Source organism: Beta vulgaris, chromosome 9 (assembly GCF_026745355.1).
Source record: "Beta vulgaris subsp. vulgaris cultivar EL10 chromosome 9, EL10.2, whole genome shotgun sequence".
Taxonomy (NCBI): Eukaryota; Viridiplantae; Streptophyta; class Magnoliopsida; order Caryophyllales; family Amaranthaceae; genus Beta; species Beta vulgaris.
The window spans coordinates 53,883,885-53,944,832 of NC_079210.1; the positions used below are offsets into that span (position 1 = coordinate 53,883,885).

Consider the following 60,948-nt stretch of genomic DNA (forward strand, 5'->3'; position numbering starts at 1 on the left):
TGGAATGACTCGACACATGAGCTGTAAAGGGTCGTTGGTAGCATGTAGATACTAAAAATTCCCTCTATATCATTATGGATCGCTATATCTAGATCGTTTTAGATATACGTTGGATTGCGGTAGATATGTTTGTGTTTAGATAATTCTTATATGCCATCAATTAATGGCTACAAATTTTCCACATCTTGAATCAGTTAAATTAATACTTCTATAAGAGACTTTATGGTTTATACCTTTTTTTTTTTTTGATAAAGCATAAAAAAAGGTTTATACCTACTCTTGCAATTAAATGACAATTCGTGTTTAACTTTAAGTAGGCATAAATGTGTAATAATCGAGAATGAAAGCAGCTCGACCACGTGCATCACTTACAATCCAGTTGAAGAAATACAGGGCTGCTTGAGAAATTGTCTGCCTCTAAAAATCACGTGAATCAAGCTTTTCTTTTTGTTCTTTTATATAGAGGAAGGATTCATCCTTGGAGATATAATTGTTTTAGTCGGTTCTCTTTGTAAGTAGAGATGGCCAACAGTGCGGGCCAATCCAGCCCATCCAACCCAGCCCACCTCGTGGGCCGTGTGGGTCGGGCTTGCAAAAAGCCCGATCCAGCCCAGCTCGAACCGTGAAATTGGTGGATGGGCCGTGGGCCAGATTTCTTGAGCCCAGCCCACTAGAGCCCGCTACTAAAACCGCCCAGCCCGGACCACGAAACCGGTCCAGCCCAACCCATGAACCAGACCAGCCCAGTCCAAGTTATTATTGAACCAAATTGTGTATATTTTAATCAAATTGTATATATTTTAATCAAATTGCATATATTATAATTCAATCAAATTTTAAATTAATGGAATTATTCATTAATTTTAATAATTGTATATATTTTTATTCATTTTAAAGATTTAATATAACAATAATGAATAATTTCAATGATTAAATAATTTTCAAAAAAAATATCTCATGCCAGCCCGCTAGCCCTGTCCAGCCCACCAGACCCACGAACCGCCAAAACCGCTTCTCGAACCGTGAAAACCGGTAACAGACCGGTGTGGGCCAAGACTTTTCAGCCCGCGGACCAGCCCACCCAACCCATGAATTTCACGGTCTGGTCCTGGGCCGTGAAATTTCAGCCCAGCCCGCTTCGGCCCACGGTCCGGCCCGCCCAGCCCGCACCAGTGGCCATCACTATTTGTAAGTATAGTATCCGCGGTTCACATAGCTTAGCTCTAACTACATTCGAATCGACCTGTGTCACACACATGTTTTAGGTGGATGAATTTTCCAACAAGAATTCTTGCATATGGTAAGGCTTGACTTGAGACTTCCTTAAACGACAACAAACTGCTTACCACTTAAGTCAACTTTGATTGATATTTTTAAACGCTTCTCGAATAGTTCAAAAACGTATATAAGATGCAATTGGGTATATAATTATATATGATATGACACTAATTTATAATGAGTGATAGGTGATAGGCAAGTGGTGTTTGCATCACATCTAATCTCAGAGATCCTCGCTGGAATCGAGTTTCACCCCTTACAAGGAGGGATCCCTACTATTCTCCCTTCTTGCAAGGGATTTCATCTTACCTTAAAAATTCTTACTAATAATTTATAGTCATTTTTTGATTATTTGTTCAATAGAAATTTTCTGACTACTTTAATTTGTTTTACTAGTAGGATGTACAACTTATAGATTGTCCTTACAAAGGGTCTGATTCAGAGGCCCATACACTTAAAAGGAGGAAGGAATTCTAAGGAGAATCTTCCTATAAGTGCCCCTCACTTGGTAGAATTCAACATCAACATCATGATGTTGAGGTCATAAGGTGGAATCTCCACCAAGTGAGTCAAGCCAAGCTTCATACTTTCTTAAATCTATTCATTTATCGGAGCCGTCTAAACTACCAAGAATATTTGCATACTATGATACGAAAAATTGGTTAATAATATGATGCTCCTTACATGAAAAATGGAAATGAATCTCAACCACACGATTGAATTAGAGTTACAATATTTGTTCATTAGATTTATACATTCGAATTTTTTTTTGACCTTTTTTCTAATATTCTTTTTTGGAGTTACATCACTTTTCATTAGAGTTACCTCACTTATTCATTAAAGTTATAGCGCGTAAAATTCATTCTCATTTTTCATGTGAGAATGCTCCTTACATGAAAAATGAGAATGAATCTCAACCACACGATTAAATTAGATTTACAACACTTGTTCATAAGAGTTATACCTTCTAAAAAAATTTGAGCAAAAAATTTTTTTTTTTCGATTTTTTTTTTCTAATATTCATTCTCATAATAATATATATGAAAAATTATTCATAAAGTTTTTTTTACAGCATATCAATAAATTGGAGAAGTTGTAGTTGTTTTTGTTAGTTGATGATATGTGGGTACAATTGTGAAGTAGGATGGACACTAAGTTCTCTTTCTTATAGAATGGAGATGATTGATAATGCAGATTTATGGTGAGTTTATCAAAATATCCATACAAATTAATTAATTACAAAAATAGAATAATACATTTTTTAAAAGGTTGTTATAATACTCTCTCTATTCTAGAATATCTTAATTTTCTTTTTTCACGCCATTAAATGAGTACAATCAATGACGGTGAATGACAGGAATTGAGAAAATTTTAAAAAGGGTCAAAGATATCATATTTCATTTAATAAAATTAAAATATGAGTACAATTGTCTAGTATAACATGAGAATAAGAGGAGTTATTTTTTTGCAATATAAGGGTATATTATGTCGAGGGAAAGTTGATAGTTCAGTGGAGTGTCACCTTGAATTACAGGGCATTGCACATGGTTTTAATTCTTATTCCAATAATATGTTGGGGCATTTTCTTATGGGTTGTTTAGCCTTATACCCAACCTCTAAATTAGTGTGCCATGTAAGATAGTAATCTAGTAGGAGTTAGTTTCGAACCAAATATCTTTACTAATAAAATAAAAAGATATATTATGAGAAAAAGATGTTTTTAAATATATAGAAAAAAACATTATATTTTAGATCATCCAAAAAAGAAATGAAGCACTATAAATGGAGGGAGCATTAAACTAGTAACTCGTCAATCTATCGGTGAATCCATTTAAGATTGTCGTTCTTTTTAAAAGTTCGTCATCCAGCGAGTAGTTGAGCTGGAAGTTAGGAACTAAACGAGTATGCCGCGCACATACAACGTTCTCAATGAATCAGTTGTTTTTAGATCGATTATGAAAGTAGACTTCCTTTTTCTAATTAGTCATCAAACAATCAATAAAAAGAACTTGAATAATTCACAATTTAAAAGTCTTGTGGAGTAGTACCCAAGTTCTAAAATCGAATTTCTTTTACATAATTGTACTTAGTCGCTTGCTTATACTACTTAAAAGTGATTATTAATCGACACTAGTAGAATAATTGTTTATTGCTGCGGTTGGAATTGTTGAGGCTTTACCAATACGCTGCAATAAACTACATCAAAAGAAAATAGAAATTCAAAAATCAACCTGTTATTATGGTTCCTAGTGAAAACCGCAGCAATAAGTCTCTACGGAAATTTTTCAAAATTGGTTGAATTGTTTGACCAGATCTATTGTTGTGGTTCCCTCAAAAAATCACAGAAATAGATCAAAGTATTTTTTTTAATAAACTTTTGATCTATTGTTGCGGTTTTTGGTATGAACCGTATCAGTATCACTTTGGCCCATTCATAACATAAGACGCGCTGGGGTTCGGATATGTCGTTTCACTCATCTCTCACTCCTTTCCTCTCCCACTCCTCTCAAACTCTCCTCTTTCACCCTCGTTTTCATCGCTGCAATCCTCCTCACACGACCGACCAAATCCTCCTTCGCACAACCCCGACCACACCTTCTATCCTTTCTCGTTTCTCACTCCTCTGTCGTCTCCAGCAAAGCCAATGCAACGTCTTCCCTCGATATATGCGTGAGCTTTTCTCGATCTCACCGGTGGCAACGCCGCGTCTTCTACATGCGGTTTCACCTGAGTTTTCTGACGAATAAAATCTTCACTCCTTGTCCTTCGTTGTTGGATCCTCCGCCTTCTCCGTCGTCCTCGTCTTCTTCTCTCTCCTCTAGCCGTCGTCTTTTGAGCTTAGGGTTTGATTTCTCATATGATTTTTTTTGTATCTAATTTCTTGGGTTTTTGCTTGCAAGTTTTTGTCTGAGTCTCAGTGAATTTTTTTTTTTTTTTTGCTTGATTTGATTTTTTTTTTAGATTTTTTATATTTTTTTGGGAATTTGATTTTGAATTTTGGACAACCATTCTGTTTTTGTTATGAAACGGTAGCGGACCTAAGAGATAGATGTCCATTAGTGATTGAGGGTTATTCGTGAGTGGTGAACTGCAAAAGAACAAACGTGCGCTACCCTCGGGGGGATGCGAGGAACCCCTTCCGACGCTCAAGTCAGTTAATGTCCGATAAGGATTAGAGAGAGAAATATAAGCTATTTTAGTATGAGATAATGTACCTGCAGAAATAGTACCATTGGGCTATTTATAGAAGTATTGTTCATCTGACAGGATGTGAGATCCTTTGACACGTGTATGACTGTGATCAGTCTGTCAGGAGGGAAGATTCCCTTCTTTTGTCCTTTTCAGTGGCTGCGAAGGTAGTCTCGGTCCCTTGTTAAGGAAAAATTGTTTTGCTCTTATAAGTTCGCGTCCTAAGGCTTTTCCTGTCGGACTTTATGATGTGTGACATGTGTCCGACAGTAGACTTGGGTGGCACCCATACACCTTCTTCTTTCATTATTGTAAAGTTTTCACTGTTGTTATCCTGTATTATTCTGAAGTGATTTATTTCAAGTTAAAATTTTTTGGTACCTAAAATTTTTAGTTAGCTAATTTCAAAATGAGACTCTTCAATTATTATTATTTTTGTATTTATGATGTTTGATGATCTGCGATTGGAATTAAGGGGGTAATTTATTATTCCATACAATTATAAGACTTTATTGTGTTGTACTTTGAAAGGTTGGGTATTAAAATTATAGTAGATTAGTGATTAAACTCTCACATTTCATTTAAAGGTCATGTGTTCGAATCATTTTTAATGGGATTATAAACATGTGTATTGAAAATTTGAGAAGAGTGCCACGTGGCTCCATGTATTTTTATGACACTATTCTAATATACTCAATCTTATCAATGAAGAATTTTTTGAGTATTTTATGTTTGTCTAGTATTTAGACATTTAGTTCAAAAATTTTGCAAAAAAAAATGACTCTATTGCTGCAGATTTGGGATACAATCGTAGTAATAGGTTCACCTATTTCAGTTTTCCATGTGCTACCCATCGTTGTGGTTTCGAGAAGGAACCGCAATAATAGGTTGCCCTATTAATGCGGTTAAAAACCGCTGCAATAAATAATTACCTATTGCTACGCCTTTAATTGTTGCGCGACCAAATTCACATCAATAGGCCACTTAATGACCGCCACGATAAGAAAGTATTCTACTAGTGTGCCTCACCAAAAATAAAACAGTCTTGTGGTGTTTGGCTGTTGGCATCACCTCTGATGTCAGAGATTCTAGGATCGAGTCTCACCCCTTGCTAACACATCTTACCTTATAATAATAATAAAATAATTCTCATTAGTTACCACTGACATGAATAAATTTGTTCTACGTCACCATTTTTTTCACCTTAAAAGTGAACCAAACCTATATGTTGGTAAAACTGAAGAATGGATAATGTATGTAGCTACTAGCCTTGTATTGTATACCAATAAACTCCTTTAATTCCTAGAGATATTATCATCTATTAATACGAAGTGAGGTTTAGACTAGTGGTAAAGGTTTGCACTTATTATTTCAATTTTCAAGGTCATTGGATCAAATTACATTAGGGGTTCTTTGGAGGTAATGTTTCCTTTACCATGCCCCCTCCCTCCAAGAAGTCTGACCCACAAACCTGACTGATTATACATGTACAAGGTGCAAGTTTAGTAGGGTTATTCATCTTACCAACTTAAACTAAATCTCTTCTACCAATTATATGGTTATAATAAAAACTTTGACGAACTTTGTTGGTATCTTTATATGTCAAGAATTATCATGTATAATCTATCTTACTTGATGTGTTTCAATGTGTATTATCCAAACACCAAAATTTCACAATTTTTATTAATACATACTTAAATTTATAAATGATTAAAGGTGTGTATTATAGATTGTGGAGATTGCAAACGAGAAATTCTATGAGAATAAAGACAATAGTACCACTATAGTTTCTATATATAGTGAATCCAATATAGTTTCTATACAATGATTCCATGAAATTTTTGAATAATGGACTAAAATAGTTGCATTTGTACTTTGACACTATTTACAATTTAAATGATCCTTTGTGATTTATAAAGAAAAAATGGATCATGTAGATTGTTAATTAACTAAGTTTCAATATGTAATTTTTAAATATTAACTATAAATATTTATAAATACATATTTACAGATTTTAATGCCCAGAGTTTTACGTCGACAAATAGAAAAAAAATAAATCAAAGTATAACTATTTGAATGAAACAGAGAAGGTAGGCTTGAGGAAGTGGTGGTAGCTTAGTGGAATACCATCTCGAATTATAGGACATTGCCCATGGTTCAAAATCTCTTCCCAACAATATGTTGGGGAATTCACTACTTGTAGACTGTAGTAGCAAATAGCAATCGACCGTTAGACCTGTTGTTTCCTGGATTGTTTAACCTTGTACCCGACCTTTAAGATTTTGTTTGGTAGGACGGATTTGGAAGGAAAAGAAAAGAAAGGTAAAAACAAATTTTTCATGTTTGGTAAAAGAAAATAAGAGGGATTTGATTGGAAGGAAAAGAATAATCTTAAATCCTTACTTTCCTTTCCTCCCAAAATCAGAGAAATTTGACAGGAAAGAAAGCTAACAAGCTTTTTACCTATGTTTTCTTTATTTCCTTCCTTTCGTTTCCTTTACTAATGATAACCAAACATGTGATTCTTCTTAAATCCACCAATTATATCAAACATTGAAAACTACAATTACCTTCTTTCCTCTTCTTTTCCTTTTTTTTTTCCTTTCTTTTCCCTTCCTTTACTAAAAAACATACCAAACAAAGTGTAAATTATTGTGCCCTACATACTAGTAGCGTACCATGTGTTAATTTTTAGAATGATTAACTTTTCTAATTAAAAAAACAGAGAAGGTACGCTTCTAGCTCTGTAATTTTCTAGCTTTACAAAGATGTAACGTGCAAAGTTTCAAGCTTACTTAGCTCTGTTATTGGCCTTTCAAGTGGGCCTATAAAATTTTCAGATTTTTAGTGGGCTTTCAAACACACATATCTATTTCTAAATTGGAGTTGGGCTGATTGAAGATTTGAAGTCAAAAAAGATATTGGTAATACGTGACTTAGAAATTAAAATGGTCCACTCTTCTTTCTACAAAACAGACTAGGTTAGGTATACTGCCGATATTTTACATCAATGAACTAGCCGACCAGGCAAGTTTTTCCAATGCTTGCCGCATAGTCGGTAGTAAAACGGCTCAGAATGCAACAAGAAGCACCACACGGACTTGGAGGTTGCGGCCTTGCCGCTTTCTTGTAGCAAAGTACGTACCCTTATCATTAGGGACTTGGGTTTTTAATCACCTTAATCACCACTTAAAAAATGTACTTCATCCGTTTCGAAATAAGTGAAACACTTCTCTCTTTTGTATGATAGATTTTGAGAGAAATATTTTACTTATTTCAGAACCAGGAAAGTATTGGTTTTAGCCAGGATGCTCGGACTCGGATACGGGTGGCGGACTCGGGTATGGGTCCGAGGGTCGGACACGGGAAATTCTAAACTGAAAGACTCGCGGACTCGTTTGTTAAGTGTCCAAATTTTGAGTATGGACTCGGGGATCCGTCAACCAATGAAAAATATTGAATTTATTTGTATCCAAAGTATATTTTTAGTTTTTTATAAGTATTTTTTGGTATTTAATTTCTTGAAAAAAGAGAGTAAACACTCCGTAATCTTGATAACATGCTGCTTAGTGCTTAGGAAATCAGCAGAAAGTATAAAGTTACTACAAAGAAAGAGAACATAAGGATTTTTTTAAAAAAAAGAAAAGGAAAGAATCAGTGATTGGATAGAATAAAAAAATCAAAAAAAATGAATAGGGTGCAAGCTGTAAGAGTGCAAAAGAAATAAATGAGTTATAGTATTAACAACTTGAACCATTAAACAATGTTGACCGTTCATTTACCCTTACCCAGAACACCAAAGTTTCTCTCGCTCTCTCTTCTCTTTTCCCTCTCTGCAAAAGCATGGGTGCCGAGCCTACTTTCTCCCCCAAAGGTCCGACCCGAATTCTGTGTCGGCACCCGCGTTGTGTCGTGTCGACTCCGGTGCGACGGGGGTGATGGCCGAGTCCGAGCTTCCCAAGTTTTTAGCTCTCATATAACATTAGGGGTGCTTTGGTATACTATCTCCTAACCTTCCGTTAGGGTTCCTTTTCTTTGTTGGGTTGTGGGCTTGTAGTCTGTGAATACTTTGGTGATTTGGTCTTTACTTATATGTTTATTTATTACCAAAAAGTAGTATTGAATCTCTTTTTCTATTAGGAACCATATATATAAAAATTATTAGTTTAAATTCGACACTCGGCTCGATCCTTGTGAAAAATGAATTAGGGGCTCCCTCCCTAATTCCCCACCTTTTTTTTCTTACTTTTTATTAAAAAAATATATTATGGATTAGTTCATTTAAAAATATTAGAACTATTTTAAATGTATAAATATAATTAATAGTACCAATAACATATACTTCATCCATTCTTTATATCTTCGTGATTTGAAACAGTTTAGAATATGATAAAATATAATATCTTTATGCTTAATTGATAGACATTGACATTTGTCACATTATATTATCCAAACTTATCTAGTGCAAATGGAACCTTAAACCGGCCTTTATGCCAAATTCCCAACTGGAAACCTCCCTTGGATGTAAGCATGTTTAATGAACACAATTTACACAACAAGCCAAATAGAGTAAGATTTGTGACATCAGGTTATTAGTCCAATTCCTTGTACTTTAGATTCAACAAAGTATGCATCTGATAAAATTTGGACACTACAACCATACCACAAATTAGTATCGAAATCCATACATAGATTAGGGCCAACTGCCAACTATCTTGATCCAGTTTGTTATCTTGACTGTATTGATCATCAGTCTGCATTCTTCAGTCATTAGAACCGGCTGATGTGCAAGAATGTGTCTCACCACAAGTTTTACACGTTGATAGTAGATTTAGCAACCATTTATTACTGAACCCTTCAACAACCTCCACATTGTAGCATATATACACGAACAAATGTACTTATTCATGGAGCAAGAAACCTACGCAAAAACAGCAACATCTTTGCACACATATATATATAGTGCTTATATTTCACTATCACATTGTTCTAGTTACTCTTCAAGTTTATATTTCTTCCCTCTTTGTTTCGTCATAAACCTTTTTATGTTTATAGAACCGATTTAAATTTCCCAACACAAACAAATTTATTTCTTTATTCCGAATTTTAGAATGTCTACCATTATATGTGCAATTTTGTTTATTTCGTTGTACCTTTTAAAATTGTTTCTACAACGCTCCAATGCTAAACTTCCTCCCGGTCCTAAACCAATGCCGATTTTTGGCAACATTTTTGAGCTTGGTGAGAAACCTCACCGATCATTTACTAGGCTTTCTGAAATATATGGTCCATTAATAAGCCTTAAATTAGGAGCTATTACTACCATAGTCATCTCATCTTCTGAAGTCGCTAAAGAAATGTTCCTTAAAAATGACCAAAACCTTTGTAATAGAACAATACCAGATTCTGTTAAGGCGAGCAACCATGATAAACTCTCCATATCCTGGTTGCCTGTATCCACGAAATGGCGAAATTTGCGAAAGATCTCTACCGTCCAATTGCTCTCGACTCAACGACTCGATGCTAGCCAATCTCTTAGACAAGCTAAGGTGCAACAACTTCTTGATTATGTACAAGAATGTTGTAGAAATGGACAATCTATTGATATTGGTAGGGCGGCTTTCACCACGTCACTTAGTTTATTATCAAACACATTTTTCTCAAAGGAATTGGCTCATCATAGTTCTAGTGCATCCTTAGAGTTTAAGCAATTAATGTGGTGTATTATGGAAGAGATTGGACGCCCTAATTACGCTGATTACTTCCCCATACTTGGATATATTGACCCCTTTGGCATACGTCGTCGATTAACGACTTACTTTGACAAATTAATTGGAGTATTTCAGGAAATTATATGTGAAAGAATACGGAAGGTGAAGTCTTGTACAACGGCTGCTACTACCGATGTGCTAGACACTCTTCTTAAACTCTACAAACAAAATGAGTTGAGTATGGAAGAAATTAATCATCTTCTAGTGGTAAATCATTATGTTCCATATTTATTTTTTCATGAAGTATTTCTTTTGTGGCACCGTTAATTTCCTATATGGTTGTGCTATATTTATATTTATATTATTTCTACAAATGCATATGTATTGTAATATAAACTATGTGAACGTGTCATGTATAGTTGATAAAGTCTTGTACAAGTAGCATCTGACTATCTAAGATATGGGATCGAATTTCGTTAATATCATCCTACTCAGAATTCTATAATAGAAATTTTGTTTAAAGGCCCTATTGTTTCAACTAATCGTAATTCTCCATGACCAAATTATTTTTACTAATCATTTTTCTTTTGCTAATTAAAAATAATTCCTACTAATCACAACCAATTATGTTTATACACTAGTATTTTTATCATATGATCAATAATTATAAACTTATGTGTTTTTGGTAGGATATTTTTAATGCAGGAACAGACACCACTGCTAGCACATTAGAGTGGGCGATGGCAGAGTTAGTGAAAAATCCCAAAAGGCTAGCGAAAGCTCAAGGTGAAATCGAACGAGCCCTTGGAAAAAGTGGTTCAATCATCGAAGAATCTGACATCTCAAAGCTACCTTACTTACAAGCGATCATCAAAGAAACATTGCGGTTGCATCCACCAACTGTGTTTCTCCTGCCAAGAAAAGCAGATGGGAATTTTACACTATATGGGTACGTTGTGCCCAAAAATGCACAAGTACTAGTTAACTTATGGGCCATAGGGAGAGACCCTAAGGTATGGGAAAACCCGGATGTATTTTTGCCTGAAAGATTTTTAGGTTGTGATATTGATTTAAAAGGTCATAATTTCGAGCTCTTGCCTTTTGGAGCTGGAAGAAGGATATGTCCAGGATTGAGTTTGGCTTATAGAATGTTGAACTTAATGTTGGCTACACTTCTTCAATCTCACAATTGGAAGCTTGAGGATGGGATGAATCCAAGAGATTTGGACATGACTGAAAAATTTGGGATCACACTACAGAAGATCAAGCCCCTTCAACTTATTCCGCTTGCAAAGTGATGCATCTACTAATACTTTTGGCGACCCGCCATTTTGACATGTCACAAAATAAAATTACAATTACACATCTATACTACATTGAATAGGTGTATTTTAGTGGGAGTTAGGAACTTGTGGGTGTTTTATTCCGATTATGAAAAGCATGATCACTATATTATGTTGTCATGAAAAAGCTATAAGTGCTTAAATATATTTCCTGAAATGTTGTAAATCTTGAGATACATGCCAAAATCACGTATCAATTGGTGTAATCAATCTTCAGATTCATTTGATATTTTCATTTTTAGTTGTCTTATATGACGCCCTGGAGGCACTTGTTAGCGTGTTTGGATCCTCTAAAGTTGTAAAATATCTCTACAAGGTAGAGTTTGAGCAATATGAATAAAAAAATCAATGGCTCATATGTTCTCTTTTGAAAATCCCCCCTATTTTATCTCATCAATATCCACCCCTAAATCTTTCCCTTCCACCAATACGAGCCCTTGATTTAAAATGTATGGCTCAGAGACAACTCTACTTTGTAGATTTTCATTAAAACTCTAGAGGATCTGGACTCCTCGTTAGCTCTATCTTTTTCTAGACTTTGGCACAATAATGCATACATTAAGAATTTCAAGATTTCATTACAAAATAATATAATACAACAAGATTCTATTACTGGATAATAAATTAAGGATAAATGATATATATTTAAGATAGAGATAATCATGTAAGATTTTTTAAGTTTGATTGAATTTTATAATGTAAATTTTATGTACAATAATATATTGTATATGATTTTTGATGTTCTTAATCTATGACTTATGGCATTGATTAGAATAATAATAATAACAACGGTTTTTACCATATAACTCTAACAATTTTTTTTGCACCATATACCCTTCTGACTTTTATAATTCACCATATGCCCCTCACTTTTGAAAAAATACATCCACTTACCCTTAATGACTAACAGTGTTAAACTCCGTTAGTCATTAACCCCTAATGCCCCTCTAACTCTAATTAACTAACCTAAATATACCCATAACCCTAACCTTAACTCTAATCATAATACCCTAACACCCCACCCCTCCCCCACCCCACACCCACCCCTACAGGCTGCAGCCCTATTCCTTCCCCCATTGCGCAACCCCTCCTTCCCCCCTTTCCTCGCAACCCCATCCCCCTTCCCCCGTAGACATTTATTAACTGCAAATCTTCCAATGAAGGAGGCATCACAATTGCTAATGCCTTCGAATCTCCCCATAAATCTGACTTATTTTCTCTCCAATTCAAGTAGAGTGCCTCCAATCTCTTTGAGAAGTTCTCGAAATTAATTTGGTCTGGATTCATTTTCGAATATTTTTTTCATTTTAGGGGTGCGCGACGGCGGGGGAAGGGCAGGGGGTTGTGACTTGTGCGACGGCATGGCAAGAGGAGGGGGTTGTTCTATTCAACAGTTGCGGGGGAGGGGGCTGCGGGGGTGGGGGGTAAAAAAAATTTGTCAGAGGTATATGGTGAAAAACCGTACTAATGATGATGATGATGATAATTAGAATGAAATCCTATTGATTAGAAATCTTTTCTTATGCGGTTGTAGAAAAGTCCATTTTTTCTAACCTATACTACAAGTAATATGTTAAGAGAATCAAAATTTATTATACTTACTCTATTATGAAATAAGTGAAACACTTCTCTCTATTATGTGAGAGATTTATGAGAGAAATGTTTCAATTATTTTAGAACGGAGGAAGTATAAAATAGTATCATTTAGGAAATCACGTATATATAATCTCCAAGATTTGGGGATAATAAATATTTTTAGAGGAAATCATGTATTATCTTAAAGATTTAGGGATAATAAATAATAAAGACATATACTAAACATAGAGAGAATCATAGAGGAAACCGTGTAAGATTTTATTTTCAGTTTGATTGGATTTTGAATAAAAAACTTTTTGTATAATAATATCTTGTACTTCATCCATTCTGAAATAAGTGACACACTTCTCTTAAAAAGCTCTCAAAAAAAGAGAAGTATTTCACTTATTTCATAATGGAGGAAGTATAAAATTTTTAATGCTCTTAATTTATGCCTTGTGGTATATGTTAGAAAAACCTTAATAATAAGAAGATTAGATGATATAGTCAAATGCTATAAATACATAACACTAAAATTAAAGTTTGTTTAAACTTTAAACGAAGATGCTATCTAACTTGGTTGATAAGTAAAATCCTGGGAGATGATGATATCAACAATTTGGAATAATAGAATTGTATGTACATCAGGAAAAATGCATATTAATATTTTATATATACATATTTCAAATATTTCAAAAGTTTAAATAAATTAGTTGAAATAACACTTAAATAATAATAGACTCTCGAAGACTTAAAGGAAGAAAATAGAGACGATTTCTCTCAAATATACTGAAAATAGAATCAGCTTCTTTTGTAATTCTCTGAAATAACTTATTTGAGCGAATGCATAAAATAAAATATCATTGATATCATATCTAATACATATAATATAAATAAATTTACAATTACTCCTTCCGTACTAAAATATAGTTAATATATTTCATTTCGAGTGTCCCAAATACCTATTTGAAAATTGTCTATTTTTATTAGTTGTTTTGTCGTAATCCTATTGATTGTTTTTGTTTATTAAAGCATATTTTATTGGTCGAAATTCAGCCCAGATTACAACAAACTAGAGTTAAAATTGTTTGGTATTTTTGTTTAAAAGAAGAGTAAAACCATTGACTAGTTGATTACCCAATACAAGTAAAGCATTAAATACAAATTATAATATATGTTCTACTCTCCTAAATTAATATTTCCGTGAAAAATGAAAAACAGGTATTATTTATGGAACGAGAGGAGTAAAATATTCAATCAATGTATCCAAATAAAAATGGACTTAATTAATTTGTCCAGAAAACCAATTTTATTGCATCTCAAAAGTTCTTTAGTTATATAATTGAAAAACCATGCATAAGAAGATTAACAACACAATCCCCTACTACAATCATATTATTCATAACCAAATTTAATTAGCTAATTGATTAATAAGGCCATTTACCCTGAATATTTCCAGGAGGATCATATTCACAAACTACAAAAGGCCAACCAGCGCCACAAAATATACTAGCACATCCAACGTACAAAGACTCATTCCAAACCACTTGTTTGTAGTGCTTACATTCTGTTCCATTCTTACAAACATTCAAATGATGATCATAGTTTGGCTTCTCTTCCACCCACTGATTTACCGCATCGACGATCGTAAACGCCCCGTATCCGGATGCCGTGTTCTCGCCGTATGGTCCGCCTGACTCCTCCGTGTTATCACACGTTTGCTTGACTTTATCGGCGAATTGTTGGGCGTACAATGCTAGTGTGTGGTTCCAAGCAAGCGGGGGTACGCCAACTTGTGCACGGACCGTGTTGTGGACGTCTAGGAATTGTGTTTGGTTGTCTTGAGCATGAGATTTAAGAAAAGTTATGGCTAAAATGGTTAAGAAAATAGGAAGGAATAGCTTCATTTTGATGGAGAAAAACAAAGTTGGAGATGTGGGGTAGTTGGAAAATTATTTGAAAGGTATGATTATGAAGTGATTATTTATAGGGATATATAGTACGGTAATACTATCGTGTTCTAAGATGGTGCTGAAATTTGGTGGCCTTGAGAATTTGGGATCCCTGTTTTGTACTCCCTCCGTTCCATAATATAAGGCACGTACGATGTTCGAGGTCAAATTTTAAAAAATAATATTATTATAGTATTTTTCAAGATGAATCCAACGGTATAATTTTTATAATTTTTACTTATCGTATTTGAGAGATATTTGTAGTCAAAGCAAATTTTCGTAAAGTCTAAATGACTTATATTTTGAAACAGAGGGAGTAGTTATTGTAAGTCAATTAAAGTTTTAGTTCTGTTGGTCAAACTATGGAATTTCACATAATATGCTTCTAAACCTAACACAGTTTAAAAGTCACAACCCGTCATGTACTCGTCTTGATTTCACATCTATTTGGAAGATTAAATACTCCATGTTTTGATTTATGAGAATAATTAACTGATGAGCAGAACCAAAATGCGATGCGGCACCATACATAGAAGTAAAGTAAAATAAGTGATAACTGATGAGCAGAACCAAAATCGTCAAAAAAGCAGTATGATTCATGAGAAATTAATGACTGATTCTCTTGTGAGTTGTAACGTCTTTTACAACAGATTTCTCTTATTATACTACAGCGATTATATTGTATATACTTGTGGCCGTTTGACCAAAGTGAACTTTTTTAGAGCTGCAATTTGGTGGTTTGCGTGGAAGTCAATTTTTTTTTTTTTTTAATTATGGGTATATTAGGCAAAATTAACGATTTTAGTAGCGGTTAGATGTTGCAATAGCTCTACATGTAGTCAATAGCTGCTAACTGTTTACTAGTAGCTTTACCTGTGGTCGATAGCTGTTAGCTATCTACTAGTAACTGTTAGCGATTAAAGTAGTTGATTAATTAGAAGTGTTTGGTAAAAGTAGTTGTTAAAATTGTAAAAGAAAATAAATAACATATTATAAAATATGAAATGAACTACATACAATAATTACATATGTTCGTTCAGTAGTTAACTTCAACATTTACTTTTTCAAAGAACTTACACACAAAGGAGTATACGGCTTTTTAACTACTCAAAGAAATTAAATGTATAAATTTAAGATAATATCAATTCAATCGTCAAAAATTTTGGCTTACCTATTTTAACTAAATTACTTTTGGAATGATGAGTATAAAATATTGTGAGAAGTAATAGTTATATCTTATCTTTAAAATAAATATTTAAATCTCATCCCTCCTATTGTAAAGAAAAAACAATGAATTGTCATAAAATAAAATGATTAATACAGTAAAAGGAAAAAGAAATTAAAAACATTGGTTAATAATTCTACCTTATGCTATTATATAATGATTATTTGCTAGACCACCACCTATAAATATCAAACGTTCGTGATAGTAACGTTCTACAACTTCTGCCCATAATCTACTCCAACCGCTACTCCTTACTACACAATGACTACCTTACCAAACACTCATAATTTTCTTAAGTCGCGTTTTGATCTTGTTCAACCACTACCCGCTACCTAAAAAGCTAGTGCCAAATAGGGCCTATGTAATGATACATAGAACAAATTTTTGTAGGACTTTTTTAACCTATGACGCAAGTCATTTGTTAAGAATTTCAACAAATTTCTATTTGGAGATAATAAACAAGGATAGATACTGAAGATAGAGGGAATCATGTAAGTTTTTTAATTTGATTGCATTTTTGAAATTGTAACTTGTATAATGATATCTTACATAGGAATTTTAATGCTCTTAACCTACACTTTATGGTAAAGCTTGAAAAAACCTTTTTGTAAAGAATGAGTGGCGTAGTAGTATAATTCAATTGTTTAAGTAGTGTCGTTTTTTTGACATCGAGAAATCGTACATTAATTAAAAGAGGAAATACCGCCTAATGCTAATACAACCCAAACTAATACAAAAAAAAAAACCTAAATGAGCTTTAGAAGCTAGTACATACCACCTAAAACAAAAGTAAATAAAAATTGATACAAAGGCGCTTAGGAAAGGGGGCGTTGTGGGTCAGAGCCTGTGATGGATAATGCAAACCTTGGATGGTTGATGAAAGTGGTAGAAGAAGCGGATGACGATCACGATCCAGACAATGAACAACCATCGGTGAGCGTCGTGTCTCGCTGCATGAGTTTTCCCAACTATCTGCTATCGCTTGGGATTATGAGCTCATGATTATCCGGTGAGTCACATTCCATTGTGACTCATTACTCTTGATTAAGAGTATCTCTAGTTTCTCCATGAAGTAGGAGAAATGCCAACAAGTGAGCATGTTGAAAACCTCTAGTTGAAATTAGGGTGCCGCTTGCAGATTTAAAGTTTTCAAGGCAAAGACAAATGATATTAATACCAAGCTAAAAAGGGAGCTGAACAAGTCAAACTCTCGTACACACCTCCGATTCGCGAAATCGAAAAACAAACGTCCCAATCATATGAAAATCTTTCATCTATCTCCTCGTCCATGCTTACGCACTTTGTCCCTCAGCACATAGTCCCCAAAACTGACATATTCTACTGTTATAACCTTGAACCACCATTCCTGATCCAACTGATAACTACTTGTTGATGGTCACAATCAACACTGACAACACCTTTAGCAACGCGAGAAAACCAACACACTCGTATTATTCGGAGATTGAACACAACTTTTAAGAAACAACCATACTTACTGACAACAACCATAACAGCGGGAAGGGGGAGGGGAAGCCCGAAACTAACAAGGGGGTAGAGGAAAGGGAAGCCTGACACAAGGAGGAGGGGAAAGGGAAGCCCAAAACTAAAATATGGGAGGGGGAGCCCATAATAGCTACAACACTAAACAAGGACGCTACAATGGGGAAGGGGACCACGGGCAATGACAGGGAGGGGGAGAACCAACGCGGAGAACCAAAGAACCTCAACGTTCTCATATAAATAAGAAGTACAACGGATAATCTTTCCTTCTCCATTTAGATGTTGCATACCCCTGATGTCAAATGTATAGTGTGCTTCCTCCCTCCCAAATAAATGATACAAAGTAAACAATAAAAATGTTTGTGTAAAGACTTTGACACCCAACTTCTCATTTTAAATACAAACATATTGACCAACTAAACAATCTCATATTGGTTTGATATGGAAAAAAGTATTTCAAGACAAGATGACATGCATAAAAAAAGGGTATTTAAAAACATGATAACAACCCCGTAACTATTGAATTTAGTAATTGCTAATTTCTAAACAAATAGAAAATCCACATTCTATAAAATAAAAACAAAGTGTTTTAAGGCTAAATACATGACCCCCCATTTGAAATGCAAATGCGTTCGTTAACCAACTAATCTACAATATCATATTTTTCTTTGTGGGGGGAAAAAATTATCTATAGACAACATGATACTTGATGTTTTTTAAAAATAAAAAAGTATATGATTGACATATTTGAAAAGTTTATATCTTAATATTTCATAATTTATAACTATAAACTACATTGCTTTTAATTTAAGAACCAAATAGTAACTACACCAGGGATATTCAGGAGACCCGATACTGTTAACCCGTCATGTTGACATGTCTACTAAAAAAAGGTAATAAATATGAAATTTCATTTTTATGGGTCGGTACCCGACTTGAAAAAGATGCAAGAATTGGGTCGGTTCATGGGTTTGTTTTTAGTTGCACGTGTATCCGGAATAAACGTATCGTTATATATTTTTTTCTCTTTCTTTTTTCACAGAAACTTTAATCTCATCTTATAAGAAACACTTGTAAAAAGTATTGAATTAGCTTATTAGCTACCCAATACCACATTGTTGTGCTTGTACTTTTAGATGGGAATGAAACATGAATAATGAGAAGAATACACATTTTATAAAAGAAGTTGGATCAGATGAATCAACATTTTAAAAATGGATCGGATTGAATCAACATGTTAATGAAAAAAAATAGTTGTGATGCAATCTTTAAGTGAGAATATTTGATTACGTTATGGTTGATTGGTAGTAAATCCTTTTAAGTAATAATGAGGATTAGAGTTGGCAAGCAATTAATGATTGGCACTCATTGTAGTACCTCAAAATGTTGTAAAATCAACATGGATCTACAATTGACAGTTTGACATCATAGTAGTACCTTCTTTTATAGCTTTTCTGTCCAATGATTTTTTTTTTCATAAAAAAAGCTATGACACTTTTGCGGGCACACAGTTATTCAGGGTCGAGTCATGGACTGTTTTTCTAGTTACCGGCAAATGCGGGTACCCACGTATTCTGGTACCCACATATTTGTGTACCCAAATAATCAGGTAACAAGCTATGAACACCCCTAAACAACAAACTCTTATTAATCGATACACTCTATAACGAAACAATCGAAAGAAATAATGACATTAACTATCTTGGATAACTAAAATGTAACGCGATATATAGATTAACCTCGGAGAATCGCCCGGATGAACAACTAATTCTTTATCAAAATTCTTTTATGCCTCAACCAAGATGAAAAAAAACATTCACTATATATGTTGATATGCATGTCGAGTAGTAGCGACCAATCAATGAGAGCTAGTCCATTATAATATTTACTAACGAAGTTAACAACCACAATGCTAAAATTAAAATTAATATGATATATAAGTGACAACAAGGTTAGTAGTTCGCAAAGTTTTAGGTATCATATTCATAGAGTATAAAATTATTCATGAGACTGCAATCATTAGCTTAACCATTTGGTTGAATGAGCCCACTTCACAATACAGAGTAAGTTCCATCTTAAAACCATATGAAAATAAGGGGAATAGCCCCTTTGCATTAGAAAACGATTTCATCTCTCTTCTTTAATAAAAATGAGATATTCACATGCGTTGTGCGTTATAACATTATAGTTTCAACACATACCTAAACATATTAGATAAAAAAAATCCTTTCAATCTATTTTCATTTTTGATTTTCTATCATTAATAATAGAAGTGCATAATAGTAAATGACATTGCAAATATGGATTAGCAAAAAAAAAAAAAGTATAGTTGTACTCCAAATATCTAGTAAATGCTAGATGTCGCCTACCATTTTAAGAAAATTGCCAACTTTTTTTTACTCTATTTTAGGTCTAAGCCCCATCGTCAAATTTAACCAAATCCACGCCTATATATACATGCACTTATCTTAATGCATAAAAATTCCTTTTTGCATTCTACTCATTAAATTTTACCTAATAAAATAAAACTCACCCAAAACGATGGCTTTTTCTAATTTTACCCTAGTTATTGTTTTGGTAAGTGGGCTTACCATGGCTCATTTTTGTTGGGCCAGACCCCCACTTGATTGGAAACTCAAATACCTAGTAGCCCACAACACGGCCCGTCTAAAAGCGTTGCAACCTCCTCTAGTATGGAACGACACCGTTGCAGCCTTTGCTAGATCTTATGCAAAACGGAGATCCGTTGATTGCAAATTAGAGCACTCTCATAACCCAATCTTAGGTGAGAATATAGCAATGAGTACAGGAGATTTAAGCCCAGTCCAAGCTGTAGATTTATGGGTCGGTGAAAAGCCCAATTATGATATTGGTGCTAATGTTTGTAAAAAAATGTGTGGACATTTTACACAAATTGTTTGGAGAAAGACTAGAAGTATTGGGTGTGCCAAAGAAAGGTGTCGAAATGGTGGCACTTTTATTACTTGCAATTATTATCCTCCAGGAAATGTTATTGGAGAGAGGCCTTTTTAAGTGTTTTTTCTTCATTTATCAAAAAGAATATAAAAATATTTTGTATCAACTTATTTGCTTTGTAACAAAAAAGACTCCACATTGGATATGTATGTTGAAATGTTATCGCATGTGTTAATATATAATGTTTAATTATATCAATTTTTTAAATTGTTTTACTATTAAATTAAAGATATTAATGATTAATATTGTGCGTTCAAAAATTAAAGTCAAAGTGTTAATTTATATTTAAAATAAGAAATTATTAAATTTTTATTATAAACACCAAATAAATGATCATATCATAACAATGTATTGTACGTTTAAGAGTTTTTCTTAAATAAACCTCATGTGTTTATCCTGGGAGATAACCATAACAAATAAAACTTCCTTAAACTTAATACTATATAAATACCCCGGCATGTCACAATTTTTGTTTCAAAATTTAATTGATACTTTATCCGGTCTTTTTTACATAATAATTGAGTTTTCACTTTTTTTTTTATCCGTAAACAAGCAGCTAGAATTTCAAACTATAACCATTTACAACCTACGTTTTGCATCAAGACAGTTTTCACGTTTGCCAATGCACAACTGTGACTATGAATATCTTTAGCTAATTTTTAGCAAAAATCACAAAAAGTTTGATATTTTAATTTGAAAATATATATCGAGATGAATCAAACAAAACTATACATGACTATATATTTTTATTACGTACGAATTACAATAGAAAGTGAAAGGATGGTAGATTAGAGTAAAAATTCAATTGTTGTAAAAGAAAAAGAACAAAGGGTTAGATGTATAACCCTATGTTATATGATACGGGAAATACAAAAAAGTTAAACATAATTTACCTTTATAATACAATTTCCAAAATCATTAAGTTTAAGGTCGTGTGACATGTTACTATGTTAGAGATTTTTTTTTTTGAGGGGGTTACTATGTTAGAGATTACCTTCAGCAACTCAGCAAACACTACTGAATGTAAAATTATATATAATTATATGGGATATTTTCTTAAAAAATTGTTAAACATAACCTTAAAGTTTTTTTTTACATGAGTAACCTTTCTCAAAAAACAAAAAGAAGATTTGACAAGAGTAACCTTTTTAATGTGTAACATTCAAATTTCTCACTCTTTTGCAATGGCAAAAATAAAAGTCTTCCTTTTGGAGATAAAAAAAAAAATTGTCTACCAAAGACTTGGCTTATCACTGCAAAAAAGTTGCATTTTGTTGGCGTGATTGCCTCTGTCGTAGCCTGAGAATTTTGACAAATTCGAGGTACATAACCGCAATCTTCAACGTCTTTAACCGAAAAAACTATATTTCCACATACCTGATCTAGTAGCACTAGCTAGCCGTCAATTAATTATTACTTACTTCACGGGATTAAAGGCGAAGTGGCGTAGATTGAAGATAATATTTTCATACTTGCTTCCAATAGCTCGGTAAATTCAACCTTTTTAACTACTTTCTCCGTGCCATAATACAATACCTATTTTGTTTTTGATGGATCAAACTTTATAATATTTGATCGAATATTTTCATTTGTATGTATAGAAAACTAATTCATATGAGATCTTGTTAGATTCATCTCAATGTGTAATTTCATAATATCAACTTGTTATTTTTTTTTATTAATACGGAATTAAAGATATTAAAGTTCAAAATTACGTCTTGGAGATCGTGTAAAAAAGAAACAAGCACTATATTATGAGACGGAAGGAGTATACTATAGTTGTGGTCTTGTGGACTTTAGCATTATATGCTCCTCAAATTATATTTGTTATACTTCCTCCGTTTTTTTTACTCGCTACACTTCTCATTTCACGGACTCCTAGGCAATTTTTGGAGAAGAGAGAGGTAGAGAGTAAAAAGAAAAGGGCCATGTGGGAGGGGAGAGATAGAGACAGTTTATTGCCCAAAAAAGAAGTGTAGCAAGTAATGTGAAACATCCCATAATAGAAAGTGTAGCAAGTAAAAAGAAACGGATGAAGTATATGTTTGACGAGATAATATGTACCAAGTACAATGAACTATAGTCGGTCTTGTATTAGGAAATAAATGAAAGGCTACAAAATACGTCAAGTAATGGAAGCAATAATGCAAATGACTACTTTTACTACATTAGTTGCTTGTTAGTTTTGATGCATGCATCACTTCTTTTAATTACAATATACTAGTTGCTTGTGAGTTTGATCTTTTGATTTATTCTAAAGTTCTTGTATGCTGCATGCAATTACAGGATATGGAAATTAAAAAACGAGAAAAGACGAACAGTTTGATGAGTTGTGTAGCTTAACTAGTAATATTTACATTCAAGTTTTTGTCCCAAGAAGCCTCAAACTTCTAAAAATCAAAATTGTCTCGTTCAACTTAACTTCAAATCAATATAATTGAAGTTATAAAACTCCAAAGTAAACAATACTCTTTTAGGTTATGACATTCATGGATTAGCATTGCTCAAATAATTATCATGGATAAGTTACATAAATTTTATGTAAAACATAAAGGAACAACATAGGAATATTTTTAATGTGTGGGTGAGCCTCTCAAGTTCATGTTTAGCTCATTTTCTCATTTAGATAGCTTTTGAATGAGCAAACAATCTCCAAAAATAAAAGAATATACATCCAACTCTAAGTGCATCTTTACCTAAAAAACACTCTTAAATATACATTAGAGGATATTGGACCATAAGTCTATATTTACGGGCAAGACCCACTAGATTAAATTTATTAGGTTAAGTTTATGTTATGTTCTATATATAAGTAATGTAATTGTAATTAATGAGGGTACAATAATACAACATCTCTTCTCTCTATATTTAACATGGTATCAGATTAGTTTTCGATCCTAGGGTTCGTTATTTTTCCTATCTCTCATCGCCGGTGGATGGTCAATTTCTTGACACCCACCGGTCGGTATATGTTTTTTTTCCCCGCCGCGTTTCTCGGATACTCCGTAGTTCCATTGGCGTCGGTTCCTTTCTTTTGTCTACAATACTTCGTAGCAGACACTTGTTTCAATTGGTATTTCGGTATGTGGTAATAGATGATGTTGGTGTGTTATTATTCTTCTTTTCTTCAAAAATTTGGTGTTTTTTTTTTGTTTGGTATTATGTTCAGATCTGTTTCAAAATTGATCAGTTTCTTTCAAACTGTCGATGATGTTCATTCCATCGAAAATTTGTTCTTTTGTTTCTGTGATGATGACCATTCCATCACAACTTTCACAAAAATTGGTTGTTTGGTCTCAATTTCAGACATGTTTCAAAACAGATTGTGAGACATGTTTTGACTCCCCGTGTGTCGTGAGACACGGTTTATGGGTTCTCCTTGTACCTTGAGACGAGGTTTGTTCATTGAAGAATTTAAAATTTGAGTTCAATTTTATTTTTATTGGTGTTTTTGTTTTATTGTTATTTATCCAATTGTAACGTTGGTTTTACTGCCGTTATAATTGCGGGAGGGTGTTAGAGGATATTGGACCGCAGGTCTATATCTACGGGCAAGGCCCATTAAATTAAGTTTATGTTATGTTCTATATATAAGTAATGTAATTGTAATTAATGAGGATACAATAATACAACATCTCTACTCTCTATATTTAACAATATACCTGAAAAAAATTACAAACTTGTTGGCATATCTGGGATCGGTTATTAACTTAAACAACCTACATTTGTTCCGCGAAGCATTGCATCAAAATTCTAAATACCTTTAAGTAACTTATCCGACCCTACTTTCAAATCTTGGCCAAATAAAGAAAGCAGTCTTCTTTAAACTGCAATTTTTGAAATGTTTAATAAATTGTCAGAAACTCAATGTAATATTATTTGATACCAATTATGTACACCTTCTATAGGTGCTGCTTCTCGCAAATCAGTTACTTTTTCGTAGATTGCTTATTAGATTGGAAATTCTGATGATCAACGACTATAGTAATTAAACTCCTGAGCTAAAATTATATTCTAATTACGAATCTAGCTAAAATTGCGTACTAATTGATTAAGAAAGTCCATCTCCTGATCTTAGGAGTGCATGCTATCAGCATATTAATTTAATTATGAACTTTTTTTTTAATCTTTCTCTTTTTATAACATCTTTTTTTTCTAGTTTATACGTGACAGATGAGGTGCATATTTTTTGGGTTGAAAAATAAGAGCTATGCCGCAGACAGATGAGGTGCATATACAAAAACATAACTAATCAAGTAACGTATGCTTATTGCTAATTGAAGGGGGGTTTTCTTTACAATAATAAGATAAGAAGACGATTGAAGTGACAGCATAGTAATTTTCAGCAAACTATACTCCTATTAGGCATGTGAGTTCCCATTGACTGATATTGCTTCTAACATGATCCAATATCCCTCTTACATAATCAAAATTTCTTTGTTTTCTTTCTTCCATTGTCACGGCAGAAGATAAGGATGATTATATATAAATATAATTAAATAATACGAATTACATTATTGGTAGGTTAAGTTTTAAGTTGAGTCGAGCTGCATTTTAATTCAATTTTGGGTTGAACTTAACAAGCAATAGTACTTTAGTACTTTTTCACAGCGTTAATTTTTCAAAACTTTAAAGTTAAAAGTTGATATGATATTTTTAACTCGAATCAATTCGTTAACCGTATGGTATATTACATGCTTGCTTAAATGATATTGCGGCAATAATAGTTATAATCTCATTATTTTTATAGTCCGCTCTAAGTTTTTACTACCCCTACGCATGTATATATACAATCTTTAGCCAGTAGCATCACATCACCTGCTAATTTTCCAAAGCTTGGGCATAAAATAATGTACTTTCTCCGTTTTTTTTTTCCTTTCAACACTTTTTTTTCATCAACTCCAATACAAAATTTGGGTAGGAGAAAGGTAGAGAGGAAAAAAAAGAGGGCCCTATATAATTGAAGAGAGATAAAGAAAAAGGAAAAGCAAAAGTAAAAGTGTTGCAAGTAATAAAAACGGAGGAAGTATAACTTTTGAATTTACCAGGTGCACTTCTAAATCATAGATTAACCTCTTAATCTTGCTTCTTTATTGGTATTCCCTTTCCTCCATCTATAAATACAAACCAAAACCAACATTCTTGATCATACCTCAAACAAACACTTGAATAGTACACTACTACACTAGTCCCCCCTTCTCCATAAACAGAGAAAAAAAAAACCATGTTCATTATGAAAACCTCACTTCCTAAATTTGCATTTGCCCTACTACTAACCACCCTACTTCATGTTAAGTGCCAAGCACAAAACACCCCTAAGGACTACATCGCTGTGCACAACGCAGCCCGAGCAGCGGTCGGAGTCGGACCCTTAGCATGGAGCGACACCGTAGCTGCGTACGCTCAGCAATATGCCAACCAAAGGGCCGCCGACTGCCGATTGGTGCATTCAAATACAAACTACGGCGAGAACATAGCCGAAGGTTCTGGATCTTATGGCGCATTGAGTGGTGTAGATGGGGTGAAATTGTGGATTAATGAGAAATCAATGTATGATTATCATTCAAATTCTTGCACTAATGGGGATTGCGGGCATTACACTCAAGTAGTGTGGAGAGAATCGGTGCGTTTGGGTTGTGCAAGAGTACTTTGTAAAAACGGTGGAGCGTTTATCACATGTAATTATGATCCTCCTGGCAATTACATTGGAGAACGTCCTTATTAGAGATTGCAACTTCATCTTGCGCGCTTTCTATGAATAATAAGTTAATCATCCTATTATCCTATAGTTTGAGTCTAGTAAAAATTGTGTCTTATATTATTTTTAATGACTTTGTAATCGTATCTGTCTACTTGATTGGAACTTAAATTTGAGAAAGGAACAAATACACTTTTCTCATAATTAAGAGCTCCATCAGCAAGAATGACATTGATGCATGGATCAGTAACTTGTCATGATGTTATGTTGAAATTATAAATTATCCGCAAATATATGTTCCTTAATAATTCATGCATGAGTGTATTTTTGTTAAAATTGAGAGTTTACGGAGGAAGGAGGTAGAAGAAAGATACAGAAGGAAGATTGAAGGTAGCCATTGTTGAGCTTTGAGGAGCTTGTGAATCAAGAGGAGAGATAAAACTATGACTACATTATTATTAATTGAAGTGTTATCTATCGTGAAATCAAAGTACAAGAGTATACTATTTATACTAGTTCACCTAATTACATTGTTCAACTAACTAATCCTTGAATTAAGAAAATGAGAAACAAACTAGAAGTAACAAAAACTAAGTCAATCATAATTTGACTAAACCATAAACTCCAACACCCCCTCAAACTGGAAATGGTTAACAATCATTTCCAGTTTGAAGTTGTATGGGGGCTGACTAAGTTCCATACCGGTTTAACTAGGCCGAAGTGCACAGATGTGGTTGCACATGTTTTCTACAGAACCGTTGACTTCGTCATGCCGGTTCTATTGAGATGCCTTACCGGTATCATTCTACGGGCCTACCATCAAAGGCATGGGCTTTATCCAACTTCCATCTACCACTGCCTACAGGCCTAAAAGATAGAAGTTGAGCACAAGATAAGAGTATATCCTAAAGGGATATACATGGAATATCCCCCGTGAATACAAGGCCCAACCTGTATACGGGCCTATACGGGTTCCCTATAAATACCCCGTTGATCTGAGTCATAATGTATGTTCACGAATCCCAAGAATCTATACTTGAGACCTACCAGTTTACCCATAACTGACTTAGGCATCAGAGGGGTGTCGTTCCTCGGATCAACCCCCGAGGCTAGTTTACGTGTTCTCTCTTGCAGGAATTGGAACCGGCTTGATTGACTAAAGACATCCCAGTTCGTACCCTAAAACTTGTCCCATACCGAAACAGAAGTATAAGGAGGGAACTCTTGCTGTGATATTGTCGGGAAGAACACAACATACAAACGGACAATGTAGCAACAATAGGGAACACCTTTGAGAAGTGCATCAATAAGAACGCGAATCCTAGAAACACCACAATGATGCACCACCACCTCTTGTCTCGTTAACTAACTTTTGAATTGAGTGAGTGAGCAAGCTAAGCAAAAGTTGTTGCTGCTGTAAGTAAACTGTTTGGACCCTTGATCTGGTCAAACAATATTATATGAAGCCCATCTGAAGGTCAGTACAACATGTTCCTTAAGTCTATGTTTAGTTCACCTGAAATTTTCTGATCTGAACTTATCTAATCTGATCTGATCTGAACTTATTTTTTCTGATCTGATTACAAGATCTTATCTTTTAGATTTTTCTCAATATATAAGAAAAAATATAGTCATGTGGGGTCTTGTTTGATTCGTCTCAATGAGTATTTTATTAATATTCAATTATTATAATTTTTACTAATATGTAATGAAAGATATTTAATAGTAACAATGATTTTTAAATATAAGCATGATCTGAACTGATCTGAACTTATTTTTTCTGCCTGATCTGATATGATCTGATTAGATCTGAAATAAGCAAAAATAAGATGAACTGAATATAGCCTAGGGCCCCACCTAAAAAATCAACATGACATGCTCTCAAGAAGCCCATCAGTCTTTTTAGGCTGATAAGAACTTTACCATAAAAGACAAACAATTTTTCTAAAAGTATGGATGTTCCCGATAGGGTTTCCTATCTGGGCAATCCCCAACATTATAAAAGTAGTGAACTCACTCAGGGAATAAGTAATCAATTCTTACCTAACCAAACCAAAGCATCTCTCTCTATAATTACTCACTTTCTCTCTCTAACCCAACAATGACTTGAGCGTCGGAGGGGTTTCCCGAGTACACCCCAAGGCCAATTTTCCTTGTTTTGCAGGACTTCGAATGATAAGACTCGGGATTATACTCTAACTCGTAATTTCAGTCTATCTAATCGATCACACATCATTTCTTTGACTAGTTTCTAGGCAAAAAGATGAATGAAGTAGGAAACTTGCATCAATGTGATATGGAAGCGTGCAGCCACCTGCTAGAAAGAACAAGTAGAATAGGAACTCATCTATTGCTGGAATTTTGCTTTCGACTTTTGAAGTAGAATTCCATAATACTTTGTAAAGTACCATTCCAATTACACAAATTATACCGATACTATTCTAAGTCCAAATACTACCTGAATATTATACAACTTCCAATCCTCCAACTACGTACACCAATTGAGCCAACCACTAAACACAAAATGCATAGGATCCAAAAACTGATCACATGATCCAAATTAAAATTGGGAGGAGATGAAGGAAAATGAAAAGGAAGATCATGAAGAGGAGCAAGAAGGATGAAAAAGAGATAGAACAAAGAGAAATGTGATATGATCTTTATAGAGCATCACGATATCAAAAATGACCATTATGGATCACAACAAAGATCACTATGGATCACAATAAAAGCTTCTATGGACACGAAACAAGCCTCTATGAGCGAAAATAAACCACTATGGGATGAAACAAACAAGCCTCTATATATTTTTATCAACTTTTCATACGAATACATGATTACGGATTTTAAGAGTTGTATTCTCAAATAATGTAAATAAAATGGTAACAATCAAAAGGTACAAATTGAAGACATAAATTTTTAATTTGCTTGGACTTGGAATTTTGAATGTTAAAACAACATTTAAAAATCGAATGTTATAAAAAAAAAGATGGTAAAAGGTATCAATAACTATAAATTATATATATAAAAAAGAAGGTTAATACTCATATAATAGTAATAAAAAGGAAAAATGGTTAGAATCTTCCTTTTAAAGGTATTTTTTTTAAAAAAATTACCTTATATCACATTTATTTTACAAAACTACTTTATAAGTGATTTTTTTTAAAAAAAGGCACTACCTAATTTAAAATTTCCTAACCATGATTAACTATTCCCTCCAAATCCCCCTGATGTGAGATTACCAAAGTAACCCACCTTAAATTACCCCAACCACCCTCTTTCTTCACTCTGACCTCATCTAGCGAATTCATTCTTCGCTTGCAGTCACTCGTATCTAGAGGTGATCATTTTGGCCCGGCCCGACCCAAGTTTGGGCCGGGTTTAGGGCTGAATTTTTCGGCCCGCGGGCCGGCCCGGGCTCGGCCCGATCGTATTTTTTTTTGCTTTTGGCGGGCTTTGGGCAAGCTAAAAACGACTTTTTGGTCTATTTTTTGGCCCGACCCGTTTTGGCCCGCAAAACCCGCTAATTTGGGCCCAAAATAGCGGGCTTTGGACACAAAAATTCGGCCCGCAATTTAGGCCCGGCCCGACCAACGGGCAAATTTTTTTTGGCCGCAGCCTGGCCCATGATCACCTCTACTCGTATCCCCTTTGCCATGGAAACTTAGTGTAAAAAAAGTCACTGCCACTCGTCTCCCCTCCGTCATTTGTCCTCTGTCTTCTCGTTTTTTTAAGTGTAATTGTGGTCCATAAATGGCATACACACGGTACCTCATGGGATGATTTAGAGGAGGAAGTTTGTTCAAACTCGTAAAAAATGGGAAAAGCATTAGATTTAATTTGGCATCAAAAAAGATTTCATTTTCAAGCATAAAAGAGGCAAATTTGGTGTAATTATTCTAGCAAATCATGTAATCATAAGTCAATTGTACGCAATTTGTCTCAAAATCAAATACCCAAATTTTAAAATAAGACATACTCTAAGTTAGAATTATCTGATTGAGAGAAGAGAGCATGAGGTGGGAGAAAATCAATTAAGAGAGAAGGGTAATGAATTTATATAGGGGAGACTCATGTGAAAGAAGAGAGAAGTGTCAGAAAATTACAGGAATTTGGAGGAAATAGTTAACTACAGTTAGGAAATTCGATATTTGGTAGTGCATTTTAAAGTTTTTCCACTCGTAAGGTAGTTTTGTAAAAGTAAACGTGATAGAAAGTAATTTTTTTTTATAAAAAAAGTGCCTTTAAAAAGTAGTTTATGATAATTTTCCCTAATAAAAAAACCAAGAAAAAAGCTGAGAAATAGTAACTCACAATAGATCGACATTAATTCACAACTTTTTATTTGCTAAAAAGTAAAATACAAGCTAAGCAATAATGGTCGCCTTCAGGATATTATATATAGTAGTATCCGGAAATCTAGAAGGCTTTATTTAGTTGTTATCACTCAACAAAGCCTTACATACACACAAGTATATATTTAGGAATATAGGATTATTTATTCCACATAAAAGTATTACAAATGCTTTAATGAACTAAATCACATAATTCATCAAGGTTGATGGAAAGTTCAGTAAGGTTTTTGGCCGAAAATATTGCCTCGTATGTCATAGTTGCAAGTGATAAAATACCAACCATTGTTACATTGAACCCTAGCACATCCAAGACGAACTGAGTTACTCCAAACCACTTGAGTGTAATGCCCACACACTTTATTAATAGCACAAGTGTTAGAATAATAGTCATAATTAGCTTTCTCATTCACCCACAGTTGCACCGCTGCGGTGCCAGTCATAGAAGCGCCGCTACCTATGGCCAAGTTCTCTCCGTACGGCCCACCAGAATGTTGAAGGGCGCAATCGACCTTCCTTTGGTTAGCATATTGTTGCGCGTAGGCCGCCAATGTGTCATTCCATTGTATGTTTCCAACGCCCACCGCCGCCCTAGCGGTATTGTGGGCGTTAACATAGTCTAGTGGTAAATTTTGTGCATGACACATTTGGGTAAGAGCTAGGGTTACGATGATGAAGCATGTAAATAATGCAATGTTTCTTGGGAAATTCATATTTTTTGGTGTTACTTATCTAATCAAAAGTTGATATGCGGTGAAGGAGTCAAGGGGTTTTTATAAGGGGGAGAATCATGCATGACTGCATGAGATTAGGACGTAGATAAGATGATATGGTCACACTTGCTTAACCCTTTTATTGTATCAGACTCTTCTAACGAGCCTATTTGCACCAGAAAAAGTAAAAGTAAAAAGCTAGGAATCATAAATCAAGCACACTACTTTAACTAATCTATTAGTTGCTTTTACTGCTGATTTAAGCTATGTTTTGATACATGAATAATCTACATTGTAAGTTACATAGTCCATTGGAATCATTGGGTGCTTAATTAGTTCTTAAAATAATATATATATGCTACGATTATAAGTTATATGTGGAGATAGTTCGCAAGCATACTTTCTTATTCTATTAGTTTCCCTTTCTTCTGTATTAGTATTTATCCTTTCTTTATTTATGCACAAAATAGCAAAAACATTTTCAAAAGTAGGAAAACGTGTGGATTGGAGTTACATGCATTTTAGTCTTTTTAAGCAAAATTTGCTCCTTATAGGCATGTGATCAGTCCCCATTGACTTGGCTTTTGAAAAGATATAATATCATTCTTATTACATGTTGAGCCTTATATTTGCCCTTATATGCTTATTAGTTATTACTCATCCTTTTGTCACGGCACAATCTAAGGTCAATTACGCATGCCTCTAGCTCATCAATTAACCTCTTGATGTAGCTCTTTGTTAGCATTCTTTTCCCTCCATCTATGAATGCGTAACAAACCAATTTAATCCAATTTTCGGAAGTTTGCGACAAATATATGACCACTAATAACAAGTTTGCAAGAATTAAAGAAACACTTCAAATTAGTTAAATTGTATGTGTGTCGATTCGACTTTAGTTTTTCTTTAATAAAGTATTAAAATAACTTTAATTACATATTAGTATATAAAAGTTTGATTTTCCTAATACACGCAATAAGACGAATCAAACAAAACCCACATAACTACGTTTTCGTGTATATTAGAATTTTCTTTTATGGATTTTCTTTACTATAAATAGTGTCCAATTTTTTTTTGATAATTATAAATATTGTCCAAATTAGAATTATTGAAAAATCTAATAAAGGACAATATGAGTAATATATAATAGTTTAATTTGAATTTCGACTATATTATTGACTTGTGTAACCATCATTTACTTTATAATAGAGTGAGAAAGGCACTATATATCATAGAACCAAAAAAAAAAAAAAATACAATGTCCGATCCATAATTAACTAATTTACTATGTTAACAGACAATGTGAAGACTATCATATGCCTATTAATAGCCTACTTCGAGTATTTGGATCCTCTAGAGTTATGAAATAAATTTATAAGGTAGAGTTTGAGCAATATCAACCATTGAATAAAGAATTAATGGCTCATATATTCTCCCATTAAATAATTCTCCCAACGTACAAATTATCTCCCTTGACTCAATTATTTATATAATATAGTACTTCTTAATTAGGTCCTGAAGAATTACATAATAGTACGTATATGTTTCAAATCCCATGAAATAATTCTCTTTTGCATTAAAGCACAAGTTTTTTTTTACAATTTGTAGATTTGTAAGCATAACTAATACTTCTTATGTTCTTTTTCTATTGCAACAATGATAAATTTACACTATTCACTCGCCATCCTTTAACTATCTATTCTGATTTTTAAATAAGAAAACATATTGTCATGTAGGATCTTGTTAGATTCATCTCGATATATACTTTCAATATATCAAATTTTTATAATTATTACTAAAAAGTAATAAAAGATATTGATAATTGAAGATGTGCATCAATAAACGTGACAAATCAATTGTTGCAAATTTGCAATAGAAAAAGAACGGAGGAAGTAGTCTCTTAAAATTAACAAGTTATCATTGTTTAATGATATTATAAATGAGTAAATGATCGTGCTACGATATATTGACAAATAGTAAACAATGAAACTATAAGTTCTGAAAAATGATAATAGGAAATGAGGTAAAAATTGATTGATCGGTAAAAAAAAAAATTCCGCAGCTTCGGCTCTGTTCTATTCCACTTATTTTAACTTATGTCAGAAAAAAATAATTTCAGATAAAATAAGATAAGATATATTCAAATAAGATAAGTTTAGATACAATAAGATAACATCAGATAAGATAATATAAGCTCAATAAAACATATTTAATGTTAGACAACACAGTAAAGCTGAATATAAACTCAGATAAGACAAGATAAGCTCATATTAGATAAGTTGAGATAAAATAAGATAAGATAAGATAAGTTCAGATAATAAGATCAAATAAAATTAGTTCATATTAGATGAGATAAAATAATCCAGATAAGTCAAAATAAGTTGAATCAAATATAGTCTTAGTCGATTTCTAAACACAAGTAAGACTGATTCCAGGAGCCAATTTCAATAGAGTAGGCCAGGCCAGTCAGCAATTATTACCACCAGAAATAAAGAAATATGGAAATGTTTGGCAGTTTTGTTAGTTAAGCATATGTAAATTGTTAGACCTTTCAACGAAGTAGTAAGGCAGCTTAATTAGTAGCCGCAAGGAGTCCACAACAAGACCTTGGTGATTGATGAAGCACGTTAGGATGTGACAAACTTGGAGTGATGTCTCCACAAATAAAAGGAATCTTGTTATATAGACTAAAATTAATTATGATTATAATTAATTCTAATAATTTCAAGGAGATGAACAAATCAGTTAAGTTTATTGTATAAACTTTATTTTTAGGTATATTATGAGTGTACATCATTATAAAATTTATTTAACAGTTACGACATGCTCTAGTAATGAGCTGAGCCATACAATTTAGATTACAAAGTCGATGAAAAGTTTACATAACCAATTATAGTCACCATCTTAATTATTTGACACGCTTAGTAAGGTTTTTGGCCGATGTAATTGCCTGGTGGATCATAGTTGCAAGTGACAAAAACCCCTCCATTGTCACATTGAACCCTAGCACATCCAAGACGAGCTGAATTACGCCAAACCACTTGAGTATAATGTCCACAAACCTTACCAGAAGCACAATTATTGGAATCATAGTTATAATCAGCCTTCTCATCAACCCACAACTTCACTGACTCCGCGCCAGTCAAGGAAGAGCCGGTACTGGCAGCGAGATTCTCTCCGTAGCGCCCACCACCACCGGAATGTCGAAGGGCGCAATCGGCCTTCCTTTCGTTAGCATATTGTTGGGCGAAGGCTGCCACTTGTTCATCCCATTGTATGTTTCCAACACCCACGGCAGCCCTAGCAGCATTGTGGGCATTAACATAGTCTTGTGGTGAATTTTGTGCATGGCATATATGAAAAAGGGCTAGGGTTACAAGAAAGAAACATATAAATGAAGCAAGGTTTTTGGTAAGATTCATTTTTTTTGGGAGCTAGTGTTGCTTATCAAATCAGTATAAGTTGTTAAGTTATATTTCTGAAGAATAATGCATGAGATATGGAAATATGGGGATATTTATAAGGGGAAAATAATTAAGGGCTTTGAATTTCTTTGCAAAGGATGACGTTTAGAGGTAGCTAGATTATTCATAGTACTGTAAGTTTGATCATGATCAGGAAAATAAGCAAGCGACTATAACTCTATAAGAGTTCCGACTTGGCAACTTGTGATTATTTCTAAGGGTGCATTTGTGATCATAAATTTTCATTAATTAGTACCAAGGAAAGAAGAAATTTTATTTCGTGTAGTCACGTTATAATATGAGGTCAGTTGCTGGAGGATCCAAAAAATTAATACAACATTGCTTCCTATGAAAAAGTTATAGACATTTTTTCAATTTCATGTGTGAACTGTGACCTCTTGCCAATGTAGGAAAATTGCATATCGTTTGACATACAATTGTAATTTGTAATTACCAAGAACATTGATTTGTAACTTTTCTTACATATTTACATGTAAATTCATTATCATTATTACCACTAACTATTTCCGCCAACTGGAGAAAAACATAAGAACAATAATCGAATACGTATATCTTGTACGTAAATAAGATAATGAGCGTAAATATTGTCTAAAATTAGATAATGAACGTAAATATCTTGTTACAATTAATGTGGCAAAAAAATTTATCATAAAGTTAGTTTCCAAGCATTAATGAAGATTTGATATAGTTTCGTCCCAAAATGAAATGGGTTTGAAAAAGTTTATGCATGGCTGCTGATGAAAGAATCGGTCACTCTCTAAATCACTTAGTCCATACACTTATATTAATAGGACACGTTACTCTTCAATGACTTAATCACAATAGTGAATAGTCTATCATCCATTGTCATCGTGTGCTGATCTTTTCAATTTAAGTACTTCCTTAATTCGTCATACATATAATTAAATTGGCTTTTTCCCTACTATCTAGTTTTTCTAACCTGCTACCGGTAATTAATCAATTTCAGCTAAGAAGACGCTATTTGCTAATAAAATTAATAGTAAATTTTTTTAGCTAGATTTATTAGTTTGTTGTGTCATGTGCTGGTGCAATTGTCTATAATTGAATTTGGTCTAAAACTATATTTTTTCTTAACTCTCTGTACATCAAAAAGATTAACTTATGAAGTGTGTACAAAAGTAATATTAGTCCTTTTTCCCCTCAGAAAAATGATATAGGCCTGATAGATTTTCAATAAGTATTTGCATGAACCATTCATTTCAATTAGTACTTTTGATTCGTTGTCAGTTGCATTTGCATGTAATATTTCCTCGCGTGCGTGCCAGAAACTATGTACATCTCGTCACATCCTCATTTGTTCTGCACTTCTCCAATAATATGAGAAATGATAAACATCTAACTCATAAATATTTGCAAACATCTATCAGGGATAAATCTGTCAATGTATATGGGAATAAGTTGTCAGTCAAATAAAAAAGTAATCTCGAAAATTACAAATTGTCAGCCAAACAAAAAAGTCATCTCGAAAATTGCGAGCTGAAAAATAGTGTTCATGCTACTACAAGTCTACAACTAGTGTTCGTGTAACTACAAATAGTGTTTATGCAATTAACAAATAGTGTTCATGAAATATAAATAGTGTTTTATTGCTTTTCTATTTTCTGGGACCCACATCACCACCTTTTCATCCTTTTATTATTTCCTGGGACCCACATCACCACCTTTTCAATCTTTTATTATTTTTTATTCCCTGATTGATGTTTGCAAACATCTATCAGATAGATGTTTATCATGTCTCCAATAATATTGGTTATCAAACATCCTTCTGTAATTTGTCACTTCTTTTTATTTGTACGTACATGAATTGATGGAGCAACAGATGTGGAAAACTGTATGATTCTTCAAAATGTGCCATATAATTATCATATTTCAATTTTTGGATTTATAGTTTTGCCGTTGAAGATTTTTGTTGGTTTTATTAGATCAATCTTCAAACTTATTAAATATATACTATACGTATACGGGTTTGATTATGAAAATTTACTTAGTTTTGTTAACATCAGAATGTAAACCTAGTCATCTTTTTAGAAATAAGGATAAAGATGGAAAGGATAAAGTTTGTTTTCTAAAAAGAAAAGGTTTTATCCCTTAATCTTAGGAATAAACGATAAATCTCTTCATAAGAAGGATTTTCAGTTAGTTCATATATAAGGTATATAAGGGTTTAATATGTAGTTTTACGACTCACGTTTTCAGACAGGAAAATAAGAGATTTCAAGAGCTGAAAATAGTTTCCTAAGACACAGAGTATAGCACAGTTCTAGTCAGGTCAGTAAACTAAACAACGTTTGTAATTGTCCTCTAATTTGTTTGAATAAGGAGCACGCTTTTGAGGATCTTTTCTTTGTGTAGTTTCATTATTATAGAGAGTAGCAACACTTAGAGTTAAGTGTTGGGGAGCATTACTAGGGTTAGTAGTGTGGGAATCTTATTGTATCAAGACGTTGATATTCTAGGATTCAAATAATAAAAGAGTTTGGTTTGTGTGGATGTAGATCTCATAGGTGAGACTGAACCACGTTATATCTTGTGTTTGATCTTTAATTTTATATTTTGTTACGTTTTTGTTTTCGCAAAAATACAAATCGGAGAATTACGAGCAAATAGCACAGTGCCAAGCACAGTGCCATAACAGATATTTTGCAAGAATTGTTTAAATTTAATCACTCAATTCAACCCCCCTTCTTAAGTGTCACCTTGGGTTCCAACAAAATAGTTTTTATAAAAGGTTTTTATAATAGTTGAAATGGTCTTAACTCTAAGAAAAAAAAGTATTATAATAGGTTTTTTTTCGGAAAAAAAGCTTTTATTAAGTCTTTTTCAACAAAATAGCTATTTTAATAGATTTTTTCTAACAAAAAACTATTGAATATACAATAATAAATAGAGTTGGTTAATTTGTCGATATATAGATATATGGCGCTAAACTTGTAAATGATCATAACAGGAATCATCAATATGTAAAATTGATTTCAATTTATTTATTTGATTTCTCTAAACAAGCAAAACCTGCATGTATAGGAATATAAGATTTATTCCACGTAGACCTATAATCCATCTATTAAGTAAATAATTTTTTGATAGGAATCTATTAAGTGAATATTACCAAATACTTTAGTAAGCTTCATCATACAATTTTTAAGAAACTCCATGAAAAGTGTGAAAAGGGCATGTTTAATAAGGTTTTTGGCCGACAAAGTTGCCTGGTGGATCATAGTTGCAAGTGACGAAAATTCCTCCATTGTCACATTGAACCCTAGCACATCCAAGACGAACTGAATCACGCCAAACCACCTGAGTATAATGTCCACACACTTTGCCAGAAGCACAAGTATTGGAATTGTAGTCATAATCAGCCTTCTCAGCAACCCACATCTGTACTGCAGTTGTGGCTGTCAAGACAAGACCAGGACCACTACCTCCAGCGAGGTTCTCTCCGTAGCGCCCGCCGCCACCGGAATGTTGGAGGACACAATCACCCTTCCTTTGGTCAGCATATTGTTGGGCAAAGGCTGCCACTTGATCATCCCATTGTATGTTTCCAACACCCACGGCAGCCCTAGCATCATTGTGGGCATTAACATAGTCTTGTGGTGAATTTTGTGCATGGCACATTTGGGCTAGGGCTAGTGTTGCAAAAAAGAAACATAAAAATGAAGTAAGGTTTTTGGAAAAATTCATTTTTCTAGGGGGTGTTTGTTACTTATTTATTAAAGAGTTGATGAAAAATACTGCAAGAGGTATGTGGTATTTATATGGGTAAATTGCTTGAAAATTCTCTTCAAGGGTGGCTTTAGAGGTAGACTATTCATAGTGTAAGTTTGGCCAGTAAACATTTGGAAAATAAGCAGACGACTACAAGAGTTTATTATCGTCTATCCAAAATTCCAAATGATTTACTAGTCCTTGGAAAATTTATGTGCTTAAGATAGGAGTTCTCACGCACCGAAAATTAGACCGTTTAGAATTCTGTTTAGTGTTTAGGGCGATTATTGTTAGAGGTAGTAATTTCAAAGCATAAGTTTGGCGCGCATCTAGAATAAGATGCAAACTTCCAAGATGACCAAGACTTCATAAACGATCCAATTATCCAAACCGATCAACACATTAGTCAAGATAAGTACTTCATTCTCGTGGCCATGTGATTATTCATAGAAATCTTTACTACCACGGATGACAAATCACAAAGTGCTAGCTGTTGCTTGCCCCTCCAAAAAAAGGTGTTGTTCATGTTAAATTTTCAACTGGATTAATTGGTGAAGTCATGTACTTTCATGCATGGCATTATTTGTGGCATTAATTGGTAAAGTTGATTATATATGCTCGTTATACTTTTTATTGTGGGAAGTTTTACATTACTTGCTACACTTTTTTTGGGGGCAATAAACACTCTCTATCTTTCTCCTCTCACATGGCTCCCTTATCTTTTTACTCTCTACATCTATCTTCTCTAAAAATTGCCTAGAAGTCCATGAATTGAGAAGTGTAGCGAATAATATGAAACGGAGGAAGTATATAATTGAGTCTAGTTTAAGGCTATGTTTGGAAATTGAATTGATAAGGTAGCTGAAGATTTCATCAATTTAAATTTTCAGATGCTATATTTGATAGTAACTCAATTTCAGTCAATTTTTTAGCTTAAATTTTATGTAATCTCTTACACCCAACAAGATCATTTATTTTAGGTGACTTTCACTTTTAGCACCTAATATTTCAGGTGAGTTAAATCTTTTGGCAAACAGAGCCTAAGTATGCATTCAGAACTTCACTTTTAAAAAATAAGTTCTGGGTTAAATAGGTTTGAATAACACTAGTGGAAACATAAGGAAGGGCTGCGCTAAAAAACGCCCTTAGGGCTGCGCTTTTTGACAGCAGCCCTTTTAATAGCAGCCCTTCACTTTTTAAGTAGGGCGGCGCTTTTCAAGCACAACCCTTCACAACGAAGGGATGCGCTTTTTAGGTAAAAGCGCAGCCCTTCCTACCAAAAAAATATTTTTTTTTTTTACATTTTTTTAATAGGAAAAAAGACGGGAAATTGGACTTAAACTTGGAATGAAATGATACCATATTCTTCATGCACTACTGTATGTGTAATGTTCAATTACTGTATGCGACGAAATAATGACGACGAACAATACGCCTTAGACTCGAACGACAACTCCCTTTTATCATCTTCTTCAAACGGCTCAGACTCGAACGCCGTTTCTTTGAAGTTCGAATTTCAGTGACAATGTTATATTCGCTGCGCATTACAAACTGAAACAACGAATTTCAGTGACAATTTCGAAGTTCTTGAAGTGGTGGAGTATAGAAGTATATGGAACAAGTCATACATATTGATCCCCGTTGAACGCCGTTGTGATGAATGAGAGAATGAGATTGTGAGAGAGGAGAGAGAGAATGAGAGAATGAGAGAGGAGAGAGAGAATGAGATTGTGAGAGAGGAGAGAGAGAATGAAGGAGGCTGCGAGAATACATCGTACCCTAGCGCTTGAGAGAATGAGATTTTAAGCCCAGATTTTAAGCCCAGCATTATACCGCGTTTCAATTACATAATAAAATGGCTGCGTTTTTTAAAAAAAGCGCAGCCCTACATAATAAAAGGGCTGCGCTTTTTCTAAAAGCGCAGCCCTTCTGTTCTGTAGGGTTGCGCTTTTGATGAAAAGTGCAACCCTTCAGTGGTAGGGCTGTGCGTTTAGAAAAAGCGCATCCCTTCCTGCGCAGCCCTTCCTTTTTTTTCCCCTAGTGTAAGTTATAATAATATCTACATTAGAGCTGATCATTTTTAGCCCGGCCTGCTTTTTGGACGGGTTTTGAGCATAATTTTTTGGCCCGCAGTCGTGCTTGGTTCGACCCGAATTTCTTTTTGCTTTGGGCGAGCCAAAAATGATTCTTCAGTCTATTTTTTTGGCCCGACCCGATTTTGGCACAGTCCGGCCAGACCAATAGGCAAATTTTTTTAGGCGTGGTCCGACCGATGATCACCTCTAATCTACACCTTAAACTATTAAATTTTGAAAACTTTCAAAATGTTCAGATAAGTTCTAGTAAGTTTTAATAGTTCGAATACGTTCAGAAAAAATAAGTGAAGAGAACGTACCATATTCAGTTATTAAAGAAGTTCAATTCACCAAAAATAAGTTAAACTCAAGAAAAGTGAGTTCATATTAGTAAAAACTATATAAGAGAAATTATTTGAGAATAAGTAAAAATAAGTTCAATTCAGTAAAAGTAAGCTCGGTTCAATAAATTAAGTTTAGTAAAAACTAGTTTTTTATGCACGCTATGCATGCAGCGATATTTTGGGCAAAACAATTATTCAATAGTAAAACAAATCAAAAAATGAAAGTTCGTATCTAAGTTCACCTCCATTCTATGAATAAGAAAGAATGCAATACTTACAAATAATATTTAAAAATATTGTAATAAATAAGTATAAGTAATGAAATTGCATCTTTAACTAATTTTTTTTGTCAAAACTCTAAACATTCCATGGACCATGACAAAAAGAGACGAAGATAATGCAGTTCTTTCTCTCTCTCTCTCTCTCTCTCTCTGATCTCTTTCCAATTCTTAGCTACTCTCCCAATTTCCACCCATCTCTCTCAGTTTTGCGCAATTATATTTTTTTTCTCTCAATTCAACTGAAACAATGCGTTCCTCACTTTCTCTCTCCTTTTCATCATCTTCCTCAATATCCCCCAAATGAAACCACACACACTCGAGTTCTCAGCATTCTTAGCTAAACCTCTTAATCTACGCTTTGGTGGACTTCAAAGATCAGTGAGTTTTCGCGCTAGTTCAGCTCTAGAGTTGTTGAGTGAGTTAGCTAAAACCCAAATATATCAGTGAGTTCTCTTTTCCGAAAGCTTAGATTTATTAATATGTACATTTTATAATTTTTACAAATACAAAACTAGAGATATATATCCTCAAATATTTGAATTAGCATGCGTGAAAAATATAAGTGCATCAATTAAAAAGAAACAAAGTTATAAACAATGGTGATTAATCATTAGTCTCCAGCTTCTTGAGGAAATAGAAGAATTAATCAAGCAACAAATAAAAAGTGAAAAGTTGTATAATTAGAAAATGTTACGAAGTATTAGATTAGTTAAATTTTTGGAGTCATCATATCTTGTCCTGGAAATTTTCATTTAGTTTGTTAGATTTAGTTTCTTTTATTTATGATCTAATACTATTTTTGGGTGGTATTGCTTAGAGCAAAAATCAATGCACGCAACCTTCGACTTCCTTAAAAGAAAAAGAGTGAAGAAATATATCGTCAAATTATGAATATAATTAGTATTTTGTGCGCCAGATGTACAATAATTTATTATCATATCAGTTTACTTTTAGCAAAAAAATGAGTTACTTTTAAATTAAAATGGATCACTTATTTAGGACGAAAAATCACCCTGTTCTACAATAAAATTATTGTACACCTGTTTCATTGAATATATTGGATTACCTATATAGAAAAATCATTGATAGTTTCAGTTTGTGGATATATAAAAATTCAGTGCTAAGTTGAGGAGATGATCATAGTAAGACTAATCAATAAGCAAGGATGATACACTAATGCACATGACTTCAATTCATATAATAAATTATAAAACTTGAGTACACTTTATTTTATTTTGTATATCTGACAACAAGCATAACAAGGTATAGAATATGAGATTCATTCCACGTACCTATGTAAATGAAAATTACCAAATGCTCATACAATTTATTTAAGAAACATGACGAAAAGTTTGAAAGGAGCTATATATCTCAAGCTTCCAAGTAACTTGAGTCACCATTTTTCCTAAAACACGTTCAATAAGGCTTTTGGCCAATATAATTTCCTGGTGGACTATAGTTGCAAGTCACAAAAACCCCTCCATTGTTACATTGAACCCTAGCACATCCGAGACGATTTGAATTACGCCAAACCACTTGAGTATAGTGTCCACAAACCTTACCAGAAGCACAAGTATTGGTATTATAGTTATAAAAAGCCTTCTCATCAACCCACAACTTCACTGCAGCCGTGCCAGTCATGGAAGAGCCGCTACTGACGGCAATATTTTCGCCGTAGCGCCCACCACCACCGGAATGTCGAAGGGCGCAATCGGCCTTCCTTTGGTTAGCATATTGTTGGGCGAAGGCTGCCACTTGATCATCCCATTGTATGTTTCCAACACCCACGGCAGCCCTAGCAGCATTGTGGGCATTAACATAATCTTGTGGTGAATTTTGTGCATGGCACATATGAAAAAGGGCTAGGGTTGCGAAAAAGAAACAAAGAAATGAAGCAAGGTTTTTGGTAAGATTCATTTTTTTGGGGGATAGTGTTGCTTATCTAATCAAGAGTTGATAAGTTATTTGTGAAAAATAATGCATCATATTTGGGGGGTTTTATAGGGGAAGCGCTTAGAATTTATTTGCAATGGTGGCTTTTAGAGGCCGACTTTTCTCCGCGATCGTGTAAGTTTGGATAATATCAGGAAAACAAGCAAACGACTAAAAGACTTACAACTTGTTTGTGATTATCTAATCAAACGGCGTGTTTGGGAGTTTATTGTGGTAATGACTCTAATGAGGTATGAAGTATAGATGTACTTTCAATCAGGAAAAAAAAGTATATACTTCCTCCGTTTTTTTTTAGATGTTACACTTTTTAAATCATGGACTCCTAGGTAATTATTGGAGAGGAGAGAGATAGAGAGAATGAAAAACAAAAGGGTCTCATGTGAACATGTGATAGGAGAGAGATAGAGAGAAATTATTACCCAAAATAAAAGTGTAACATCTAATTTAAAATTTCCTAAAATAGAAAGTGTAACATCTAAAAAAACGGAGGAAGTATGTACTTTCATATTGCATTCATTGGTCTACTTTTTTTTTTTTTTGATTGAAAAAAGGGTAAAGCCGTTGATTATTAAGTAGTAATGTCATACATCTCCAGAGAGCAATCCATACTAAGGGGATTAATACATTCCGCTAAGTTAATATCCATGAATAGCTAGGTGAGGATGGGAAAATTTTAGCTATTCTATTACAGATTTTCGAATCGTTGGTCTTCCTCCACTGCTTGGCCATCATGTCTAAAAGCTTGTATTGCAATGTAGAATCTTGAAGCTTTCAAATTTCCTGCCTAACTCCCTGCATGTACATAGAACATTAGACTGTCGAGCATTAGAAAAAAAAATTTAGAAAAAAAAAAACAATACGACACAAATTGTTTAATACTTAATGTTTTAAATTCAAAATTCCAAATTGCTTATAGTCTTACAATCTAAGAAAAATGACAAAAAAAAAAAAAAAAAACTAGAAACATCCATATCAACATCATGAGTTTGGGAAGAAGTAAATGAAGGAGATTCATTTTTAGGTGTTTCACTATGAGCGGGTGAAGAGGTTTCTTGGGATTTCATTCTTTTAAAGATAAATTGTCGAAGATCGGATTGTTTTCCCTTAGCCTTGAATTTGTTAGAATTAAGTGAATGTGAATCACTTGACATTTCCTATTAAATTGATAAACATTAATCAATTACATATCAAAGTAATCAAACAAAACTATTCAATATTTCAATTATAAATCAACTCATATTTACAATTTCCTAATTAGAATTCGAAATTGCATACTAACAATTTCCTAAATCATAAGTTCATGACCAATTCCAAACCAACAATAAATCAATCAACAACCATAAATCCACAATCACAAATTCACATTTCACAAGTATCATAATACACAACCAAACAATGTAAATATTACCTTAGAAAAAACTAAAACTTAGGGTTTAGAAAACTTGATGACTGACACAGTCAGTGAGTGTTGGGCGTCTCGGGAGGTCGGCGACGACGAATGGAAGTGGGCGGTGGGGTGGCGGCGTCGCTTCGTGGCTTCGTTCCTCTTCGGCCCTTCCTCACGATCTCACCGCTCCTGACTCCTTAGTTCGAAGTTCGTGACTTCGTTCCTCTTCCTCAATCCTCACCACTCGTCGTCGTTCCTCCGACGAATGTGAATGTGCGGTCGACCATCGAGCGTCGTCGTTCCTCTGCTGCGAGTTTAAGGTTTCGTTTTTCAGTTTCTCTCTTCCTCAGTCTCTCTCTTCCTTTCAGTGACTTTCAGCGTGTTTTTTCAAAATCTTTTTGTATCTTTCTCATGTTCACGCGTCTGATGCCCATCGTGTTTTTTTACGTTTTTTTTAGAAATTATTATTTAAAAGTGAGGGCACATCTGCCCCCATGTCCCCCCTTTTGGCTCCGCCATTGTTCTTTTCCCCTCCTTTATTCTATCCATATTGTTTTTCGTGGCCCAGAGAGCTTCCTCTTGCCTTAGAATGTTACCAGTTCATTTCAAGTTGCACTTTTGATTCGTTGTCAATTGCATTTGCATGTAATATTTCCTCACCCACGTGCCAGAAACTATGTACATCTCGTTACATTCTGATTTGTGATGCTCTTCTGCAATATTGGTTATCAAACATTCTTCTGTAGTTTGTCACTTTGTTGAGTTTGTACGTACAGGAATTGATGGAGCAACGGATGTGGGAAACTGTATAATTCTTCAAAATGTGCCATATAATTATCAAATCTGATCAATTTTTGGATCTATAGTTTTGCCATTGAAGATTTTTGTTTATTTTATTAGATCAATCTTCAAACTTATTAAATAAATACTATACGTATACGGGTTTGATTATGAAAATTTAATTAGTTTTGTTAACATAAAGTAAACCTAGTTGTCAGATAATAAACATATAGAACAATCATACACATTTTCACTTTGAATATAGAACTTTTTGTTGGGAGAAACCTATTAAAATAGCCATTTTGTTGTGAAAAAACTAATAAAATTTTTTTTGTTGAAAAAGACCTATTATAATACTTTTGTTTTTTACTTATGTATTCAAGAGTTGATGAAAAATACTGCGGGAGGTATACAGTATTTATATGGGGAAATTGCTTGAAAATTCTATTCAAAGGTGGCTTTAGAGGTAGACTATTCATAGTGTAAGTTTGGCCAGTAAGCATTAGGAAAATAAGCAAACGACGACAAGAGTTTATCGTGTTGGATTATGTTTCAAAATTAATTAAATAATTTCCTAATAGTTAGGACTAATTATTAATTAATTAGTAAGTTAATAAGTAGTGGTCTACATAATGGTCTATTTAGTGAGATAGCAAGTAGTGGACTACGTAGTGGACATGTTTTTAATTTCTCTCTTTAGTAGCTCATAATTAAAATGTTATTAGTAGTGTTTTGTATGTCTATTTAAATTAAGGTTTTTTTGTTTATTTATTTATGTATAAAAAATATATAAAAATATAGTCTTTTTAATTTCTAAAAAAAAAATTCTGCTCTAAAAATTCTACATATCATCTATCCAAATGTTCTAGTACTCCTTGGAAAATTTATGTGTGCTTAAGATAGGAGTTCTCAATGGGAATTAAACCGTCTAGAATTCTGTTTAGGGCAGTAGTATATTTCAGACCATAAGTTTGGCACGCATCTAGAATAAATGCAAACTTCCAATATGACCAAGACTTCATAATGATCCAAACCGATTAATACATTAGTCAAGATAAGTAATTCATTCTTGTGGCCACGTTTTATGTGATTGTTCATAGAAATAATTAGTACCAGGTATGACAAATCACAAAGTGCTGTTGCTTATTATCCCCTTAACCCAAAAAAAGATGTTGTTCATGTTAAATTTTCAACTGGCTTAATTTGTAAAGTCGTGTAATTTCATGCATGGTATTATCTGTGGCATATATATATAATTGAGTCTAGTTTAAGTATGCATTCAGATCTTCACCTAAGAAAAAATAAGTTTAGGGTTATAAATAAGTTTAAATAAGTTATAATAATTTCTAACCCTTTAAACCATTAAATTTTGAAAAGTTCCAAAAAGTTCAAATACGTTTAGAAAAAATAAGTTGGAGAATATTTCATATTTAGTAAAATTAAAGATGTTCAATTCATCAAAAATAAGTCCAGTTTAATAAAAGTAAGTTTTGATCAGTAAAAGTTTTATAAGAGAAATTATTTGAGAATCAGTCAAGATAAATTTAATTTAGTAGTAAAAGTAAGATCAGTTCGGTAAATTAAGTTATATATATTTAGGATAAAAGTAAGTTTTGTGAACAAGGTCCATACATTGGTCATATAATCTCTATGTATCATAAATGGATTACTCAAGTGTTTGTAGTATTTTCTCGCGAGTAATAAGTGTGCAAGATTATTGTAAACCATACAAGCGTAATAGACCACGTACAGTACCTGTATGAAATTTCCAAGCTTTAAAAAAATAGTCAGTAGTGATGTAGGCCTAATACTTTTTTTCCTGGGTAGGATCTAGACCTAAAACTTAGCCAAAGGGTCGTACTTCGTTATTATAGAGCGCACTATAATATCTTTGAAAGTTGCACTTACTTTTCCCAAAAGGTTTCACCATATACATAATCAATTTTAAAAAACCCGTATGAAATCAATGTAAAGAGACCAATCAACACTGCCAAGAAGGAGTAACATTGTTGATTGGTAAAAGTGAGTTAATAAGAGCATCTTATTGTCTAAACTCTAAACAGTATATTATTAATACGTCTGTGGCGGATTATGGGATAGACCGATAGTATTGAATGTGAAGAAAAACGAACAAGTTATAGGCGTGTTCGGCACAAGTTTTTTAAGTAATTTTTAGTGTCTTGATTCGATCAAAACACTTGTTAGAAAAAATATAGTGTTTGGCAAGGTAGTGGTGTAAGTAGCTTTTAGTGGTACAAGTATTGTTTTGGTAGTGTTTGTAAAAAGCTACAATTTGTAGCTTTTGGGTAGCGTTTAGTGGTGTATAAATTATATGTTAAAGTTTTGTTTGAGTTTTTAACTAGTTATTCTTAAACAACTACTTTAACAACTTCTTTTACCGAACATTATTATTTTATAACGCTACTTGGACAACGAACAACTACACACCAACCACTAACAGCTAACAGCTACTCTCACAGATAAAAGCTATCACAACAACTATTGTTGTCGAACACGCGCTATATAATTCTCTAGATTTTGAGATGGATTGATTCTCACCATTTTCTTTAGGGGTCCTTTATAGAAAAAAGCTTTGGAAATTATTATCTCTCGTTTTCTATTCATGACAAAATTAAACAAGACTTCACTAATCAAATATATAAAACTGAAAAAGAAACCTTACAAGTCACAAATTCATGTCACAAATTCATGAAAAAGAAAATTGCTAGAAAATCACAAATTAGAAAATAACTAAACTATGACACATCTATAATTATAAATTCGTAATTCATAAAAGCATAAAATCACAATTCAAAATTGTATAAATCCACAACGCATGTCTTTAAATGTACAATTACATATTAAATGAAAATAAATAACTTGTGAGCCGTCAGCCGATGATCGTTACTTTGCCTAGTTGTTGTTGATTCGGAAATATATTATACTCATGAAATAAAAATTAAACAATTATTGCTTCTCCTTTCACCTCTAATATTCAACCCAGATATATACTCCCTGTTTCAAAATATAAGGCACGTACAATGTTCGAGCTCGAACTTTGACCGTTAATTGTTCTCAATATATGCTAATAGAAAATTTTAAAAAATAATGTTATTATAGAATTTTTCAATACGAATCAAATGATATATTTTTTATAATTTTTATTTATCATATTATGAGAGATATTCGTGGTTAAATTAAATTTTCGTAAAGTGTGAATGCCTTATATTTTGAAACGGAGGGAATAAGTACCGGAATTTACAAAAAGGCTTTATAAAATTCATCCCCAAATTTTAAAACCATCCCATAAGGATCTGTATTTGACCCCTTCAAATTGCAACTAAATATTACCAAAAGGAACATAGTATAAAACATTGGTGATCAATCATTCGTCTCAGGGGCGGGGCAAACATAGCAGGGCCCTATACGCTCTTTTAAAATTGGGCCCTTCATATTTCGTTTATAAAAGATATTAGATTCTCAATTTAAAAAAATAATTCTATATTGAAAATAATATCTAATTACATCATATTAAAATAATCTAAAGAAAATCACCAGCAACACATTGTACATCAATACATTATGCATCAACACATTGTACATCAATTTAAAACCACCCATCTCTTGAACTTCTCCGGCAAAATTTGTTGAATTGAAGTTTAAGAGTAAATTTTATTGGAAAATTGCAAACAAAAGATATAGGAGTATGAGTAAAATTAATGAGAGAGAGTTAGGAGGAGAGAGAAGAGAGTAGCCATTAATGGGGAATTGGGGATATGAAGCAGCCAAAGAAAAAAAAGTAAAAAACCACGCGTGATGGTAAGTATTAATTACTGTGAATAGGTGATGAGTCAGCAGTCATAATTGAAAGAGCAAAAACGTAAAAAAAATTGCTCCTACTTAGAATCGAACTCGCGCCCCTCTTGCCCAGCCCTTACCCTTTTACCATTGATCCAAATGCTTTTTTTTTTTGTTTTTCTTTTAAACATTTAATACATATAAGATATTTCGGGGCCCCTCCATTTTTGGGGTCCTATTCCGTCGCCTATATAGCATGGGCCAAGAACCGCCCCTGATTCTCGTCTGCAGCCTGTTGAGGAAATGGAAGAATAATTGATGAAACGACAGATAAAATCGTGAAAAATTGTTCGATTACAAAATTAAAAATAAATGTGCCAAAAGTATTAAATCATTCATTTAATTCATGGAGATTCTTATTTGGTTTGTTAGATTTGGTTTCTTTCCATTTATGATCTACAACAGATTTTGGGTGGCATTCCTTAAATTAAAAATAAATGTAACCTTTGACTTCCTTAAAAGAAAAAGAGTGAATTGTCAGAAATATCAAAAGGGTAACAAAGATGATTACTATGTGAATGATGAATCTTCTAGGCGTGTTGGGACACTTTCTCAAAGGCAATATTCCGACCCTATACGAAGCACGAGTTGCACGGAATTCACTTTCGAGATACAAAGAAAAACAACAAGAGTCACACTCGTATGAATCTTGTCAAAATGAGAACAAGTTTTATGTGAATTTTGTTTGATGATCAATGTAAAGAGATACTTTAGAGAGAGTGCTTTTTTGGAGAGAATAATATAAGAACTCACTTTCATTTGTGGTGAAATGCCACTCTTATACACGCAAAACAAGAGAAACCGTCAAAAATCGCTCATAGCGCACAAAAACACGAGGAAGCAGTAGCCTGTCGCGAGCCGCGACAGCACTCGCGAGTCGCGAGCGAGCCTGTCGCGAGCCGCGATAGTGGTCGCGAGTCGCGACCATGTCTCTGCCCAACCTCGTGCTTCTCTCGTTTGTCGTGAGCCGTGACAGTCGTTGCGAGTCGTGCGCATTAGTCTGCCACTGCCCTTACGGTTACTTCATTGTTTACTATACCATAAACAACTTGCGTGCATACTTATCGTAACTTGAACAATGACACCATAACCAAGTAATTAAAGTTATACGTTACATGAATTTAATCAACCAAATACTCTAAATTATCCAACATGAATTACAACATCAAATTTTGAATATAATGAGTATTTTGTGCACTGGATGTACAATATATATATATTTATAGACAGACCAAGTTTCTTTTAGTCAAAATGGGTCCTTTTAAATTGAAATGGGTCACTCATTTACGGCAAAAAATTACTGTGATTGTATAATAAATTATTGTACACATAATGTAACACAAAATGATCACCATTTAGTATAGAATATTTTTTGTGTTACGTTACCTATACAGGAAAATCATTGATACTTTCAGTTTGAATATATAATGCTAAATAGATGGAATATATAAAATGATTTATTTGTGGATATATAAAAATTTAGTGCTAAGTTGAAGAGTTGATCATGATATGATAAATCAATATGCAAGGATGATATGATACACTATAGCACATGACTACGATTCAAATAAGAAACTATAAAACTTGGGTACACTTTATTTATTTTTATATCTGTCAACAAGCATAACAAGGTATATGGTATGAGATTCATTTCACGCCCGTACCTATATAAGATAAATTTACCAAATGCTCATACAATTTATTTAACAAACATGATGAAAAGTTTGATATTAAGGAGTTATATTAATTGTCCTTCCAAGCTTCCAAGTAACTTGAGTCACCATTTTTCCAAAACCACGTTTAATAAGGTTTTTGGTTATTATAATTTCCTGGTGGACTATAGTTGCAAGTCACAAAAATCCCTCCATTGTTACATTGAACCCTAGCACATCCGAGACGATTTGAATTACGCCAAACCACTTGAGTATAATGTCCACAAACCTTACCAGAAGCACAAGTATTGCTATTATAGTTATAAAAAGCCTTCTCATCAACCCACAACTTCACCGCAGACGCGCCAGTCAAGAACACACCTGCTGGACCAGCAGCGATATTCTCTCCGTAGCGTCCACCGCCACCGGAATGTCGAAGGGCGCAATCGGCCTTCCTTTGGTTAGCATATTGTTGGGCGAAGGCTGCCACTTGGTCATCCCATTGTATGTTTCCAACACCCACGGCAGCCCTAGCAGCATTGTGGGCATTAACATAATCTTGTGGTGAATTTTGTGCATGGCACATATGAAAAAGGGCTAGGGTTGCGAAAAAGAAACATAGAAATGGAGCAAAGTTTTTGGTAAGATTCATTTTTTGGGGGGTTAGTGTTGCTTATCTAATCAAGAGTTGATAAGTTATTTGTGAAAAATAATGCAGCATATTGGGGGGTTTTATAGGGGAAGCGCTTAGAATTTAGAGTTTATCTTGTAAAAGATCATCTACTTTTAAATTAAAATTAGGCAATGGTAAGTCCAATATTAAAAAGAGAATTAACCCAATAGTGAGTAAGTTAATCTTTCTAGAGACTAGTTTAATTCATTTAATGACTAGGTTTACTTTTATAGTAAAATTAAATGTGTCTCTTTTAATAATTTTTGTAGAATTTATTGGTAATGGTGGCTTTTAAAGGCAGACTTTTCTTCGCGATCATGTAAGTTTGGACAATATCAGGAAAACAAGCAAACGACTAAAAGACTTACAACTTGTTTGTGATTATTTAGTCAAACGGCGTGTTTGTGAGTTTATTGTGGTAATAACTCTAATGAGGTATGAAGTATATATGTACTTCCACTCAGAAAAAAAGTTATATATGCACTTTTGTATTGCATTCATTGGTTTACTTGCTCCAGTTTTTTTTCACAATTCATATATTATTTCATGTTGATTATTGTTATGGCTAAATTTTCAGGTTGACGGAAGCGGTTGTGAGTTGTGACATGAGGTTAAGACCCAGTCAATGGTTAATGGACTAGACTGAGTCCCTGCACCTTCAGTTAATTCAAATGTTCAAGGAATGTGCCAAAAAAACAGGAGAATCATGTCGAGATTTCAGGCTTTCAGCTAAATACTTCTGAAATTCTTGGGACGTAAGTCGAAGGCGAAGCAGTATATAAGGACTTTGAGGCCAAAAAGAAATGTTTACAAGCTATTCACAATACTCATACTGACAGGTTTAAGGTGCGTTCAATAATGAACAATGATTACAATATATATAGTAATACATAGAAACTCCTATCCGGGAAACCATCTCCAAAAGATATATTATTCTTAATATTTATCTGAAATAAATCATAAGATAATATTTCCCTAAGATAATTAATATCCTAACTACTAATATATCCTAAAGATATTTATCATATCTTTAGTATCCTAATATATCTCTAACACCCTCCCGCAATCGCAACGGCAGTAATACGAACGTTGCGATTGGAGAAACAAAAAATTAAGTCAAATCAAATTAAATAGATATATTGTTGGGAACGCCATTCTTTTCGAACCCGCCAAATTTTTTCTTTTTTTTTTTATGAGACGCCAATTCTTTTCGAACTCACCAAATATTTCAATAAATCGGAACGCCATTCTTCTCGAACCCGTAATTTTCTTTGTCTTGATGATGAAAACGTCAATCTTTTTAAATCCATCAATCGTCAGTCAAACAGGGATGCCATTCTTTTCGAACCTGCAAATATTTTTTTTTTCTTGATGAGAACGTCATTCTTTTCGATCTCACCAAATATTTCAGCAAAACGGGAACGCCATTCTTTTTGAACCCATTAAGTATAGGAGGGACGCCATTCTTTTCGAACCTCTTATCACATATATATCAATCCACGAAAAACATTGTTCTATTTCTATCACTTTTCTTCTGTTTCCCTCCCGCGATTCAAGACCTCTCTTTGAATCGTCTGTTTTTCAATTTTAGGTTTGATCGGAACGGTAGTGGGCTAAAATAAAACCTCATGAAACCCTATCCATCAGTAGGGAAAAAAATCTCAACTTTATGAGAATATATCCGGCCGGTGGGCTTAAAATTCTAACCCACCGGCAGGAGAGAACAACATTTAGAGTTTTGACCCAAGATCTCAATTGGCTCTGATACCATGACAAGTTTATGAGGAGAGGATTATAATATGATTTTATTAAGGTGTGTTCAATAATGAACGATGATTACAATATATATAGGAGTACATAGAAACTCCTATCCGGGAAACCATCTCCAGAAGATATATTATTCTTAATATTTATCTGAAATAAATCATAAGATAATATTTTCCTAAGATAATTAATATCCTAACTACTAATATATCCTAAAGATATTTATCATATCTTTAGTATCCTAATATATCTCTAACACATACGCACAACAACATCCATACTCAACAACTGTTTATATCAATTAGCATTTCAAGTTCTAAATTGTTATCATTTACATTTCTACTTAACTCTTGTACTTATTTCATCATAATAGGGTGAATTGACCGTCGTTCACTCTAAATGTAAGTTACATATAGTGGATTGGTGGACTCATCTCCACCCGCGATTTTTTACCCATTTTCATTGGAATTTTTCCGCATCACCATCTCCTTGTGTCACTTCTTTTTAATTCCCCTTACTTTTTCATATGTTCGATTTAATCTGGTTGTCGACGTCCCAACATTGATTTGTTTCGCTAAGGCAAAAACATAAACAATTATATATACTTTTACTAATATATAAAATAAAATATTATGATAAATGAGATTATTATAAAGTTTTATTTGATGTACTATTATAAACTTTACGAATACAAAACTTAAGATAACAACCATAGGTTAATGTTGGACAAATATGATGAAAAGTCCAGGTGGAACAATAAGTAAAAAAAACAAAGAGTCATTTATTTCTTAAGTCTTCATTAACATATATTTAAAGATCAACAGGTATCGTGAAAAGTGAAAACTATGTTTTTTTTTTTAATGCGAAAGAGGGGAAAAGAAACCCCAAAACAAAAGAAAAAAGTGAAAACTATGTTATACAAGTAAGAATGTAAAATGTTGATGTCACTGTAAAGACGAGTCAGTGTTTATTGTAACAAAGTTTTTACCAAGTATCTTTGGGGTTTTATAAAATAAAAAAATTACTTCTTCCGTTTCAAAAATTCATCAAGTACCGTTTAGGATTGGATATAATATACTAGCTAGATACCCTCAATAAGAACTTAGTAGCAGTGTGGATTTCGTTAACTTAATGACCCAAAATCGTTTGATTTCTATCATAATTTCCCTAATATTTCACATTATACCCAACATGGTCTTTCAAAAGCAGACAAAATTATCTAAGAGGTACTTGGCACAGTGCGGGTTATAGGGGAGTTAAATTGAAATTTAAGTGATTTCAAGTTATTTAAGTTAATAAAATCAATACTAGTGAAATATTGAGGGTGTCTGGTACATTATATGCAAACTTAAGGGGTACCTAATGAATTTTTTGATATCGCAAGGGTTTCTCATGAATTTCATAAAATCTCAGGTGTACCTGGTGAAAATCTGTTATTGTAAACTTTAAATGAAAAAAACATTAGCTAAACAATAATGTATTTTCTTAAACGTAAAAATTAGATAACTTAATTTTGCGAGAATCAATGAAAAATACATCAACTAAGAATTACTCCCTCGTTTCCTAAAGATCTTCCCACTTACTGTTCCTACAGATACCAAGGAAAATCAAGTTGTGTGGGGCATGGTGTGACTAAAGTAGGAGAGAGAGAAAGGGGTTAAGATAAATAAACAAATAAAGAGGGGTCGGGTTAAAGTAGGAGAGAGAAAGGGAGTAAAATTGAATTAATAATGTAATGGTGGGCCATATGATATTGACATGAGAGGGTAAATAGGGAAATTTTGTTTTGCCAAATAAGGAATAAAGCAAAAGAGGGAAGATCTTTTGAAAACACCCTTAAACGGAAAGAGGGAAGATCTTTAGGAAACGGAGGGAGTATATGTTAACTTGTAGCAAAAAGTTGGTCAATTTATTCTTTAAGTGAGAAAAAAAATGATTAACTTAAAATTTCCTGAAACATGTGAGAATAATAATAATAATAATAATAATAATAATAATAATAATAATAATAATAATAATAATAATAATAATAATAATAATAATAATAATAATAATAATAATAATAATAATTAATATGAGTTATTGGGTTTAATAGAGATATGATTGAATTATTTTTAGCAAGTTTATGAGTTTAATGAGTTGTTGTGGAGGGGTGCATGTGTAAATTGAGAGGACACAATTGTTCCCCCCTTGGCTTATACTCCCTTCGTTTCTTTTTAATCTACATACTTTCCTTTTTAGTTCGTTTCTTTTTAATCTATACACTATTGTTTTTTCTATTTTTGGTAACATATCACATCTACTTTCTCCTCTTTTTCCACCCATGTCATTCACTTTTTAATATTTTAACCCACTTTTTTGTTTCTCTCTTTCACTTTTCAGTTTCTCTCTTCACCTTTTCAGTTTCTCTCTCATACTTTTGTACTTCCTCTTTGGTTCTCCCACAAAATGAAGTGAGTAAATTAAAAGGAAACGGAGGGAGTATAATAGAAATTAATGCAAACTTTTGTCATCAATTGACAACTAATTTTCATTTTAAGCAATGTATTTATGGAAAAAAAAAATGTTTTCTTTTACCTTGATTGGCTACCAAACATTAAAACCATAATATATAAGAAGATTTGAGCAACATATATAGCCAAAAGAAAAGAGGAATACTCATACATAATATAGATATATGCAAACTTATCAAGTTTTTATCCAATGAACTTTACACATCATATTTAAGAATTCATTCAACAAAACACAAAACAACAACATTGCCAAACAGAAAAGGGAAAAATATACAAGAAAAAGCACACAAAAACATTCACCACCCTCTTTATTTTAAGATATCATAGATCATGTAAATCATATTATGCTCAGAATGGCCTCTGGCCAACTATATTCCCTGGTGGACTATAGCTGCAAACAACTAAAACCCATCCATTAAAGCATTGAACCCTAGCACATCCAACATGAAGTGAGGCACGCCAAACCACTTGGGTATAAGTGAAACATTTTGTACCAATTGCACAAGTATTAGAACTATAATTATAATTAACTTTCTCACTCAACCATAGTTCTACTGCATCTACGCCACTGAAGATAGCACTGTTACTTACGGCGAGGTTCTCTCCGTAAGGCCCATGGGATGGTTCGATTTCGAGGTCGCAGTTGTGTGCCTGGCTGTTGGCGTAGAGCTGCGCATAGGCCGCCAATGTGTCGTTCCAAACTATGTTTTCGACGCCCACTGCCGCCCTAGCAGTGTTATGTGCATCAAGGTAATCTTGTGGAAAATTTTGTGCAAGGCATGTTTGTACAAAAGCTAGGGTTACAATGATGAAGCATAAGAATGTTGTAGGTTTAGCTTTGAGAAAATTCATTCTTGTTGGTGTTTTGAATGGATCAAAAGAGATAGTTATGTGAAGTTGATCTTGGGAAATTGTGCAAGATATGGTAGGATTTTATAGTAGGAAAGCTATTAACATTTCTTTGCAATGTCATTGTCTAAATATTTAAAAAGATCGAAAGGAAACTTGTGATATATCTCTATTAATTGTTATGGTTTGTGATCAATGAGAGAACCGGATATCCACTCCAAGGCACGGAAACTACGCTTTCCTATTAGTTTAATTTCGCCCCTCTAGGATCACCGGGTTAACACGAAATAACTAATGAGATACAATGGAGAAAACAATCCACTTAGATGATCTTCTAAGTGAATCAAACAAGAACTTGTGTTTTTGTGTTTGTGAAGAACACTCAAGAGAAGATTGCAAGGTTTCTCTTAAGCAAAGCAAGAAGTGTTTGAGAGTATAGAAAATCTGATTTTTTCTTCTAACCCTTCACTCATAGGAATCCCAAGGTTTATATAGGAATATAAACCTTTCATTGACTAGGGAGGTTAATCACATAACCCCCATCTTAATCACATTGACTAGAGAGGTTAATCACATAACCCCCATTTTAATCACTCATCAAAGGTCTTTAATCTACTGATTAAAGGACCTTAAAAGTCATTAAAATGATCAACAAAGCATCACAACGGATATAAAACCGTCGAGGCAACTTTTCGCATTCCAAGGCAGAAGACACGCCTCGCGACTCGCGAAGAAGCTCGCGAGTCGCGAGGCGCTGGTCGCGACCCGCGACGCCTGTCGCGACTCGCGACGGGCCACTGGTCGCGACTCGCGACGGGTCGCGACTCGCGGCCAGTCTTCTGTCTCCCTTGGTTTATCAATGCGTTTTGCCACTTGATGCACTCTAGCCTTTTGCATACTAGACCTCCTCCTCTTCTAGTACATACCCTTATGAGTTTCAAACCCATTACCCTATAAATGTTCCAACAATCCTCCTCCCATTTATAGGGTAATGTTGAAAAGTTTTTCAACTTGCTATAAATCGCAAACACACATGTTCATGCATCATGGAAATATCTAACGATTGAATTTCCATTTAGTAAAAGTAATCTTTACAATAATTTAGATCATAATGATAGACAAAGCTTTGAATCATATAACCATTACAAATTATTGAAGTTACTAATACACACAAACATAAACTAGGTTCTTAAAACCTCCGACACCTATGAAGCCTTGGTGTCCATATCCATTCATAAGCATTCCAAGTCAAGCCTAAGACTTGATGAAGCGGCCAAACTTCTAGCTTACATAGGTAAATCTTTCCGGACATGCTCCTACAATTGAGCACCTTATCAAAGATTTATTAAGAATAAAATTCAACCTCTTTATCATTGTAGCAACAAGCACTAACCTCGGGATGTATTAAAAGTGCTCCCAACCTCTTAGAGAAGTACTATCCTCCTTGAATTTGAGATCTAACGTTGTATTAGACATCAAATAGAGTTTTCCTTCACCATAGGTTGATCAATAGGCTTAAGACCCATCCCTTTGTTCATTTTGTTCACTAGTTCCCTTGACAACGGTTTTGTAAACGTATCCGCCAAGTTCAAACTAGACCGAACAAAATTAATAGTTATACAACTATTCCTTATCATTTCCCGCACATAGCTATGTCTAACTCCAATGTGCCTTGACTTGCCATTGTAGACTTCACTATATGCTTTAGCTATGGTTGATGCACTATCACAATGGATAGCAAGAGGTGACATTGGTTTCACCCATAAGTCCACCTCACTCAACACATTCCTTAGCCATTCCGCTTCTTGGCAACAAGAAGCCAAAGCAATGAATTCCGATGCCATAGTGGAATCCGTTATACATGTTTGCTTCTTGGAAGCCCATGAAATGGCACCTCCTCCAAGAAGAAACACCCAACCACTAGTGGATGAATAATCTTCCTTATTCGAAATCCAACTAGCATCCGAGTAACCTTCTAAGATAGAAGGTTCTCTATTGTATGTTATGACATAATCCAAGGTCTTATTCAAGTACCTTAACACTCTTCTCAATGCTTGCCAATGCAACATACTAGGATTACTAGTATACCTACTGAGCTTGCCAATAGCAAAGGCTATATCCGGCCGAGTGCTAGTCATAGCATACATCAAGCTTCCAATTAAGCTTGCATACTCCAATTGTGAAATTGGAGTACCACTACTCGGAACCAAGTGAATACTAGGATCCATAGGAGTAGCAAAATGAGTCGAATTTGACTCATTATACCTCTTGACCACTTTCTCAATATAATGAGATTGTGATAAAGAAAACGACCCTTTCCCTCTTATTATTCTAATACCTAGAATAACATCCGCTTCACCCAAATCTTTCATGGAGAAGCTAGAGGAAAGGAAGACTTTGGTCTTTTCCACTTGTTCCAAATCAGTCCCAAAAATAAGCATATCATCAACATATAAGCAAATTATAACTCCTTTACCGTTATTATCAAATTTGCTATATACACACTTATCGGACTGATTTATTTTGAACCCACTAGACAACACAACTTCATCAAATTTTTGATGCCATTGCTTAGGTGCTTGTTTAAGACCATACAAAGATCTAACTAATTTGCAAACTTTAGTTTCTTGACCTTTAACCACAAACCCTTCAGGTTGATTCATGTACACTTCCTCCTCCAATTCACCATTAAGAAAAGCAGTTTTTACATCCATTTGGTGAATTACTAGACCATGAATCGCAGCTAATGCTATCAATAGTCTAATAGTAGCTATTCTAGCTACTGGAGCATAAGTATCAAAGTAATCGATACCATATCTTTGCCTAAAACCTTGGACCACTAACCGGGCCTTATGTTTTAGTATGGTTCCATCGATTTTCTTTTTCCTTACAAAAATCCATTTACAACCTAGGGGTTTGCAACCGGGAGGTAAATTAGCTAAAATCCAAGTGTGATTACCCATTATAGAATCCATTTCATCATTCACTGCCTCTTTCCAGAAAGCAGAATCATGAGACTTCATAGCCTCATCAAAGGACCTAGGATCCTCCTCCATATTGTAACAATATGAAATTTGAGTCGAAATTGACTCCCTTGACCCTTCAACTAAATATAGTTGAAAATCCGGTCCAAAAGATTTCTCTTTTCTAATTCGTTTACTTTTCCTAATTTCCGGTGTTGTAGTATCATGATCATTTGAAATGTCATCTACAACATTGGAACTAGTACTAGGTATCATGTCCTTTGGTCTAGGAATCGATGAGAATCTAGTCTCATCAAATATTGCATCCCTTGACTCTATTACGGAGTGAATAGAGACAAAGTCATTGGGTCAATGACATAAAACCTATAGGCTTTGCTATGTACCGCATAGCCTATAAAAATGCAATCAATTCCTTTTTCACCTAAAGTTTTCCTTTTAGGTTCCGTCAATTTGACAATTGCCCTACAACCCCATACCTTAAGGTAATTGAGATTAGGCTTTTTATTACACCAAAGTTCATAAGGGGTAGTCTTATTCCTTTTATTAGGAACTCGATTTAAAATGTAACATGCAGTTAAAATTGCATCACCCCAAAAACCGTCATTAAGACCCGAATTAGAAAGCATGGTATTAACCATTTCTTTTAGGACCCTATTTTTCCTTTCCGCTATACCATTACTTTGAGGTGAGTATGGGGCGGTTGTTTCATGAATTACACCAATGGAACTAAAATAACTTGGATTATAATATTCACCACCCCTATCCGTTCGAAGTCTTTTAATCTTTTGATTAAGTTGGAGTTCCACTTCGATTTTAAAGGTCTTAAACTTTTCTAGTGCTTCATCTTTAGTAAAATAAAATATATGTAACAAAACCTTGAAAAATCATCAATAAAAGTTACAAATATTTCTTATTTCCTAAAGAAGGTGAACTATGAAAGTCACACAAGTCACTATGCACCAATTCAAGCAATACCGTTTGTCTAGTCACACTAGGATAAGGATTTTTTGTAATTTTATTTAGCACACAAGTGTACACTTCTCTAACTTTAAATCGAAAGGAGGTATCAACCCCATTTTAGACATGTCATATAATCTACGATAATTCACATGACA

At 33.7% G+C, this 60,948-nt stretch overlaps 10 protein-coding genes across 10 annotated transcripts; 3 read left to right on the forward strand and 7 right to left on the reverse strand.

Moving 5' to 3' along the window:
• Positions 1–9,393: 9,393 nt before the first annotated feature.
• LOC104904822 (cytochrome P450 76AD1-like) lies at positions 9,394–11,687 on the forward strand. The gene is made up of 2 exons (XM_010693215.3): positions 9,394–10,445; positions 10,868–11,687. Exons 1-2 carry the CDS (start codon positions 9,579–9,581, stop codon positions 11,474–11,476), a joined length of 1,476 nt encoding a protein of 491 aa, XP_010691517.2. The 5' UTR covers positions 9,394–9,578; the 3' UTR covers positions 11,477–11,687.
• Positions 11,688–14,361: 2,674 nt separating this feature from the next.
• LOC130590024 (pathogenesis-related protein 1B-like) lies at positions 14,362–15,064 on the reverse strand. The gene has a single exon (XM_057391888.1). It carries the CDS (start codon positions 15,001–15,003, stop codon positions 14,524–14,526), a length of 480 nt encoding a protein of 159 aa, XP_057247871.1. The 5' UTR covers positions 15,004–15,064; the 3' UTR covers positions 14,362–14,523.
• A 5,250-nt stretch (positions 15,065–20,314) lies between these two features.
• Positions 20,315–20,806, forward strand: LOC130589999 (pathogenesis-related protein 1-like). Its single transcript, XM_057391818.1, has one exon. It carries the CDS (start codon positions 20,315–20,317, stop codon positions 20,804–20,806), a length of 492 nt encoding a protein of 163 aa, XP_057247801.1.
• A 5,084-nt stretch (positions 20,807–25,890) lies between these two features.
• LOC104904824 (pathogenesis-related protein 1A) lies at positions 25,891–26,840 on the forward strand. The gene has a single exon (XM_010693217.3). The coding sequence runs from the start codon at positions 25,974–25,976 to the stop codon at positions 26,472–26,474; it is 501 nt and encodes a 166-aa protein (XP_010691519.2). The 5' UTR covers positions 25,891–25,973; the 3' UTR covers positions 26,475–26,840.
• Positions 26,841–30,769: 3,929 nt separating this feature from the next.
• On the reverse strand, positions 30,770–31,617 carry LOC104904825 (pathogenesis-related protein 1C). The gene has a single exon (XM_010693218.2). The coding sequence runs from the start codon at positions 31,510–31,512 to the stop codon at positions 31,018–31,020; it is 495 nt and encodes a 164-aa protein (XP_010691520.2). The 5' UTR covers positions 31,513–31,617; the 3' UTR covers positions 30,770–31,017.
• A 2,625-nt stretch (positions 31,618–34,242) lies between these two features.
• On the reverse strand, positions 34,243–34,979 carry LOC104904826 (pathogenesis-related protein PR-1 type). Its single transcript, XM_010693219.3, has one exon. It carries the CDS (start codon positions 34,929–34,931, stop codon positions 34,431–34,433), a length of 501 nt encoding a protein of 166 aa, XP_010691521.2. The 5' UTR covers positions 34,932–34,979; the 3' UTR covers positions 34,243–34,430.
• A 2,977-nt stretch (positions 34,980–37,956) lies between these two features.
• LOC104904827 (pathogenesis-related protein PR-1 type) lies at positions 37,957–38,732 on the reverse strand. The gene has a single exon (XM_010693220.4). It carries the CDS (start codon positions 38,694–38,696, stop codon positions 38,190–38,192), a length of 507 nt encoding a protein of 168 aa, XP_010691522.2. The 5' UTR covers positions 38,697–38,732; the 3' UTR covers positions 37,957–38,189.
• Positions 38,733–42,586: 3,854 nt separating this feature from the next.
• LOC104904828 (pathogenesis-related protein PR-1 type) lies at positions 42,587–43,394 on the reverse strand. The gene has a single exon (XM_010693222.4). The coding sequence runs from the start codon at positions 43,335–43,337 to the stop codon at positions 42,837–42,839; it is 501 nt and encodes a 166-aa protein (XP_010691524.2). The 5' UTR covers positions 43,338–43,394; the 3' UTR covers positions 42,587–42,836.
• A 7,572-nt stretch (positions 43,395–50,966) lies between these two features.
• LOC104904829 (pathogenesis-related protein 1A) lies at positions 50,967–51,755 on the reverse strand. The gene has a single exon (XM_010693223.4). The coding sequence runs from the start codon at positions 51,700–51,702 to the stop codon at positions 51,199–51,201; it is 504 nt and encodes a 167-aa protein (XP_010691525.2). The 5' UTR covers positions 51,703–51,755; the 3' UTR covers positions 50,967–51,198.
• A 4,593-nt stretch (positions 51,756–56,348) lies between these two features.
• Positions 56,349–56,852, reverse strand: LOC104905068 (pathogenesis-related protein 1C). The gene has a single exon (XM_010693511.2). The coding sequence runs from the start codon at positions 56,850–56,852 to the stop codon at positions 56,349–56,351; it is 504 nt and encodes a 167-aa protein (XP_010691813.2).
• Between the last annotated feature and the right edge of the window lie 4,096 nt (positions 56,853–60,948).

Coding starts and splice junctions, on each gene's coding strand:
- LOC104904822 (XM_010693215.3), top strand. CDS start 9,579: ATGTCTACCATTATATGTGCAATTTTGTTTATTTCGTTGTACCTTTTA. Junction 10,446..10,867: donor AAATTAATCATCTTCTAGTG/GTAAATCATTAT, acceptor TGTTTTTGGTAG/GATATTTTTAATGCAGGAAC.
- LOC130590024 (XM_057391888.1), bottom strand. CDS start 15,003: ATGAAGCTATTCCTTCCTATTTTCTTAACCATTTTAGCCATAACTTTT.
- LOC130589999 (XM_057391818.1), top strand. CDS start 20,315: ATGGCTTTTTCTAATTTTACCCTAGTTATTGTTTTGGTAAGTGGGCTT.
- LOC104904824 (XM_010693217.3), top strand. CDS start 25,974: ATGTTCATTATGAAAACCTCACTTCCTAAATTTGCATTTGCCCTACTA.
- LOC104904825 (XM_010693218.2), bottom strand. CDS start 31,512: ATGAATTTCCCAAGAAACATTGCATTATTTACATGCTTCATCATCGTA.
- LOC104904826 (XM_010693219.3), bottom strand. CDS start 34,931: ATGAATCTTACCAAAAACCTTGCTTCATTTATATGTTTCTTTCTTGTA.
- LOC104904827 (XM_010693220.4), bottom strand. CDS start 38,696: ATGAATTTTTCCAAAAACCTTACTTCATTTTTATGTTTCTTTTTTGCA.
- LOC104904828 (XM_010693222.4), bottom strand. CDS start 43,337: ATGAATCTTACCAAAAACCTTGCTTCATTTCTTTGTTTCTTTTTCGCA.
- LOC104904829 (XM_010693223.4), bottom strand. CDS start 51,702: ATGAATCTTACCAAAAACTTTGCTCCATTTCTATGTTTCTTTTTCGCA.
- LOC104905068 (XM_010693511.2), bottom strand. CDS start 56,852: ATGAATTTTCTCAAAGCTAAACCTACAACATTCTTATGCTTCATCATT.